The sequence below is a fragment of the Tursiops truncatus genome, chromosome 10 (genome assembly GCF_011762595.2).
Source record: "Tursiops truncatus isolate mTurTru1 chromosome 10, mTurTru1.mat.Y, whole genome shotgun sequence".
Lineage (NCBI taxonomy): Eukaryota > Metazoa > Chordata > Mammalia > Artiodactyla > Delphinidae > Tursiops > Tursiops truncatus.
The window spans coordinates 20,853,091-20,923,329 of record NC_047043.1 but is presented as its reverse complement, the minus strand read 5'-3'; the positions used below and the strand labels follow the sequence as shown (position 1 = coordinate 20,923,329).

Below are 70,239 nucleotides of genomic sequence, written 5' to 3'. Positions count from 1 at the left end.
TATGAGTCCCTTCCCAGAATAATGCTTTTCAGTGCTTAAGATAATATACATAGGATTACAAAGGAAACAGTTGTATTAAAATACCATTATCAAACTTATCAAAAATCCAAACTGGTGAAGTATTCACATGTGTTTCTTTATTAATACATTAAATAACAAGATTACCCATATGACCAAGAATTACTACAGTTTAGAAGGTGTAATATATTTAAACAATATTAGAGATTGAGATATTGACGGCTGCAACTGCAACATGGTTATGAATATAGCACAGGTCCTGCCACTCACACTGTTTGTTGCCTGCATTCACAAGTGGAGGAAATGCTAAGGTTCACTTGGAGTACAAAGTAAAGACAAAGAGAGAGGTTTTGCTCAATACAAGTTTCCAGATGCTCTGAATCCATCTATATAGCCCAGGTTAAGAATGCCATTCTGGAATTTGTTTCTGTGCAGTGTAAACTCATAGAACTGCTTTGACGAACTTGGGCCTCTTCACAGACCATGGAGAAAAAGCCAAGGCTATCCAAGTCAGCTGGAACTCAAGGGAATTAACCATAAATTAAATCTTTAGGTATTTATTATTTTGAGGAGTCCTCAAAAAGAAGGTTTTAGTAAATTAGATAATCACTTAGACTTTCACTTTAGAGGAGTGAATTTTGAGTAGAGGAGTTGGGAGCAGACATGATACTATAATATGTCATAATAAATAATGCTGAGTGATTACTTATTTACAGATATTATTTTAAGCAATTTGGATTATCTCTTTTAAATTCAAGTGCTCTATAATTTACACTTTCTTATACATTTATCGATAAAAGGAAAAAAACTGAGTGTAAGCTGCCCAAGGTCACAAGCTAGTATGTAGAGAAGGCTGTCTCCAGAGCTTGACCGGACACTGTAATGCCACCTGGTTGCAGAAATAGAATGCGGTGACAGATACAATGCCAGATACAAACTGTCCACAATTAAATATATAATCAAACCATAAATCTTAGACTTACAGCAGAACAAGGTTTTTTTTTTATCACTTTGGGATATACATATTTATAAACCTCCAATGTAGCGCTCAGTGATTTTTAACCTGACTTGACCTCTTAAACGTGTAACCTTCTTATATTTTTAGTTCCCTCTGTGGGGTCATCCAGCCTGCATACCAAAGAGCTCTGCTTAGTTAACCAAACATAAATGGACAAAACTAATGGAAGCTTAAACAATAAAGATATGATTTATTTAAAACCGTATTTAAAGCATTTTATAAGGGACAACAGCGTGTACTAACTGATTATTTCATATTTTGGAAAGACTGAAGAACAAGTATCAGGCTTCTTTGTGGAAAGTGTATGATCTGTTGCCCCACTTAACGGCTGCCCGTATTGTACGGATGCACAAACACACGTATCCATATATAGGAGCATTTATTAAATCCCAACTCCAGGATCCACTGTCGCTTCAGGCGCCCCTCATAGTTGCCACAGCTCTGAGCAAGGGACAAATAAGCGAAGGGTGGGAACTGAATGTGGTCACCGCCCCTGTTCTTGCAGTTTTCAAACAGGTCCGTCACATTACTATAAAACTCCTAAGTGGCGCTGTGGAGATCACTTCGCTGCGGGTGTGATCGCTGTACTTTCGGGATGTCCGGGCGTGGTAAAGGTGGAAAGGGGCTGGGGAAGGGTGGCGCCAAGCGCCACCGCAAAGTTCTGCGAGATAACATCCAGGGCATCACCAAGCCTGCTATCCGTCGCTTAGCCCGACGTGGTGGCGTCAAGCGTATCTCTGGTCTTATCTACGAGGAGACCCGCGGGGTGTTGAAAGTGTTTTTGGAGAACGTGATCCGGGACGCTGTAACCTACACCGAGCACGCCAAGCGCAAGACTGTCACCGCCATGGACGTGGTCTACGCGCTCAAGCGGCAGGGCCGCACTCTTTATGGCTTTGGTGGCTGAACTCCTGTTGGCTATCTCCCTGAGCCTACTAAAACCAAAGGCCCTTTTCAGGGCCACCTATTCTTTCACTCAAAAGAGTTTTGCGCTTTCTGTTCTAATATTTTGTTAAGATGTTTGGGTCAAGTACTGTTTACAATCTGTAAATTTAAGTTGATTTTATCTGATTCTTTTCTTGTATGTTTCAGATAGGTCGCTAAAGCTGGTCCATAACCTCAGGTCGAACTGTATATTCAATGTACTTAGTGTAGCTAGGAGACCAACAGGACAGTAAACTGCAGGTGACATTTTGCACAACTGTCAGTGAAAAAAGGTGGAGAACATCACAGAAGAGGTAAGAGGTAAACCCTGATGCTAGGAAAATGGAAAATGGAAGTAGACACTTCTGTGGGCTGAAGACATTAAAACAGTCTGCCTTCTTGGATATCACATGATAAATGGTGGAGGAGAAAGGGGGATGATCAATCAACATAAAATACGTCGAAGGCAGTCAAGTTCTACCAGAGAAACAATAAGAGTACTTGGAAATTAACATTGTGAATCAACTATACTTAAGTAAAATAAAAGAGTACTTGGGGTTTCCTCTTGTTTAAAAGTGGAATGGAGACAGGACAACTTGTCTCTGCTTCTCTGAGCTGTCTTCCCATGTCCAAAGCTACTGGTTTCTCAATCCAAAAGCAGCTTTTATTAAGGTTGATATAAATGCTTGATATAAATATACAGGTTTATGTTTACCAACTTATTATGTTGATTCTTTATCTTGAATATTCTTAGACTTGATTACAAGCACATTTACGTTAAATTATAGAAGAGACTTGCATAACACATATCTTGACAATAAGTGCTGGACTGGGCCTTTCAAATCCAGGTCTTCCTGAGTCAAATCCCACCTTGTTCTCTACACATCAGGAAATGAGGCAAAATGAGCAGTTCTCAAGTGGGTTACCCATTTCCTTTTCTTACCTACTGTAAACTTTCTACAGTCTCAGGATTGTCAGCATGCCACTGTATTCTTCGGTGTCCTCAGAATGGGCTTTATTCTGTGAAAACATCTTGGCTTATTGTGATACAACTGGTATTTCTTTCCAGTGAAAGTGGTTCACTGTATTATAATAAGGTATAGCTGGACAGGTGGCTCCCTAGTGTGAGATAACATTCCTGGCTCGTCTAGGAGCAGACGGGAGTATGTGACTAAGTGCTCTTTTTGGAGTGTAAGTAGAAGACACTCCCAGGCTTTAAAACCTTTCCTGTTCCTGCCAGCTATGAAGGTGCTGATCTTGTTTGACCCAGCAGAGACCATCGGGCTCTAGGGGTGGCAGAACAATGACTTGTAAGGAACAAGAGTTCCTGATTGATCAGGAGGGGCAGAGCTGCCCCACAGAGCTGGACTAATCATAGTGTATCTGTTCCATGAACAAGACTGTCTTTAAGCTAACTTATTGTTGAGTCTCTGTTACAGCAACTTAACTTTATCATACCAAATACGGTTTTCTCAACTTATTTACCAGTATGACTGTCCTTCCATTGGCCAGAAAGCTCTTTCAAAGAAAGCTAATGCCAAGTGAGCCTCTCTCCTTGACATCTCTTCCACTGTGTTCCATGCTAGACAGAACACAGAATAGGGGCTCATTACGCATTAGAGATGGGTGGGTGGGCTATCCATATGTCTTAAGCAGTTGTAATCTGGATATTTCAGAGTACTGTTTCCCCGAGGAGAGTAGTTCTTAACATGTGGAGAAACTTTGAGAAACTGGTAAAAAGTACACATATTGGACATAGATAGATATTTCATGGGGCTCATAAAAGGAATACCCAGAGCTCCATGGATTCCTGTCAACAGCTTGGAGTCTAGGATTTTAGAGTCTGAGGTGTAAAGATCCAAAAGTTAAGGCTAGAGAGGAAAGGACAGACAAAATGCATAAAGAACACATTGAAAAAGAGTAAATTTGTCACCATTTATTCACTATGTGCAATAGACCTATATACTCTCGAGAAGTTAGATCAGGTCTTAACACTTCATAACTCAGAATGCAAGATAGCCCATTTGGAAAAATTTTGATTCTCAGAGGCCTGAAGGCCCAAAATGACTGTATCTCATGAGATTTAAAAGTAAATAAAAACAGTGGGGTGTTTATTTTTTAGCCTGATTAAGGAGGAAGTCCATGAATTTCTTCTTAAGGCCCTTTGAACTTGTCTTCCATTGCTAGTCTTGATAAATATATTCAACAGGGTCTATGTCATTGAATAAATCATTTATTAAGTTTACAAGAAACATTCCCAACACCCCTTTTCAGAGATAAAAAGGAGCTGGAAAGCTTGTACAGAGGGATGCTTATTCTTTGTCTCTGTGTCTTAACCAACCGCTCTATGCCTCTGTTTCCTTATAAATGGAGACAACAGTAGTTCCTATCTTACATGTTTGGGGGTGAATAACATTAATATTTGTTAAGCATTTTGGCCAGTGCATGGCACATGGTTAATGCTCCATGTTTGGGCTATTATTATTGCTATTATAAGCATTCTTATTTCTCATGACATTTCTCAGAGGCCCAGAGAAAAAGAAAGTGACATTTTGAACCATGAAGACATACACTTGAAGTCTTGAATTACCGTTTTCTATCTTTGTGGTCTGTGGTAAATTACTAACCACTGTTCCCTTATCTGTAATGTAGGCGAAAATTCATATTTTCGTGAGGACTGAGTGAAAACATAGGATTATGTGTTTATGCATATGTTTGACAAATATAGTTTACATATATTCTTAAGAAGTTGCAAGTGCATTAATGGAAGTTCTTTTGGATGTAAACATAAAAAAAAAACAATTCCAGATTATTTAAACAAAAAAAAATTCTCTTGAAAGTTAAGTTTGCTGACCACACTTAAGCAATTAGTGAATACTTGGTCCTGTCTTTTTCTTCAGGTCCTTTTCCTAATTTCTAGGAAAACAAATCTGATTGATCCAGCTGGGCAGATGCCTGCATCGATCAAATATGATGGCCCAAGACAGAGGGTAAAAACATAATGGCCACACATGGCGCTCAGCCCTGAGTGGAGCTGTTCCTAGGAAAGAAGTAATAATTGAGTACCGAAGTTGTCCCAGATGGTGTCTGGGCCTCCCTTCAGTCCCATAACCCGAGTTCCCAGGGATCTCTATTAACTATATCCAAAGCTCATGTTTGTTCTTAGCCTTCTAGACATCACACCAACTTGGTCATGTCCTCCTTGGTGAAATACATTATTTTCTTGACTTTTTTGACTCCGCTCTCCTGATTTTCTCCCAAACTCACTTGTCACTCTTTAGAATCTTTTGCTGTCTCTTTTTCTCTAAAGTTTGGAATGCCTCCAGGATAAACTCACTTCTTTATTCTTCCTCCATGGGTAATCTCCAATCTCATGCCATGCTGACAACATTAAAATATCTATTTCCAAAATTTTCAAAAATTTCTATGCCCAGTCCCCATTTGCCTTTGAATTCCAGACTCACATATACAACTACTCACTTGACATCCACAATGGAGTTGGCTAAGGGGATTTAAAAATTGTCATGTTCCAGTCTCAGAAAACTCATCCTCTCCTAGAATTCGTGATTATCCAAGAACTTTATTAGCACCGCAGGGAAGTAGATAAGCACAGAACCTCTGGGGCCACACTGCCTTGGGTCTAACACCAGCCCCACACTTTGCTCAATTAAAAGGAGAGAAAAGTTGCATCTAGATAATGTGTATGTTGAGCAGATGAAGTGAGTTTATGTTTCTAAAGAGCTTGGCATAGTTTCCTAAACATATAAAGGGCTAACAAATGTTAGCTACTTGATTCTTCACCCATAAAACCTAACTCTTCAATAAATCCTTTTGACTTTCTCCTCCTAGATCTAATTCTAATAATTTCACCAGAATTATTGCAATAAGCTTTCAATTTTATTCCCTGCTTCTTTCTACTTTTGATCCCATAAAATTCATTCTCCCCATAGTGGCTAGAGTTATTAAAAATTCTAAGAGTTTCCCATGACACAATAAGAATCTGGTGCCTTCTTTTGGCCTATAAGGTCCAACATGTTCAGGTACCTGTTTAATCCCCAGCCTCATTTTTACCCCTTTACGTTACTAATCTCCTAGCATACAGACCTTATATTCCTTGAGCACAAACTCCTCCCTGCCTTGGCCTGGAACTTTTATTCCCTGGGTTGTGGGTTCCCTTATCTAAAGCATCAGGTACTTACTATCACAGCACCTGGTTTTATTTCAAATAATTTCACAGGCCTCAGAACTTCTATTTGAAATATCTTGCTGAGTTATCAATGTGTTGATTATCTCTCTCCTCCCACTTGGATATCAGCCCCAGAAGATCAGCCTGTCTGTCTCACCACTGTAACTAAGGCCTCTCACAGAGGAAATCCAATCAATATTTGACAAAATACTGAATGGAATCGCTTCTCTACTGCCATTAGAGACACCTTCCTAACACTCGAGCCAATTATGTCAGTCCCTGCTCAGAAGCTTTCTATAAATTTTTGTCATCTGCAAAATAAATTTAAACTTCATTGTTTGGCGTCTACAAACAATGTGGAATCTACACCCTTCACCTTCTTCTATCATACAATTATCTTTGCCACCAGGAAGCTCATGTGGGCAGGGGCTTTGGTAGCTTGTTCTTCACCATATATTAGATGTTCTCAAAGCCTCCTACCAAACAAGCAGCACTGTATCTGCTGGGCACTTTTTAGTAAGCCGAGTTCTCAGATCTCCCCCAGAGCTAATGAACCAGAAACTTGGGAATGGGACCAGCAATCTGTCCTTTAAGAAGCCCTCTGGGTGATTCTGATGCACACTCAAGTGCTTTATGTCCTCAGTACATAATTTAGTGCTTGGCACTTGAATATGAATGAACTTGGTGGGTGCTCCTTCTGTCTGCCTAGAAGGCCCTTACATCAGGCAGTGCAAGTGCCTTGCCCAAAGTCATTTGCCCTCTTCCTTTCTAATACGGACTTAATTTTGTTGAGGTGTCCCTTTCCTCCCTGTCTTGTGCTCCAGGGAAGGCAGAGTCCCTCTCTTAGCCTCAGGAATGGGGTTCTGATTCAACCACATCAATCCTAAGGGTCCCATGTCCTCTTAGTAATGATTAATTTGGGGGGCTGGGTATACATCCAGTTGTTTGTGACTGTGAGAGCCTTTAACAATGGAGGCCAACTTCCCCAAGGATATAATAATGATTAAGCTGAAATTGAAGTTGTTGATCAATAAACTGTGTGTGTGCTGGGGATGGATGTGGAATCAGGGGCACTTCAGACAGAGAAAAACGGCAAAGGTCTGGAAAAAAAACAAACAACCAAAAAACAATGAAGCAACACAAAACAAAAGGGAGAAAAAGAATCCTCTGAGGTTGGGTTGGAGAGTTAGGTGAGGGCCAGACTTTTCAGGGCTTGGGGCCATAGCACAGATTTTTGATTTTTGTGAGGTGGGTGATTATCCAAAGGCTGTGAGCAGGTAAAAAACAAAAAGCCCTCACAGTGACTCTGGAATGGAAACTAAATACCCTATGAACAGAGGAGTTTCAGAATTACCTCAGACTAAAGTCAAGGTGATCAGAAACAGTCGAATTGTAATTCAGTAACCTGAAAATAAAGACTTGTTTGTATCTTCGTGCTTATTTTATTATCTACCTTTTTGAGACAATAAAATGGAGACCAGATAGACTGGCCCTGGAGGCTGGCTAGGAGTGTTTCTCAAGGACACTGATAGCAATGCTTGGGTGGATTTGGCATTTCCATTTATGGGTGAAGTACCCTCAACTGAACCTTTTTCTCCTGACTTCCTGAAGGACACCTCTACCTTGCAGTTTCCGGACAAATGAGGGAAGAGCCCTGCTCTTTATTTCCCGGGGTTTAATCTCTTGGGCACTATGCGATCACAAACCGTAGGCTTCCAAACCTCAGTGTTCAGCTCACAACATTAAAAAGCATCTCTACTTCCACAGTTCTTCCTCTCTGCGTTCTGAGCCGACCCTGGGTCCCTCTCTTCTTCCTTGCCAGGATCCCTCCACAGTTTCTGAACCGAGCAGAGGGAGGAGATATGGAGGCAGGATAGGGCGATGGGCTCAGAAGGGAGCTCACCAGGGACAGAAAAGGACAGATTGGAGGCGGCAGAGCCAATCTTTATATTATGCGGCTACTCTAGTGAGAAGACAGGCGGCTGAATACAGAATTCTGTGAATTTTACAGGTCTAGTTTGTAAAACGAGTCAGGAGAGTGGGGAGAAGACTGCATTCTTCAAACAAAAATCTAATGACCAGGAAAGAGATAAAAGAAAATAAAAAGTTAGTAACTATTTTCCCCTTACTGGAGAGCTGCAGCCACCCAACATAATATGCTTGTAAAGAATCTTAGATAAAATGTTCAGCCAGGACTTGAAAGCCCTAGGCAAAGGGCTGGGGGTGAGGGAGTGTGAGGAAAAGGAATTAGATCCACACAAATGAACCTAGGCGGAAGACCCTCCAAAGTCATACTAAGAAAGTTCCGGTTTTAGACGGTGGGATTTTCAAACATAACTGTGGTCTCCTGGACGTTACAGCCTGACGCTTTACATAAAACCAAGACCAGAGCTTCACAAAGCACCGATTCCAGCCCAGAGAGCACCCTGTACAAATTTTATAAAGGTGACCTAGAGCTCCAAGGATTGGGGTTAGCACTAAGTGGTTTCAGTGCACGTTCACTTTAGCCGTTGGGAACCCTCGTACGCGGAACAGTTGTCAGAAACCATATACAGTAGATTTGCCACCCGAGGATCTCTTGCTTTTTAAGTACTTTGCTAAGCGTTACCCCTGACACTAATTTAAATCCCAGAGTTCACGAAACCGCACAAGCTAGTGCGCAGCTCTGATTGTGAAAATGTGAAATGGCTCTGAAAAGTGGCTATAAACATTTACTTGGAGCTGGTATACTTGGTGACAGCCTTGGTACCCCCGGACACAGCGTGCTTGGCCAGCTCCCCGGGCAACAGCAGACATATGGCCGTCTGGATCTCCCTGGAAGTGATGGGCGAGCGCTTGTTGTAATGCGCCAGGCGCGACGCTTCTCCCGCGATGCACTCCAAGATGTCACTGCCGAACGAGTTCATGATGCCCATGGCCTTGCACCAGATGCCAGGGTCCGGGTGGCCCTGATTCAGCACCTTGTACACGTACACGGAGTAGCTCTCCTTACGGCTACACTTGCGCTTCTTCCCATCTCTTTCCTGGGCCTCGGTCACCGCCTTCTTGGAGCCCTTCTTTGGGGCCAGAGACTTCACTAGTTCAGGCATTGTACCGTCGATGTCTTCTAAAAGAAAAGAAAACGGTGTCCGTTCCACCGGATCCTGCTTATTTGTAGACAACGTTATGCAAATGAAGACTTAGTTATGCAATTGCTGATTCGTTCGTCTTGAGGTCTGCACGCAAATAAATCATTCCAGATATACTGTCTCACTGGTCATATCCTGAGAGTTTTCCAGCAATCAGGCCACCTTCTTTAATCTAGTTAACCTATTTTATAATGAGTTCTGATTCGTTTATAACAATTCAGAATAGTTTGTTAATTTTTAAAACTAAAAGTAACTCTCTCCAGTGTTTTGAAATATCAAGGAGGCAAAGCTCGTGGCACGGTTAGTCTCTGATTTGCAAGGCCCGTTTACAGCTCCTGGAAAAGCTGTATCTTTACATTTGAATCCAGTGAGAGGGAAAGGAAGAACTGAGAAAAAAATAGGCGGTGATCCAGACAATTCCGAGTACAGTGTTTCCCACTGTACAGAAAATGCAGAAATACAGCGTAAAAACAAAGGGCAGGGAAATAAAATTACATCACTTGAAGGGAGATAAGAAAGAAAAGAATTTCATAGCCTATAGGGCTAAAAACCTTCGAATTGGAAAGGAGAAAATCACATCCAGTTTAGCCACAAAAGAGGGTCAGAAATAGTTCTTCAGTCTAACTACTGAAATGATAAAACAAACAAAAAACCCAAAAACTTACTAAAAATTAAGAATCCGGTGTTTAACACATTTATTTTAACTTTATTTCTATTATTACCACCATCATCATCATCTTTGTCTGAAACCGGCTTCTTAGTTCTTTCAGTACCATCTTTCCTTTCTGCAGAGAGGTGTCCTCCCTGAATTTGACATTTTTTCCTAACATTCCTCAGGCTCCCCAACCTTCCGCCCCCCGCCCCCCCCGCCGTGTTTCAGTGAAAGCTTCCTGAAATTAGTAACCTAGGTTCATAGCGCCTCCTAGTGACTTGTGAAGGCAAACGTAAACCCCTTCAGGAAGGAAGCATCGTGAACCCAAGTTCTCTAGATATACTGTACACAGATTGATTGTGATTTATTTATTCAGTAATTATTTAGCATCTGTTACGTGCCAGGCATTCTACCAGGAACTTGGAATGTCCAAATATAAGCTTATAGTAAATGTTGTCAAATCGAAGAGGAAAACAGACACTGTGGAGGGTCAGGCATCCAAACAAAGAAGAGCCTTAGATTCCCTCTCTTTCCCTCGGGCAGTGAATTTCAGATATTGAAATTACCGAGACTATAAAATAACTATTTACTGGAAGTTTGAAGAAATAAAAATGTAATAATACAATCAAGGAACAAGGGACCATCAAAACCAGGCTAAACTTAAAAAAATAATAAAATAGAACTAGAAATAAAAAAGAGCTATATTCCATAATGATAAAATAAAAATCCACTGATAAGATGTAACATTCAGGACCTTATATGCACCTGACCACACAACCACTAACTATATACGCAACAACTGGAAGAATCAGCAAGAGAACTTCAAGTTTACAGCTGTAGGGCAAGCTTTCCTATAATACTCTTATAAATTCACATAACAAGCAAAGAAAAACAGGTATGGTTATAGAAGATTTGGACAACACAGTGAACAAACTTGATCTATCTGTGATTCCTGCACTTAACACAAAGAGACTGTCCAATTTTTAAAAGCACACATTTAATAATTTCAAAAATTCAACACCGAGCTTAGAAAAAGTCACAATGGATACAAAAAAAACAGTTTCATATATACGGCACTCTTTTATCAGCTAATTAAAGAGCAATAGAAAATATTTTTTTTAAGACAGTAAAAATAAAACAATCTTCCCATATGCTTGGAAACTAAAAGTGCACTTCTAAATACCATGGATTAGAATATCATAAGGGAAATTATGTAATATTATGAGAGAAATATGAATGAGAATAATACATATAAAATTTGTTCGATGTATCTGAAGCTGTACTAAAAGGGAAATATATAATATTATATGCATATATTAAGGAACAAGAAACACTAAAGATATGCAAACTAGGTGTTCAACAAAAAAAGCTAAAAAAAGAAGAGGAAAATAAATCAAAGTAGAAAGAATCAGCCTTAGAATTCTTAAAATGTGTTGTACTGTTGTGAATGATGTTCTATTTCAATTCCAGATAGGTCATTGCTAATATATAGAAAGGTCATGAATTTTTATGTGGTGCACATATTTACCAACCCTCTTGAGCTCTTATTAGATCTCATTGTTTATAGATTCTCATGGATTTTCACATTGACATATTATTTTAAATATGTCAACCCTGACCTGAAATTTAAAAAAAAAAAAAATTAAAGAAAAAAATGGAGATAATCCATAAACCACAAGCTTGTTCTTTGAAAAACCTTACAACAATAGACAAACATCTAGAAAAACTAATGAGGAAAAAAGAAGAGTGTGTGTGAATAAATCATAGGAATAGAAAAGGGAAAGTAGCTACCAAAAAAGAGATATAAAGAACCACAAGAATGCTATGAATAACTTTTACAAAAAATTAAACTTAACAGAAAAGGATAATTTTCAAGAAAAAAATTAAGTAATGGGTTGAATAAACAAGTTATGATTATGGAAATATGACAGGCAGTTAAAAAAAAACTCTCCTGTACTCTTCAATCTAAATGATATCAAGCATAACTGGGTTTTACAGCTATTAATGAATTTAATTTAATTTAATTTAATTAATGAATTTAATTATTAATGAATTTAAGTAATTGATAATCCCTATTTTACAGAAGCCATTTCAATAGAAAAATAGCTCTCCTTTTTTTTCTTTTGCAATTGTGTACACTTACCTAAACTGGACAGGAACAACACAGACCTAGAACAAAGGGAGAAAGGAAGAGAGAGACAAGAGAAAATTATAGTCTCACTTTACTCGTGAAATTCATTTTTTTTTTAAAAGCTCTATTTGAAATGCAAGCAAATGGAAACCAAGAGACCATATTATTAAAAAAAAAAAATAGTATATCGTATAGGGTTTATTCCAAGGATGGAGGAAAAGTTTAACATCAAATCTGCCAGTGTAAGAAATTAATAGAGAAAAACTGTTATCATTTGCATAGGTACTGGGAAAATATTTGTTAGAATATGACACTCCGCCTTTATAAACATTTTTACCAAACTAGAAGAATAAGGAGTAGCTACTTACTTCATAAGGAGTAGCTACAGTGAGCACAACATTTAATAGTGTAATCATTTTAGAATGATTCCCAAAGAGTCAAAAGAAAGACAAAAGTTTGGTGGTACTACTCCTATTCAACATGGCACCAAGGGTCTGGCCAATATCATGAGACAAGTACAAGTAAGGAGGGTAAGGATGCAACAAGAAAAGATGTTATCTTTATTGTCTGACAATAATATGTCATTGTAAAAATTCATGAAAATCTATGAACAAACAATTAGACCTTACAGAGCTTAAGAGCGTTGGTTGCTACATGAGCACCACATAAAAATTTATGGCTTTTCTGGAATTGAAACAGAAAAACCAGAAATCATTTACAACAGAACAACACTTTCTAAGGATTCTAAGTCCAGGAAAAAATATTCCACATCTGTATGAATAAAACTATGAAATGCGATTTGAGGATACAAAACAAGATTCACTCAAATTAAGAGACATACACTATACTATGTTTGTTTTGTGATGACTCAATATGCTAAAATGTTCATAAACTCAAAAATAAGCTAAAAATTCAATGTTATGCCACAAAACAGCACTGTATTTTTGGTAAAGCACTGTAAAATTCATGTTAATGAGCAAAAATAGTGAAGATGATTCTCCGAAACAAAATAAAACAAATGAAAAAGAAAAGAAAAAAAAAGAAATAGTGGGGCAGGGAACCTAAGAGAGGCTAGGATCATCAGACCTTGAGCTGTCAGAAACTATATTAAGCATTTGTTCAAATCTTTGTAGGCAAAGGCAAGAAGAGGGCTCAAAGTAGCCTGGCTAGTTTGCTTTAAATTTTACCTGCTATGATTGATTCGGATTGCTTAGAGTTACCAAGAGATAATGTCTCTAGTGCAATGGTTTAGAGCAGGGACCGTGGAGCTAAGCTGCTTGGGTCAGAATCCCCTTTGCCATTTATTAATTAGATGACATTGGATAAATTATTTTAAGCTCTAAGTGACTCAGTCTATCTGGATAAAATTGGGATAACAATAGTTCATAGGTGTGTTACAAGTATTAAAGGAGTTGACATCTGGAAAGCACTTGGAAATGTGTCTAGGTGTATGCCAAAAGAAAAAAAATTTTTAAGTAAGTAACTGGAGATGGTTGTGTACAAACTGCACCCAGGGCTGCATTCTGTTTTGCGGGCCCTATGCACTTTTGCCTTCCTGGGCCCTCTCCTCCGTGAAAATTATAAGAAAAATAATAACATTATTAAAATTATATAAACACTAAAATATTAGTATTACACAGAACGCTTTCATCGACCTAAAAGTTTATTTTAAATTCTGATTTTAGAAGATATTAAAATATTTTCGTAAGCCTCTAAAAGTACTGTGGGCCGTAGGGTCTGTCTCTACCGTAGCCTAATAAATGTAGGCCCCGCGTGCATCTCAAGATGAAATTTAAAACACATATAGTTATTCAAGTGGGAAGTAATAATTCACACACACATACATATACACGCACTTAATCCTCACACAAAGTGCCCTAGAAATGTGTTGATAATAAATAGGGGTGGTGCAAGAAAGGTGTCCAGGGGATTAGTTATGAGGGAAAGCGTCAGCTCAGAAAAAGTCGAGAGAGGAGAAAAAAACTACCGGAGGGCTGCTGCCCTGTTTCTCGGTCTTCAAACTGCTCGGTTCCCCGTTTTAATCTGCGCACGTCCTCATGGACTGTTCGGACTCTCCAGTATCCAGCGGTGAAAAGCTGGGTTGGCAAAGCCTGCGCATCAGCAGGTGGCTGCCACGCGAAATCTCGCGCGCGCAGCGGCTGGCGGAAGCCTGCAGCTTACTGGAGACCCCCGGGGCGGCGGGGAGGTGGGGGGAGCCGAAGTGACGTAACGTGGCGTATGCGTAACGTGGAGCTCTGGGAGAAGCCGCGGAACGTGAGGTTGGGTGAGACGATCCAATGAGGGAGCCGGCGTGGAGCGGCGAGGCGGGACGGCCCTTGGACAGACCCTGCGTGGGGGGGCGTGGCTACGGGCGGGAGCAGACAGAGGCGGCGTGGAACGCCACGTTATTCTTTCCACCCTTGCGTGGCTGTACCGGAAGGAGGTGCCCATTTTCAGGACTTGACGCTTCCAGTTTAAACCTCAAGGTGATTTTTCAGTTTTGTGCGGCTATTTGGTAGTATCATTTCAGGGACATCCCAAGTCGTAATTTAAAGCACAGTTCTCTAGGTGTGATCCCCGACCAGCAGCATCAGCACCACCTTGATAATTTAGAAATGCAAATTACTGGATCCTACTCCAGGTCTAGTGAAACAGAAACTGTGAGGTGGGGCCCAGCAATCTGTTTTTAAAAATCCCTCAAGGGAATTCCCTGGCAGTCCAATGGTTAGAGCTTCGAGCTTTCACTGCCGAGGGCCGCGTTCAGTCCCTGACTGGGGAACTAAGATCCCGCAAGCCGCGAGGCGCGGCCAAAAAAAAAAGAAAAAAAATCCTTCAGGTGAGAAGTAATGTGTTCCCCTTAATTCAGATGTTGAAGGTGACCTCTTAAATGTCAGCTTAGCTAAACTAAGTTTTTACCTTCGAGATTGTTAACAAAGCCAAAACAGTTCTTAGATCTTACCCACTCAGAACTTAATGCCAGAAAATAAACTGAAATATAAATAAATTGTCTTTCCAGAAAGGGAAGGTCTTAGGAGAAGAATTTGAATCAACAATGAAAGCGGAATTTCAATTATCCATAGAGTTTATTAAATATAGCGTCTCATTTACAAATGTTTTGCTATCCTTTCAGACTTCCCCCAGCAAAGGTAGTCCACGGTAAATAATGAGTTCCCAGTAATTACGCCTGTAACAGAAGTAAATTCTGTTTTTATTATGTAAATAAAAATAAAATGAAAAAGCTAAAACACCTTGTTTAGGTTCTTCCACTCGGGTAGTGATCTCCTTTTGATAAGTCAGTGTGCAGCAAATCAGGATGGGTAGGATTTTGGTGGGACATACACACTAATCTATCATCTCAGGCAGGTCAGACATCATACTTCATAACTTCTACGGCCAGATTCTCATTTTCAGTTACTGTTTGCATTCATTTCTTCTCTGCACTCATGTCTCTCCCCTGATTGAAGAAATAAGAAAGGTTTATATATTAGGTGCCATTTTGCCATCAACATTAATATCTGCTATACAAAGAAGAGGGTTCTGTTTACATACACTTGTATAATGTGCTATGAGGAATCTCTGCTCCAGTGTTACCTACACTTTAGTCATTATTAGCATTAACAGGTAATGACTCAAACCATACTCAGTCAAGAGATATTTCTCAATAATGTAATCTTTGTTTCAAGTCTCCCAACTACGCTTACTGGGGTGGAATTCAAATAGTTCAAAAGCTTATATTCTCTCCCTTTAGTTTTTGACCTGAAGACAATTAGTCACTCTGATTTTCATTTTAATTCAGAGATTAAGGAAAATATAACAATTGCTAACAACTGCTAAGTGCTTACGAAATGACTATAACTGTTTTAAGAGCTTTACACAAATTATCTCAATCCTTAATATAACTCTAAGAAGTAATGCGTTATTATTATTCTCCTTGTATAGATGAAGAAAGTGAGACCCAGAAGAGTCACTCATTCAATTGAACCATTTCAACAACCAGATCTGGCCTCTATTCCTGTTGTTGCAGACGTATGTGTATTTTAATTAATTAATTAATTATGTCGTGCTGCAAATGGTTACTGACAGCCTACTGTGTCTGAAACAGTCAAGGCATTAGGGAGTCAGTAGCAAAAAAGACTAACCCTGCTCCAATGAGCTTACAATCTTGAGAATGGGGAGGGGAAACAAATAATAAACAAACTTATGTCAATAAGTACTAAGTATAACAAAGAAGAATGAATGGAGGAAAGTAAAAAATGGGATAGGGAGGTATCATTTTACATCTGCTGGTCAGAGAAAGTGTCCCAGATATGATACCATTTTAATTAATCCACTCAACCTAAAACCCAAGAAATGTGGAGAATATTTCAGTTATGTAACAGGTATTATACCCAGCTGAAATACCAAACACATGACTAAGCCTGTCCACCCACTGCCTCTCTCCTATCACAGTCTTTTATAGGCTTCTCTTTGGTCGCTAGGCCCTTTCCCTCCCTTTTGTAGTAGTTTGCTTCTTCCATTCTTTTTCTGACTCCTCATTTTCTCTCACCTTTCTCTTTTCCCCATGCTCCTCCTCCTTCTTTCCTAAAAAAAATAGCTATAATTTGGCTGTGATATTGTTTTGTATTTATGAAATACAGCTTAACATTCACTGTTAAAACTTTTAAACAAAACTCTAAAGCATAACTCCTTTAGTTTTCTACAATTCCTTTTCCCTGTGCATGATGGCAAATTTCATGGTTTATGAAAGGAAGAGCCACTCAAATGCTGCTTTTCATGTAAAGGAGCCTTTTCTTCTATTTAGCACTAAATGCCCATGCCACCAACATGAAACTTTCCCCAAACTTTTCCCAAAGTTGAACTCTACCTCTCCTAAGTCTTCTTTTCCTGCAGCTAGGGTTTGGAGGGAAGTTGGGAGTATGAATCGAGAAGACTGCTGAAGTTGTTCATCTGAATAAAGTACAAAAATTAGTCTTCCAAAAGAAATCTCCTTATAATTTCTGGGTTCACAGTTGATCTAAGTATGCAGAAATATGTGACAGGAGAATCATAAAAAGCAAATAGTTGTAGAACTCAAGTTACAGTCGATAGATATCTAATTCAAAATTGTAAAAATATAGTTTTTCTTATGACTTTGTTCAGAATTAACCTTATCCAAGGGGGTATGGCCTTTGCCCTTTGATGGAATGTGATCTGTAGGCCCTTGGAATGTCCTGCATGATAAGAATTATCTTTGTTTACCAGGAGGCATTGAGCTACACTGGATAGTGTAATAGGATCATTTATGTTGGGTGCTTTGGGCCATACCATATCTGTACTAGATCCAGAGGAACTGGATACTAAAGATCCAGTCTGGACACCAAGGCTTGGGTGAGTTTCCCTAGTTGGCCATACATATTGTGTTGTCACACATTGTTGCAGGAAGGTGTTAACACTCCATGACTCCACTGGGAAAGGGTTACCGGAAGCTCTGAGTTTGGAACCGTCCTAGATTCTGCTCCATGTGTCTCCTCCCTTTGCTGATTTTGCTTTGTGTTCTTTTGCTATAATAAACCCTAACCTTGAGTATAATAGCTTTCAGTGAATTCTGTGGGTCCTTCTAATCAATTATCTAATCTGAGAGTAGTTTTGGAGAGACCTCTGAACCCTAAAGTTGGTGTCAGATGTGTGAGTGCAGCCTTATGGACTGTTCTTAGCTCTGCGCTATGTCAAAATGGTATTATTATTATTTTTATATGCAGTTTTTATGTTTTTAATATTTATTTGGTTATACCAGGTCTTAGTTGCGGCAGGTGGGCTTCTTAGTTGTGACTTGCTGGCTCCTTAGTTGCGGCATGCATGTGGGACCTAGTTCCCTGACCAGAGATCGAACCCAGTCCCCCTGCATTGGAAGCGTGGAGTCTTATCCACTGCGCCACCAGGGAAGCCCCACAATGGTATTAATATTACTATATTTTTTTATCACTCAAATATTGGGATGATTTTTTTTGCCTTAATTTAATGAATTTGGTAGTTCCCACATGAGCCTAAGTCTATTCACCTAACTGCAGACTTCCAAAGAGTGATAAACACTTGTTTGGGCCTTAGTGAAAGATAAAGGGAAATGAAAGCAGTTAACTGTAAGCTTCCTTGACGATCTTACAAAACTGAGGGCTCCTGGAAGTCAAGGACAACCTTATTTCTCTTTGTATCTCCAGTGCCCATGCCAGTGACTAGCCCAGACACATTCAATGACTATCTCTTAAATAAATTGATTTATAAATAAATATGCTAACTACTGCATGGCACAATTTGCTAGGACATTTTGACACACATCAAGAGTCTCCTTATAGGGCTTCCCTGGTGGTGCAGTGGTTGACTGTCCGCCTGCCGATGCAGGGGACGCGGGTTCGTGCCCCGGTCCGGGAGGATCCCACATGACGCGGAGTGGCTAGGTCCGTGAGCCATGGCCGCTGGGCCTACGCTTCCGGAGCCTGTGCTCCGCAACTGGAGAGGCCGCAACGGTGAGAGGCCCGTGTACCACACACACACAAAAAAAGAATCTCCTTATAAACCTTCATAACTGAATTCTTCACTTTAGTTTCTTCTTTTATGGAGTTTCTGCTAACTCTTAATCTGTTACCTTACACTTGAAACATTGTATTTTTTTACTCATCATCAATCTTCACTCCTATATTTTAAATAAATTTTTATGTTACCTTTAATTTCTTGTCAATTTTAAATTTCATTACCATTTTCTTTATTATTATTTTCTCCTATTTTCTTTTTTATTTTAATTTATTTATTTTTGGCTGTGTTGGGTCTTCCTTGCCGTGCACGGGCTTCTCATTGCGGTGGCTTCTCCCACTGCGGAGCACCAGCTCTAAGCGAGCGGGCTTCAGCAGTTGTGGCTTGCGGGCTGTAGAGCACAGACTCAGCAGTTGTGGCGCATGGGCCTAGTTGCTCCTTGGCATGTGGGATCTTCCCAGACCAGGGCTCGAACCCGTGTCCCCTGAACCAGCAGGCAGACTTCCAACCATTGCACCACCAGGGAAGCTCTATTTTCTCCTATTTTCATATACCACAGTATTTTCTGAAATTTTAATTTTTTACTATATTTATTTTCTTCTTTAATTTGTTTTCTTTTTCAAAAAGACCAAACGTATTAGTTTGTTGGACATTCCAAAACAATCGTGCACCAGAGATTTGCTTTCCTGATTGCAGTTTAGGATTTCTCAGATGAATTAATTCAATTCATTCATTATTTTAAAAAGTACCTGCTGGGCTTCCCTGGTGGCGCAGTGGTTGAGAGACTGCCTGCCGATGCAAGGTATATGGGTTCGTGCCCCGGTCCGCGAGGATCCCACATGATGCGGAGCGGCTGGGCCCGTGAGCCATGGGTGCTGAGCCTGCGCGTCCGGAGCCTGTGCTCCGCAACGGGAGAGGCCACAACAGTGAGAGGCCCGCGTAACGCAAAAAAAAAAAACCTGCCATGTGCTGAGATAATGTTTTATTTAACTGCAGAGGCCGCTATTTTGTCCTTTACAATCTCAGAGAAAAGTCCATCAGGACATCATGTGGGAGTTTTATTGACTTTGTCTCTGTGGATAGTGGTCTATTACAGTCTAGGTTGCTGGAATTCCTAAAAATCTACCAAGTATAAAGGTATTAAGTTCAGGTGATTTTACAACTTATTTCTATCTAATCTTTAAAGCACAAATACTTTCTACATTCAAGTATTTAAAGCATAAAAAGAATGACGTGGTGGTTTTAAAATATGTCCGCAAATTTTTAAAATATCCTTACCTCAAAAGTGGATTCTAATTCCCCTTCTGAATATATGCTAGGTTTAAGTGACTTGCTTCTAAAGAATAGAAAGTGGCAGAAGCGTCAGTGTATGATGTTCGAAACTAGGTCGCAGAAGGCATTCCTGGCACTCTCTTTCTCTATATAATTTCTCTTTCTGTGGGATAACAGCTAACGTGTTTTGAAGCGTCATTTAGCCCTCCAGAGAGGTCCATGTGGCAAGGAGCTGAGTTCCTCCTGCCACCAGCCACCAGGAACTTGTCTGGCATCCAACATGGCATTCAAGCCATCTTGGAAGGGAATCCTCCAGCTACAGTCTGGAGCCTATGCTCCAGATGACTGCAGCCTATGCTTACATCTTGACTTCAACCTCCTGAGAGACCCTGAGTCATAACCACCCAGCTAAGTCACTTCTGGATTCCTGATCACAGAAACTGAATGAGATAATAAATGTCCATTGATTTAAGCTGCTCAGTTTGGGGATAATTTATTATAAAGCAGTAAATAATAAAGGAGAGCCCTACAGTGAAGTTTATGAAGCTACCATAACCTTAAGGACAAAATCTGATGAAGGTAAACCCAAAAGAGAAAATCATAGAATGATTTTATATATGAATAGTAGAGATTTTAAAAATCCACGTAAAATATTAAAATTTATCCAGCCATTATTTAAGATAATAATACAACATGACCAAATAAGATTTGTCCTAGGACTGGAAGCATGGATTAACATTAGAAAATCTACATGTACTTTACTGCAAAAGGTTAAAGGAGTAAAAGGACATTATTTCATCAGATGACAAAACTTCATAAATCATTCCTAATAAAAACTCTTAAAAAAGAATTAAAAGGAAACTACATTAGCACAATAAAGACTACTCTCTCACACACACACGTGCTCACACACACAGGTATTATTATAAATAATGAACTAACAAAGCTATTTCCATGAAAAGGAGAAAAAAGATGGTGACATCTAATAGCATGTCTAATATGAAATAGTTTGTGATTTTAGTTAACACAATAACAAGATAAAAGATTAAGAGAAATTGTTATTGGAAAGAATATCAAAGATTTTTTATTTGCTAACGACAGTATTATATGCAATGAAAATCAAGATAGCCCATTAAATATGGATTAGCATTGACAGAATTTTTAGCTAGATACAAAATGCATATAAATAATCACTCACTCAAGTCCTCTCCCCCCACGAATTTCAAACAGTGCTTTGGTCTGATGCCACGTGTCCACACAGATTAGAAGGCACAACCCTATGAAAATCAGCATTATATTTGTTGTAAGAATGTATATGGCTAGTGTCACACAGTAACCCTTTCTGTTGTATCATTTTTCACTACATTTATTTTTCATTGTATGAGTAATCCATCAATTCTAAAAAACTGTCAGCCATGATCATTTGAATCTCACATCTGCATCATTTTCTGCGTGTCCTGCTACTATGATTAGATGCATGCCAGACAATTTTACTAGTAATTCCAGATCTCTTAAACTCACTTTTACATTCGTCTCTTTTCATTTTGGATAATTCCTTGTGTTCTGGTTATATAATTCATGAAAATTCTTCAGCTGGGTCCAATTGGCTATTAAAATCATCCAGTAAGCTTTTAATTTCAGTTCTGTTATAATTTTATATGTATATATATAACTTGTTATATATATAATTTTATATGTATTATATAAATTTATGTTTATATTATATTTATATATATTATATATAATTATATATATAATTAATTATAGAATAGTAACATTTGTTTCTATAGAAAACAAATAGAAATTCTAGAAATAAATGTATATATATTTCTAGAATTTCTATTTGTTTTTTTCAAATCTATGTGATCATTCTTTGTATTCTCTTAATCCCGCACATATATATTTTTTTAAGATATTAAAGTTAGGCACTTGAAGTCTGTATCTGTTAATTTGTGCTTTTGCTTTCATTGTCTGTTGCTTTTGGTCATGGTGCCTTATTTCATGGTGTGTTTGGTTAATTTCGGTTGTGAAGCTGCTCATTCATTTTCTTGGATATTTATCTGTGAAGATTTATTGAGGCCTAAAGTGAAGCTTATGCTTCCAGAGAGGATTTGTATTTGCTTTTACCAAGGTGCTCAGGGGCACCAGACCAGTTTGGGATATCCCTAAATTAAATTCTCAGCCTGGGTGTTTTGAATCCTTGTGGTATTAAAGCTGAAACAACTAAGTGTGAAGTCTGGCTTGTAGTCCGAATTCTCAGCAGTGGAATCTACTCAGCACCAACGTTCAGGGCAGACTGTTTGCCATCATCTATGGTGAGTGTGTTTGTGTGTTTATTTCTAGTTCATTTTGGTCTGGTGTCTCAGCTTCACTGGGAAAGAGTTCTTATCATGCTCCCCACCATGGCCAGGCGTCACATAACACCCTAAAAAACAAAGCGCAAGTTTGGGTGAAGTCGGCTGTGGTGCTTGGGGTTTCACGTGGGCCAAGCCCCTGGAACCGAGAGTTCCTTAGTTTTGTGGTGGCTCTTCCTTGCTTTTATAAATTAAAAAATATATTATTCTGGATTTTAATCGTTCATCCAAGTACCCAGCTTGCCATATTATGGAAAAATCTATCCCCATAATCCATGAATCCCTGTTTCTTTGGGAGATCGTGAGAACCCTAGAGTTTCTAAATTCATTCCTCCCTCAGCCAACAATACCCTCCACCTAAATTTTCCATCTCAACCAGCACTTCATTCCCAGCCCAGCCTCATCTACCTGGCAATTTTCTTGGTGACCTCTGACCATTGATTCCTCTCCTCCCAGCCACTTCCTCCCAGCCCCTCTGGACCTCTTTTCAGAGATTTAGCTTCCCGACAGAATCTATTCCTCAGCAGTGAAAACCTTTACCCCTATCCTACCGGCCAGAAAAGGCTTTCCTTCTCATTCTACTTCCTCTCCGTCCTTGACGCTCTGGGACATCCGGTAAAGCGGAGAGGGTGCTGAAAAGGGGGCCTCAGACCTCAATCAGGCGCCTTAACTGATTGAGTACTGTGCTTCCCTCTTGTGACCCAGAGGACTTTAAAGCTGAATGCTGCCCCCAAAGGACTATAAATTAAATATGACTTTCTGGGAAAGAAGATACAGTAGCTGACAGGGTTTGAAGGCTTCCCTTTCCCTTTCCTCGGTGCCTAGGCTCCTCCTCTCCCTCCCCCACCCGCTGCCCAGAGCTTCAAGCAGAAACTGCACCAATTACAAAGCAAGAAAACCAGAAAAACCTGTGTAACATTTCAGTGAAAACTCCCATTTCCTTCAGCATTTTTTCCAGAAATACATGTCTATATGTTTTTTTTTTTTTTAAAAAGGAAAGAAATGGAAAAGCTCCGAGCAGAATGAAGTCAGAGCATGCGCCTTCGTGCTCTGGGTAAGGGGTCATCGCCAAATTCCGGATCAACCTTAGGATCAACTTGGAGACCTACACACGAAGAGGAAAGCTGCACACTTGAAATGGCATTTTCAGTGCAAATTGGTATCTGGTTATGTGGTATCATGGCTCTATGGAAGTGTACTTGCCCATTGTGAGCGCGCAATTAACAGCACATATTGTTATTTTCTAAGTTCCTCATAAGTATTTTCTACGCGGCTGTATTAGTTAAAGAACAGTAGTGAAGCTTTAAATTTGGCAGGAGACATCCGGAAATAGCCTTTGGAATGAAAGGATTACAACTCATCTGCTGAAAGCATGCGTGGCTCTTAAAAGAGCCTTTGGGGTTAGGTGTAAAGACGCTTACTTGGCAAGTTTACTTGGAGCTGGTGTACTTGGTGACAGCCTTGGTGCCCTCAGACACGGCGTGCTTGGCCAGCTCCCCGGGCAGCAGCAGGCGCACGGCCGTCTGGATCTCTCTGGAAGTGATGGTCGAGCGCTTATTATAATGCGCCAGGCGCGACGCCTCGCCCGCAATGCGCTCGAAGATGTCGTTGACGAACGAGTTCATGATGCCCATAGCCTTGGACGAGATGCCGGTGTCCGGGTGGACCTGCTTCAGCACCTTGTACACGTACACGGAGTAACTCTCCTTGCGACTGCGCTTGCGCTTCTTGCCATCCTTCTTCTGCGCCTTGGTCACCGCCTTCTTGGAGCCCTTCTTCGGGGCCGGAGCGGACTTGGTGGGTTCAGGCATTGTAGCGTTAAAAATTCGAACACTAACGCTAACACCTGGGAAAAGAGTCGCCCCCGCTGAGGCCACATTTACTTATAGATGCGGTATTCAAATTAGGTTAGTAAGATTTCGCTCATGATTGGATTAATTTTATTGTGGCGTCACAAACAGGAATGTAAATGATACTAGCAGGTCTACCTTTTCATTGGCTGTTTAGTTAGTGTGCTTTGACCCAATCAGACGGGTCTAGACTAGACTACCCATAGCTAGTACAAATAGCCTTTTGAAGCACCTGCACTGTGTATTTCACAGCAAGCAGATGAAAGGAAATGACAACACGCTAGCTTTAAGTTAGTAACTGAAAGCAACTTCTCTGTTCCTTTGGATAACTTCGTGCATTGGTTCGGGTCCCGCAACTAGTCACCGTGTTAATGTCCAGCTGGAGCTGGTGGACAAGCTCGTAAACGCATTACCCCGCGCCCTGGGCAGCTAACCAATAAGTAGCCACTACCTGCACGTAACGTGCTGGGCTGGGTCACCCTCTTAAAAGTTCACAATTCTTAACCTCTTAGTCCTCTATCAGAAGTCCTGATAATTTTTGTTACTTATTAACCATGATGCTTAAAATACTTGGGAGTATTTTTCCCGCAAACTTGCCAGTTTTGCCTGTCGGCATGCCCTTCTTATTAAGCAAAGAAAATGCAAGTGGCTCATTAAATGATAAACCATCTTTCGTGCAATGGGGTAAACATTTAAATTTCACTTTAGTGGTCTCCAGACACCTACAGAACGTAGTGCCTGATACAGTGGGGGGAGACTTCCTGCACCTGAGTTTGTGCTCTCCCTTACCGCGCCCTTTGGGGCGAAGTGGGGACTTTCAACCAGCGGTCTCCACTCTCCGCACACTGGAGCCTAAAACAAGCTTACGCTCAGGCCTGTTCCCTGGTCAGTCTAACCGCACTCTTACCAGTTTCCTAAAGGGACTGTCACATTGTAACAGCCGAGGCCATCACGACCCACCCCAGGGAGGGCCGCCCCTCACTTGCAGCCTTTCACTCCTAACCACGCCCCCTTAAAACGTGCCAACAGCTCTTTTCCTGATATCTTTGGGTGGCTCTGAAAAGAGCCTTTGGGTTGTGTCGAGCTTCTAAGCCTTAGGCCAAAGCAACTTCCTATTTCTTCTTGGCTGCCGCCTTCTTTGGCTTGGCTGCCTTAGGTTTGGCGGTCTTTGGTTTAGCCGCCTTGGGCTTCACCGCCTTAGCTTTCGCTGGGCTCTTGGGCGCCTTTTTCGGCTTGGCTGCTTTCGCTTTTTTCGGACTCTTTGCTTTTTTGGCTCCTGCAGCCGCGGCAGGCTTCTTCGCCTTCTTTGGGGTCTTCTTGGCGCTCTTCTTGGGGGTGGCCGCCCCCGTCGCCTTCTTGGGCTTCTTAGCCCCTCCTGCGGGCTTCTTGGGCTTGGCCGCGCCCGCCTTCTTGGCTTTGGGCTTAGCCTCCCCGGTAGCCGCCTTCCTGTTGAGCTTGAAAGAACCCGAAGCGCCGGTGCCCTTGGTCTGTACCAGAGTGCCCTTGCTCACCAAGCTCTTGAGACCCAGCTTGATCCGACTGTTATTCTTCTCTACATCGTAGCCCGCGGCCGCCAGCGCCTTCTTGAGCGCAGCCAGAGACACGCCGCTGCGCTCCTTGGAGGCGGCGACAGCCTTGGTGATGAGCTCGGACACCGGGGGCCCAGACGCTTTACGCTTTGCGGCACCTGCAGCCTTACGGGCCTTCTTTTTCACCGGCGTCTTCTCGGCAGGGGCCGGTGCAGCAGGCGCGGCGGGCGCAGTCTCGGACATGTTGAAGGCGATTGTTGGGAAAGCAATTCGAGCCGGAAGCAGAGGCACTGGCCGGGACTCGGGCCGCGCCGCTGCGCCCGCCCGTTTATATAGGGCGGAGCTGCGCCGTGATTGGTGCGCTGTCCAGCCCGCCTCGCTGGCAGCCTCAGAGTGTCCTCTCGGATCCCGAGTTGTGTTTGTTACACCTCAAAAAATGCCAAAAATATCAAAATTCTCTGCACTGAATTGCCCGATTTTTCCCAGAAAATGATCCCCGAAGTCTCAGGCTTCACTCAGGTCTCAAATTATGAGGAAAGCACAAAACCTTATGCCAAAACCCAGCAATATTTCCCGCCGTGCTTGTCAAATTTCAACTCAGAGAAACAAAACTTTCTATTTTCTTCGTAAATTATAAACCGATCTTTAACTGTGGAGTTTTCTGACCTCTCAAATATGATTCTCCAAGTGGTTAGGTTCTTATAGGTCCAAAAAGCATGGAACTGGCATTAGGATTTTTATTACAAATCTGCACTTAAGTGAGGGAAGTAACACAGGCTCCTCTGAGAGTCCTGTCTATTGAGCCGAGGGCATTTGAGTTCATCAAACTGGTTTAGTTTAATGCTAAACAAATTATTGCCCATATGAGGTTAAATGTTGGACCCCTGGGACATCAACGTATGCAGCCATGGTTTTATTTCTTTCTGTTGCGTCTGGGTTTTTAAACAATTCCTTAGGATAATTCTTTTCCTGTCTGCTCCCAGGGGTTGGGGGAGGGGCGGTTGCTTCTCCTCCTCTGGACAACTGCTCCAGGAGTTTAGATACCTTGAATTCAGGATATTTGGGAAGGAAAGGGAGTCCAAAACACAGGATACACAGATGGAAAAGGATTAATTTTCAAATAACACGCAGATGTTTTCTATGAAGTCACTGGAAGCGGAGGCGCACTTGGAAGAATTTGTTTGCAGTCTTGGTGAGTTCTTTTGGCATATGCTTCAGGATCAAATAGAAATATACTCTGTAGAGTTGGAATTCAAGCGTTGATCATAAGGGGAACTAAATGGAAACTGTAGATTATAACATATCTATTCCCTTTACCGGAGAAACCCAGACCCTGTTATCACTGAATAACTGATGAATGACTAGTCCACACAGCAAATATGGCTTCACTCATGAAGATTATGGTCCTATGCTTCCTGGAGCTCCATCAAAAAGAAAATAAGTTCCGTGTAGGATCGAATGACAAGTTCAGATTTCCAGCTCGGAAGCAGAGCTTTGAGGGACCATCCACGTTAAGTTTTTGTCCTCTGAAGACACCCTTTGCAAGGTCTTTGAAAAAGTGGTTTTATTTAGGTAGTACATATTGGCAATCACCAAAGTGTACACGTTGGCAATGAAAACCCAACTAAAGGAATTATTCCTGGAAAATGATCTGGACGGAATTGTCTTTAAAAACTGCAAGCCATGTACTTGAAATTTTGGCCAGTGCTATAAGGTGATAGGATACAATTCTGTGGGTGTAGCTGGTTGTAACATGGCATTTGACATCACATTAATTTTTAGTTCCATTCCCCCAATTTTCTCCACACACAACAGACTCTACTACTGAAATAAAAGAATACAGATCTTTGATTCAACATGAATGAAATGTCTCAAAAGAGTCTTGTTTAAATTAATGCTGAATCTGGTATAAAAGACATATAAATTATCAATATTTTTTAAAGCCTTAATATGTAAACATTTTCAATGTAATTTGTGCATGCTAGTGAAAAATAAATATGTGCTTTGTTATATATTAAAATAAAAAGGGAGGGGATTAGGCTCCAAAACAGACCACTTGATGGTTACTACAGAAATTGATTTTATGGGCACTTTAATCCCAGGGCAGTGGGGTTATGCTCATTTGCAATGACAAACAAAACCACTCCCCTACGTAGTTGAAATTTGCAGAGCACACTGGAATTTTCTCTCAAATACCTCACTTTTTTCTATGTATTCCTAACGACTTCTGATTTGGAGGTACTTAAATTCTTCAAATTCTGGGCTCTTTTAACTCATCTATGCTCATCTCCTATGTTGCAGTGTGTTTTCTATAAATAAAACTATTTGACAGACTTAAAGAAGACGTAGAGGATATGCCACTGTTACATCAAGCATTTATTTGAAATAGAAGTAACACCGAAGGCTCTATTTTCCTATTGATCTGTCAGTTATATCAGAACTACCTAGGGTGTTTGTGTGTGTGTGTGTGTGTATATGTGTGTGTTGTACCTGTGCTTTAAATATAGATTCCAAAGTCTTGCCGCAGATAATTCTGAATTCTCCCAAGAAGACTGCTGGTAAGAGGTGCATCCAGGATTCCAGCTCACATCTGTTTGACTTCAAAGCATTTGCTCAGTGTTTTTCAGGCTGCAGGTCTGAACAATCATTAAAGGTTGCAAAATCAATTTTGTAGCACAAGGCCAAAATGTTTCCTTTTTAATGAACTAGAATAGAATACAAAGTATCAGAGCCCAAAGCAGGTAGTTTCAGTTTTCTGCATAGCTTTTTGATGGTGTGCTGGGTGCCACCGTGTAAAATGTATTTCTTACAGTACAATCTCATATGGCCAGAGTGGGAGGAGTCTTCCTCATGCATTTCTTGAACTTTTATAGCCATGAAATATTCTCAAGTGTGTTAATCGCTAATGATCTACAAAAAGTAATTTCCTATTATTGGCGTTTTTAAGCCTCTAAGAAACCCCAAGTCATAAAAAATGGGGAGCACTCTGCAAACATTTCCATTTTGAACACGGTAGCAACTGTGCTAAGAGTAATGATGAGATTTGTGGAAAAGCTGAAAGGAAAGTGAGGCTTATACTTAGTTCCTTTTACTCCAAAATTCTGGGCTCCAGAATCAAGCACTTGATTCTGGACTTTTCTATTTCAGTAGAAAAGTCAAGACAGAGTTTGGGGAAGAGGCGCTTTTTTGCTAAACAAATTAGCCCTTCTCCAGCTTCCTCATAGCAGGCGTGTTGTATGACCGCAGCTATGGTGACGCTATGAAGACCACCTGTAGATCTCTATCTGTTGGGACAGCCTCCCCTTTGTAGGCTCTTTTAAGAGGCACTCTATCTTGGCTTTTGGTGTAGAGCATTTCTGGAAAACTTCTTAAAATGGGCTATATATTATTTCAGAAATTGTTATTATTTTTATTTAATTCAACAAATAAAGCTGGGGCATGGTGCATACTCAAGGTTATTAATTGCAGCACTCTTTGGGACTGTAAAATATTGGAGCAAACTTTAATATCCATGTATAAAAGCGATTGAATAAACTAGAACACATATGTACAATTGGGTAATATATAGCTACAAAAATGAATGAGGAAGATCTCTATGAGTTATTAAGGAATGAATTCCAGGATAGATGGTTAAGTGAAAAAGCCAAGTGCAGAAGAGTATCTATAGTATGATACCCTCTGTAAGAGAAAGATGAAGATATAAGAAAATACATTTTTTTTCTCATTTGTGCAAAAGATACACAGGAAGAATAAACCAAAAATGAAAGGGATTTGTTATCTGTGGGGGTGGGGATTAGAAAGGAATGGAAAGAAGGAAGGAATGGGAACAGAGTTGCAGGGATGAGAAGGGAGTGACAGTTTTCTGAGTATGTCTTTTTGTATAACTCTGACTCTTAAAACTATAGTAATGCTTCATATACCAGCAAAATAGTCACACTATTAAAAGCAGTAGAGATGGGGGAACTCAGAATGGAATACAAGCACTAACAAATTAACCAAACTATATTAAGTTACAGTTATTACATAATAACACTAAAGGGATTGGGGAAGATAAAAATTAACTTAAGTAACTGTAGAAAACAGTATCTTGATTGGATACTATAAGGCTAAAGACAAAAGCAACTACACATAAAGGTTGTAATCTAATAAAAGTGTTTTTCTCAGGGTTATGGGTTAACAATTCTGAAACTACTTATGTGTTTAGAATCGAACAAAGAAGTAAACACGGTGTAGAAAATGAGATCCAGTGTTCTCACTAGTGCAAAAAGAAGTATTTGGCTAAAATGAAACTTGTGCTGGATTAGAATCAGAAGTATTAATATAAACTCATATTTTAAAATACATCTCCAGTTTAATAGATATAGACACCTAGAAGTGTGTGTATGTGATTGGGTTAACATACAAATATACTTCCTTGCTCTGTCAGCGGAGCGGACCTAAAAGCAGTGACACCCTAGTAGCAATTAGCACACCTGGAAGACAATCTTTGGTTTTTAAGCATCATTCTCTAATCAAAGGAACCAGGACCACCTGGAGAAGTGAGTGGCTCCAAGGCTGGAGCAGGGATAATACAGGGTGAGCCTGGAATATCTTGTGGTGCCAGAAAAGGAAGATGCTTAAAATAAAATGAAAATTTGTTGAAACACCATGCAAGCCACTCTCAAGGAGCTACTAATTGCTAAAGCTGGTACCATTTGAGCAACAAAATAAAAATAGATAATACTGGATTTTAACTCATAGATAAAATATATACCCGTAAATAAATACATACATACATAAGGAAAATGGACAACTTTTCCTTGTTGCAGATGAAATCCACAGGTGGATACTAAAATCACTGAGTGAAATTTGAAGGACAATCAGGATTTGCATAGTCTCAAAGTATCTTCCCCAAGATATCTATCTACTACAAAGAGAAAGGTAATGAATTTACAGTGGAGAAACCCAGACACCACCTTAACTAAGTGAGCAGGGTAAACCCCACAAATAGTAAGACATATCAACATCATGAACTCCTTGTATTGAGAAGGATACTTCATCGTTTTTGTGCTATTTCCTGGCAAAAGGCATAAACTCATTCCAGGGATGAGAAAACATCAGACAAATTACACCCAAGGAACATTTAAAAAAATAACTGATCAATACTCCAAAAATGTGAAGGCCATGAAAGGAAAGACAGACTAAGGAATTGTTACAGACTGGAGGAGACTAAGGAAAAGCATTAAGTAAAATCAATGTGCGATCCTGAATAAGATCCTGGAAAAGAAAAAGGACTTGGTGGAAAAGTTTGTGAAATTTGAATAAAGTCTAAAGTTTAGTTAACATGGGGGTGGGGATGGGGTGGGTGGGTGGTGGTGGGATGAACTGGGAGATTGGGATTGACATATATACACTAATATGTATAAGATAGATAACTAATAAGACCCTGCTGTATAAAAAAATTGAATTAAATTTTTTAAAAAATTTATTTAGTTATGACTGTGTTGGGTCTTCGTTTCTTTGCGAGGGCTTTCTCTAGTTGTGGCAAGCGGAGGCCACTCTTCATTGCGATGCGCGGGCCTCTCACTATCGCGGCCTCTCTTGTTGCGGAGCACAGGCTCCAGACGCGCAGGCTCAGTAATTGTGGCTCATGGGCCCAGTCGCTCCGCGGCATGTGGGATCTTCCCAGACCAGGGCACGAACCTGTATCCCCTGCGTTGGCAGGCAGACTCAACCACTGCGCCACCAGGGAAGCCCCTTGAATTAAATTTTAAAAAAGAATTGAAAAATAAATAAAGTTTAGTTAACAATATTGCACCAACGTCCATTTCTTGTTCTCCATAAGTGTACAATGGTTATGTAAGGCATTAACATTAGGGGAAGCCAGTTGAGGGATATAAAGAAACTTTTTGTACTGTTTTTGCAACTTTCTTGTAAATATAAAATTAGTTCAAAATAAAAAGTTTCCTAAAAAAAAAGTTTCTCTTCATATCTCACCGTGTTATACCACTTTTCATAGAAGGGGGAAATATACCTAAATGTGACATAGGTTTGCCAAAGTGGCCGAAATGTAGGTGATTTTTATTCTTGTGTCCAAACTTTAATAGTTTTCAAAGCTTCTACCATAAGCACAATTACTTTATTATTAGTAAACAACATGTTTCTCTTTAAAATATGATGAAGCTTATTAAAAAAATATATGGGTGCTGAGTTTCTCAGACATTCAGGTACTATCTGTCTCCTCTTTCTGCTCTTTATCTGGACTTTCACAGAAATTATATACGTGTTTTTTCATTTACAGATTCATCATTTATCTGTGTATCCATAAACAATGCTTTAGTTTGGCCTGATTTTGTTATGTATATGTGGAAAATCACAATGTATTTAATCTTTCATGTCTTGTTTTTTTTCCCCTGAACAAGATCCATCCCTCTGTATTATACTGGTGCGGAGAGCTCTAGTTTGGTGATTTGCACTGCAGTTTAATATTTCTTTTATACATGTGGCCCAATGTATTTACTTATCTAGTCTACCGGTCCTGGACATTCTTGTGGTTATATAATATGGCAAATTTAGCTTCTCAAAAATGGTGGCAACTATTTCTCCTGACCCACATTCCCTTCTCCAATGTGTCTTGTCACTCCCGCATCAAGTCTAATTCTGGTCCCCTTGAATCTGAATGACCTTGTGACAGCTTGCACCAAAAGAATGTGAAGGAAGGGAGGCTGTGTGACCTCCACCGCTAGGTCTTAAAAAGCAATGGTGCTTCTGCCTGATTTGCTGGAACACTTAGGCTTCTGTTTCTGAACTATCTATCTCATGAGAATTTCGGTAGTTCTGAGACCACGTTGTGAGAAAGTCAAGCTGCCTGTGGAGACCACGTTTGGGCACTCTGGTTAGTCATAGCAGTTTTTGAACCATCCTAATACAAGGACCAGCAATGTGAGGGAAGGAGTCTCCAGCTGATTCCAGCTTCCAGTGGTCAAGTCTTTTCAGGTGAAGTCCCAAACATCCTGGCAAAGAGACAAACCAACTCCTCTCTGCTCTATCAGAAATCCTGATTTGAAGAATCTATGGGTATAATAAAATAGTTGTTTTAAGCCACTAAGTGTTGGGTGCTTTGTAGCCTAAACAGTAATGGTTTCAGTTTATTTTCAAATGATCATTAGCTGGCCAGTTATTTATTTTTTTAAGAACTCTTTTTGACTGTAACCTACACTAGGAAACACATTTTACATCATACGCTCACACTCACGTGCACTCATGCTTGCCCTTACTGAAACAAAATTTTGAGGAAGTAATAGATCTTCCTTTTCAATGCAATTTGCTCTGCTATTTCTTCTTCTCATCTCTTCCCTCTCCTCTTTTCTCTTTAATTTCAGTAGAGAAATCTATTGATTTCTTAGCACAACCAAATAAATTGATTTAATAAATAATAGTCTTCATCAGCAGATTGAAGGTATAGTTTAAGAGGTGATCTTAATCTCTTTATCTTTATATCTTGCAGAGTATGTATATATTTTGATATCTTATGTATTTTGCACTATACACAAGCTCATGCACATTTTACGCTCTAAACTCAGAGTTAAATTGTTCACTGGCCTAAGTCTAAATAAATCAATAAAACCGAAACAAAAAAATATGAAAAGAGTGAATCTAATAAATGATTCTAAACTTAATTTGGATGTTGAAGTATATGGAAACTCCAAGAACCCATTATTGTTTCAAAATGAAAGCCTGAGAGAGGTTAGTGATTTGTCCCCTGGGCTGTCAGGAAGGGAATCCTGTGGCATCTGGAAGGAGGAAGGGTCCTTGCAGAAGGTGCAGGTGGCGAGTAGTTTAGATCTGGGGTTGGGATGGAGGATTGGGTATCCTTTCTTGGCCCAGAAGAGCTTAAGAATATAAAACATAAGTGTCTACATATATACTCTTAAGAGTCAAAACACAGATCCCTTAATTCTGGCAAGAGCTTGAGAAGTATTCTCTTCTGTCTAGTAAGTGGACCCTGTGAGAAAGAATGACTTCAGAGATATTAACTACCTTTCCATTAACCTTAATATTGAACTCATAATCATTTTCCGAATCAATCTCTTCAACATCAATTTATTCAAAGATGTTGCTGGTGTCTTCAAAAGAGATGGTTCAATGAACAAGAATAGATTGCATTTGAGCCTGTGTATATTTTCTCTGTTCTTGACTTTTCTCTCTTTGTCTATCCTACTTCCTATTATTCCCTCAGCATCCCTTTACATTTCCCTCTCTGTTCCCCCTAAATTATATGAATTTGCTGGTTTGTAAATGTAAGTTCCATCCACTTACACAATATTGTTAATTCATACCTGGCAGTGGCAGTTTGGCATAGTTATCCATTGCTGTGTAACAAATTATCCCAGAATTTAGCGGCTTACAATAGTAATGAGCATTTATTATCTCACACGGTTTCCGTGGGTCAGGAATTTGGGGGTGACTTAACTGGGTGGTTTTGACTTGGGATCTCTGATAAGATTGCAGTCAAGATGTTACTCTGGCTGCAGTCATCTGAAAACTTGACTGAGAATAGAAGATCCAATCCCAGATGTCTCATATGGCTCACATGGCTGGCAAGTCAGTGTTGGCTTTTGGCAGAAAGCCTCAGTTCCTTGGCGTGTGTACCTGTTCATCGGGCTGCTTGAGAGCTCACTCCATCACAGCTGGCTTCCCCAAGAATGAGTGATCCAAGAGAGCGCAAAACAGGAGTCACAATATCCTTTATGACATAACTTCAGAAATCACAATATTCTATTAGTTCCATAGATCAGTCCTATTTAGTTTGGGAGTCTGCACATGTGCGTGCATGTCAGAGGATGAGAATTACCAGGGCCATGTTGGAGTCTGGCTATCACAGTTCTGGAGATGAACAGCTCTATTTCAGATCCCAATCCTATCACTTACCAGGTTTGCAACTTTAAGAAATTTACTAAACTCTATTTCTCAAGTTTCTCATGTCTAGAATTTGAATGAGGATAGTGAGGTAGATTTCACTTTTACTCCCAATTTTTTGCTGCCCTTTTTGGGAGAATTATACATCCCTGCCCACTAATATCGATTTATGACATGCCTACCTATGTGAGGAGTACACTTCCACTCCAACTTGATATCAGTCCCTGCCATGGGAGTTGCTTTGGTAGATCAAATGTGAGTAGAAGTGAGGTGTACTCACTTTCCAGCAGAATCGTTAGGAGCAATGAGATCTTTTCATGTCATGTTCCTTTAGTCTGGGTCCCTCCATGAAGAAAATGTGGAGCAGAACCACAACCGATCTATAAAAAAATGCAATGTGAGCCTGAAATAACCCTTGCCATTGTCATCCACTTAGATTTTGGGGGTTTTTGTTATATAATTTAGCAAAATCTAACGGATACAGCTATTATCTACTCACTAGGAGTATGCTGAGATTTGATAAAATATTTTTGAAGTGCTTATAATACTGAGACATAGTAAACAACCCTGCATGTTATCTATTACCTATTACTATGATTATACAAACCTAAATTCACATGAAATGAGTTAATAAGCAATGCCATTAATTAATTTATAATAAGAGATGTACTTGATATTGAAAATAAGTATCAGAGGTGTACATACTTTCTGGTCAGGAGACCAAGATACAGATTAGAGGATGTTTTTTGAGCATATAGTTCGAATAAGGGATATTTTTATCAAGAAGTGGTCACCCAATCAATCAGCTCCTCCACCCTGAGGACACCTGTGTACAGTGTTTTGTTTTGTGGAAAAGACACTCTGAACAAGTTACCATTCTACAAACTCTTCTTTTTCTAGGTGATCACCAACCTCCCTTTTCTCACAGTTGCTCTTATATGAATTCTCCAGACTTACAGTAACCATGATACTCCAATATAATTTATATCAGTTACAGTACAAATACAGTCAGTTACAATTTAGAATATTGCAATATATTTATAAAGTTTACCATAGAGTAAATACAATATGCCAGTAAATACAATATGTTCTAAGCACTTTTCAAATACTTACTCACTTAATCCTTGTAATAACAAGGATTATTACAAGTCACTGGCACAATGGTGCTATCATTACACCATTTTCCAAAGGACAAAACTGCATCCAAAGATGTTAAGTAACTTGCCCAAGGACTTAAACTAAGAGAGCTTTCCTGTACTGTCTCTCCGCCTTGTAACAGTGACTAATTCTGCCATCCTTTATAAATTATTGTTATACCAAGTACAGTAAAATTTTATTCTCATGTTTTGAAACTTTATTTCTTTTTTTTTAAATAGATTTATTTAATTAATTAATTTATTTCGGCTGCGTTGGGTCTTCGTTGCTGCACACGGGCTTTCTCCAGTTGCGGCGAGGGGGGTCTCCTCTTCGTTGCGGTGCGCGGGCTTCTCATTGCGGTGGCTTCTCTTGTTGCAGAGCACGGACTCTAGGCCTGCGGGCTTCAGTAGTTGTGGCACGTGGGCTCAGTAGCTGTGGCTCGTGGACTCAGTAGTTGTGGCTCGCGGGGTCTAGAGTGCAGGCTCAGTAGTTGTGGGGCACGGGCTTAGTTGCTCCGTGACATGTGGGATCTTCCTGGACCAGGGCTCGTAACCCATGTTCCCTGCATTGGCAGGCGGATTCTTAACCACTGCACCACCATGGAAGCCCTGAAACTTTATTTCTAAGCACTATTCTTTGATTTGGGGTGGGGTAGAAAGCAGGGGCTGGAGTAGGAAATAGGAAGCAATTTGTAGGACAACATACTTAGTTTATGAAGTCGTAGTACAATCCTCATTAACTTCCCCCACAGTCTCCACCAGTGACGCCCCTCTTCTGTGACATGGACAACTTAGGCTTTTGGGTTTTTGTTTGTTTTCTTTTCTTCCCCTTCACCCCAACTTTGGTCTCATATAAAGTGCCTCCACCCACTTCCCAAAATATGGTTCCTAAACTTTCCCTGTGGAGAAATTCTGCAGCCCCTAATATTCAGGGATTTAAGAGACCACAGATGTCACACAGCCTCCCACTTTGTAAAATAGGAAACTTAAGCCCAGAGTGGTGAAGTTACATCCTGAATAAGCAATCACCCTCTGGACTTCCAGCAGCATGAGGACTAGGGCAGATATTTCACATCGCAAATGCTTTAGAAAACTTTTGCTGCAAACACTGCTCTGCACGTGAGTTGCTCAGGGAAGACCAATGTTTATCAGTTGGGTTCAGTCCCACTGTTTGTCAGTGTATTAAAAACTGCTCCAGGGATTTTATATAGGATGAATTTAATAGAGGTAATCAGTGAAACAGATCATGAAAGAGTTAAGAAACCAAAAGAGAGATGAGGAGTAACCAAAGATAAGCAGCAGCAAGAAGTTGCCACTTCTCCAAGAGCTAGGACAAAGGAAAAAGAAGTGCTGCTATCATTTAGGAGTTGGGGCCAGCCCCAACTGGAGATCCAGTCTCCAGTGAAGCTGGAGCAACACAGGCTGGTAAGACAGGAGTGGAGACCACCAAGAGACCAGCTATCTGGTGGGACTGGAGCCAAAGAGTGCCAGTGAGGCTGGAGAAACCCCAGGAAGCAAAGGCAGGAAGGGCAGAAATAACTTGGTCTCACCAACATGTTCCACTGGGGCCTCCCATTGGTCATATCTACTGGAAGCCAGAGAGCAAGGGAGCCTGGGAATTGTAGTTTCCAGTGACATACAGCAGCTTCAGAGAATAAACAGGCAAATGACCGAAACAATCAGAAATTCAAATATTTCTGCGAATCTGATGCCTGAGCATGAGTCCTTGTATCTGAACTCAACCAGAGGTACACTTCCATCTTTAAAGACGCGGGATCAAGAAGACAGTTTCACCTTCTTTTAATCAGGTTGTGATATATCCAGTGTGGTGGGGATCCTCTACAGAATCAAAACGATCCCTGACTCTGAGGGTTCATATCCCTAAGTTATCCCCTTTTCTTGAGTGTGTGCTGCACCTGGTGACTTGCTTCTAACAAAGAGAATATGTCGGGACTTCCCTGGTGGCGCAGTGGTTAAGACTCTGCCTGCCGATGCAGGGGACACGGGTTTGAGCCCTGCACCTGGAAGATCCCACGTGCCACGGAGCAGCTTGAGCCCGCGTGCTGCAACTAATGAAGCCCACGCACCTAGAGCCCGTGCTCCGGAACAAGATGAAGCCACTGCAATGAGAAGCCGGAGCACCACAAGGAAGAGTAGCCACCGCTGCCGCAACTAAAGAAAGCCCGCGCACAGCAACGAAGACCCAACGCAGCCAAAAATAATAAATAAAAAATTTAAAAAAGCACAGACTCTTAAAAAAAAAAAGAGAGAATATGTCAAAAGCTATGGTGTGTCGTTTTTGAGATTAGTTTACAAAAGGTTGTAGCTTCTATCTTGGGCCCCCACTTGCACTCTCTCACTTGCTCATTTCCTCAGAAGAAAGTCAGTAAGCCACCGACATGACAAGAAACAAGGACTTGAGGACTTCAGTCTAACAAACAGCCCTTGAGGAACTGAGTCCCTCCAACAACCATGTGCACGGGTTTGGAAGCGGATCAGTCCCAAATTGAGCTTTGAGATGATGGCAGTCCTGGCCACATCCTAAATGCAGCCTTGTGAGAGACCCAGAGAACCCAGCTCAGCCACGCTCAGATCCTGAAGCTGCTAAGTTTGAGGATAATTTGTGATGCAGCAATAGATAACGGATACATCCAGAGATAAGCCAAAGACATACAAGGGGAAATAAAGGGAAGAGAGGGCATGGTTTTCAGTGTCTATTATGTACCAAGCACATTATCCCCACTTAATCTTTGCATCTATCCTCTGAGGTGGGTGATCATCATCGGTTCCATTTTCCAGACAAGGAAACTGAAGATGAAAAGGGAAAATAATTTGCTCAAGGTCGCATTGTAGGGTTGCAATTGTAGGGTTGCAAAGTAGGGTCTGATGGATGGCCATATCTGGGTTTTTATTTTCATTATTTCACATTGTTCCAGAACTCAAAACAACCAGCCTTCAAAGTTGCAGTCACTTCATTTGGATTGAGTACAAATAAAAAGAGTAAATTGTTTAAAGTCAAATGCCTTCTTGCTTTCTGAAAATTGTATACCCACTTCTTTCTCTCACAGAATATCATAACTCACCTAAAAATTAAAAAAAAAGGAGCAGGGCCTTATTTCTGCTCCTTTCTGCACTTAAAGATGGAAGTGTACCTCTGGTTGAGCGCAGATACGAGGTCTCATGCCCAGGCATCAGATTTGCAGAAATATTTGTTTGAATTTCTGATTGTTTCCCTCATTTGCCTGTTTACTCTCCGAAGCCGCTGTCACTGGAAACTACAATTCCCAGGCTCCCTTGCTCTCTGGCTTCCAGTAGATTTGACCAATGGGAGGCCCCGGTGGAACAGGTTGATGAGGCCAGGGTATTTCTTAAAGACTAAAGTCCAGAGAACAATATAAAATTCGTGTAACAAATAACCAAATTAAAGCAAACAAAGCCTCCAAAGAGACAGGCAGTTTTTAGCTCTTTGGGCTATTAGACCACTGGTTGCATTGTGTAATTAGATAATTACTTTTATGGTAATAGCAGCAAACAGCAACTCGCATTTGTCGAGGGTTCCCTTCGGATTGGGCGCTCTTCTGAGGTCTTTACCTGTATTACCTCATTTGCCTTCCCAATAACACTATGAAGCTGATTCCCTGTGTGTGTCTTATTCTCATCTGCACACTTCCCCCATCCGTCCTTTTTACCAGGTACATGACCTGGGCAAGTTAGGTCATCTCTCTGTGCCTTGGTCTCCCAATCTACAAAATGGGACAATAATAGCACCTACCTCATGACATTATGAAAATTAAATAAAATAAGTTAGTGCTTGAGTGAGCATTATAATCTAATGAAGTGAGGTAAGAACCACATTCCTCCCAATCCAACTCTAGTTTATTTATTTATTTATTTATTTATTTATTTATTTATTTATTTATTTGCGGCATGTGGGCCTCTCACTGTTGTGGCCTCTCCCGTTGCGGAGCACAGGCTCCGGACGCGCAAGCTCAGTGGCCATGGCTCACGGGCCCAGCCGCTCCGCGGCATGTGGTATCCTCCCGGACCGGGACGCGAACCCGCGTCCCCCACATCAGCAGGCGGACTCTCAACCACTGCACCACCAGGGAAGCCCCCAACTCTAGTTTAGATAGCAGTAAATTTGGATAACAAGGAATATTTGTCTGATTCTGAGGCACAGCTTCTGGGTCACAGGTGAGATCCGAGCGTCGTGGTTCTTACTGATGGAGCCAGAGGACCGTTCTGCGGCTCCATAACACAGATGCCGGGACCGGCACCGGAAGTCCGAGCTGAGCCCTTAGTTCCGGCGTGACTGGGTCCCACTGGGGCATCCGCGGAGTGCAGCGGTGGCAGAGTCTCCACGTATTTCAACACTGACCACCTAGTGTGAAAACAAGGTACTTTTAAAAAGTGCTCCTTAAAAAATAGCTGATGCTAAATGGAGAGGAAAGAGAGCGGGAAAACATTGGGCAAAAGAAAGGGTGGCGGGGGTGGGGGTGGGGTGGGGGAGGAATACAAAGGGATAAATAAGAAATTTCAGAAAGAGCTGTTGGTTTGTAGCGTTCATGAAGAACATTTGAGAAGATGAGACACAAGGTGATTAGAATAATGATTAAAAAGTTCGATCTCAGCCCATAATGAAAGCTGTTTATAGCCACTCCTTCCCACCGACTCCCTCTTCTAGAGGTCATTACCTCCTCCTAACGGGTCTTCGTACTTTGGGCTTCTGTCTGGTTGGCGGGCACAGTATCTGTTGTGTCTGCTGGAACTCGTGGGCAGAAGTCGGCAGATGCGCAGCGCCTGCTCTCCTGCAGCTCTGAGTCACGTGCCAGCGAAGGGGACAGCCTGATGCACAGAGGGGCTGTGCTCCAGAAGGGGACCCAGTGCCTGTGCTGTTCCTTTTCATAGAGAAAGCATGAGACCAGACTTGAATAGGAGAAGAAACCTTTTCTGTGTGGGTTTCAGCTGGGAGCACCAGCCTCCCAGCACCTGAGAACATTGGCTGATTCTCCCACAGGGAGAGAAGCAGCCATTGTTCCCAGTTCATTGCCAGGCAACCCAGAGGAAATCCCTGGGGTCACTGGTTAAACAGCCCTGCTTGTGTCCTAGCAGTGCCTTTGCTCATGGCATTCCTAGCCATGCTGTACTGACAGTCCACACTCCCAGCATCACTCTCCGCCAGACCTTGGCCACCCTCCCAGCAGGGATCTCTCCCCTCTGGGAGTAGGAAGAAGGCTAGGGAGGGTCTCACTGAGAAGGTGACATTTGAGCAAAAGCTTGAAGGAAGTGAGGGGTGAGGCAAGTGAGGATGTGTGAGAAGAGTGTGTCAGGGTTCCTCATAAAATTTGGAAAGTCGATATGAGAACCCAGCAGATGGGAAACAATGCAGAAGAATCCACAATAGGTGTGGATCATAGGACTGTGGGAATTAAATCAGCCCAGAGACATGGGGCTCATTTGGGAGGTGAGACAGAACACTTTTAGGTAGGAAAACAGCACAATAGCGTGAGCCAATGTGTGTGCACGAGAGAGAGACAGAGACAGAGTCATGAGAGGTATGAGAGTATCTTTATGGGGTAGAAACAAAGGACGTTTAAGGTAGTGGTGTGCTGGTACACGTTTAACAACTGATTCTCCAGGAAAACTCCCCAAATACTGATTTGTAGCCAGTTCTTGTTGTGTAAATACTGCCGCTATGGCCAATTCCAGGCTACCGATGTTACCCTGAACACGGAATAGAACGCAAGGAAGGTTCAAAATGACATGTAGATTTTCCAGTGGAGGCCTGAGAGGATGAAGACGGCGAGGGCAGAAATATAACTCTGTGGGCGACGTGCACAAGCCACTGATCTGTTCTGTGACCGCACAGAGACCAGCTGCTCAGGGCCCCAGTCTCTTCATCCACAGCCTGAAGGACTGAGCTAAAGGAAATCGAAGTTTCCTTCTGTGCTCTCCCCTTCCTTTATTCTTTCCTCCCAAAGAGCCACTGTATCTAGGGCCCCTTTCCTTAATGGCCTTCCACATATTTCTTTTCTCTGCCAAAGTTGCACAGGTACCCAGTGGGGGTGATTCTCCATATCCAGGGAGTCAAGCTGAGCCCCCAATGGAGTAGGCACAATTTGCAGCATCCCTGTCTTAGGAGTCTCTGCTCTTGGAAAGTGGCTCAGCTGAGTTCGAAATGCCCACCCAGTCCACTGGGGCTGCTGCTTCTGCACCTGGAAGAGACCTGGTGGCAGGTGAGTGGGTGCGTCCACTGCCATTTCAACACCACATGTCTGCCAGGCCCACTCCTCTGGAAGCTTCCTCCAGCCATGGGGGAGTGGCTGCCCGAAGCAGGCAGTGATCTGGCTTATCACAACCTAAGTCATCTCAATCTCTGCAGGTGGAAGCTGGCAAATCCCAACTTGGAAATCCCAACATCCTCTTCAACTGCCCACATTTGTGAATGGATCAACAGGTGAGAGATCATTTCTATCTCTACTTCTATCTTTATATAAGCTTGCACATGTTTATGTTAGGTTTTACAAGGAACAAGGTGCTTTCTCACGTGCTCTCATTTGACTGGTTTTTCAAAACTCTGGGACGTGCTATTATCCCATTTTACAGATGAAAAGCCTGATTTTTCAGGGATGGCAGGTGACTCACCCCCAGTCAGACACTTGGTAAATGGCAGAGCTGGAATACAGACCCAAGTATTTTCATTCCAGATTCGCACGTCTTTCCAGAATATTTCACTGCATGTCTGTGCTGTGTGTACATGCATATGTATATGTACGTGTGTACACACACAAACCACTTTGTATAGACTTATATAGGTATTTTTTAAGACTGAGTTGGGTGTGTCCTTCTTACAACCCAGCCTTAGGAATTTATCAGCTATTTCCTGAGTGATTAGTACATGCCAGGCAATGTCAGACACCAGCTGAGAGCTGGCAATACAGCAGTGGACCATCCAGACCCCCAGTCCCCAACACACAGACACTAGAGTAGCAGAAACATTCTTAAAGCCTGACCTTGACTTAAGAGGAAAGAGCAGAAGGGGCAAAGTGGCAGGCAGATTGGGAGGGTGTGCCTTCTAACTCCTGTGTGAGGAGATGGCCATTTAACCAGGTAATTATGAAACTATCTTCCTCTGTCTTGGTACCATATTTCATTTCTTCATGCCAGGCTGGAATTTGGGGAGCCTGATCCTATTACAATATATATAACTCTCACAAAAGAAGTAGTGTTGAAAAATTAAATAATTTTGTTTGTGCTGTTCTTTAGAATTCCAAACTTTTTTTTTTTCCATTTTCGTAGTTAATTAAGGTACGTATTACCTCCATTTTACAGATGAAGAAACTGGGGTTCAAAATGAGCTTGGCTAAAGCCACAGTTTTCTTTTTTGCGGTACGCGGGCTTCTCACTGTTGTGGCCTCTCCCGTTGCGGAGCACAGGCTCCGGACACGCAGGCCCAGCGGCCATGGCTCACGGGCCCAGCCGCTCCGCAGCATGTGGGATCTTCCCGGACCGGGGCACGAACCTGTGTCCCCTGCATCGGCAGGCGGACTCTCAACCACTGCGCCACCAGGGAAGCCCCAAGCCACAGTTTTTAAGGAGAAGAACCTTGAGTCCAAGCCAAGAGTGACTTGAATTTCTGTTCATTTTCCACCATCCCAGAGGAATATGAGAAAAATTTCCATTTTGCTGTACATCAGGGTTTGTTATTCTGGAATTGCTTTATGTGCCTACCAACAGGAGACAGGTTACGTGAACTGTGATGTACTTGTGATGCGTTCACAGTACAATACCATGAGACAGTGTACAGGATGTCCCCTATGTTCATATCTGGAAAGTTTTCCAAGATATACTGTTATAGAAAAGAGTAAGTGTATACAGTCTGCTATCTTTTAAGAATGAAAACTGGGGGAGATAAAACATGCGTTCATTCTTGACTCACATCAGCATGAATTAACAATAGGCAAATACACAAGCAAAATAATGTTACCTAGGGAGAGTGGGGTAATCCAGTGAGGAGTGGATTCTCAACATATACCTTGTTATTTTGATTTGGTTGAACCCTGTGAATGTATTACTTATTCAAGAAATTAGGTACATTTTGTACTAAAGAGAGCTTCTCCACAATAATATTTACCACCCCTTCCCTTTTACTCTCCTTATCCCGAAGACACACAGTACACATGAAGAAAGAAACCCAAGTAAGTTTTTAATAGGAAAACATTTGCAGGTACAGAATCAATCAATGATGTCAGAACACAGATGCCAGTCCATTTATTTCTGAGAATTGATGAGTTTGACAGACACTCTGGATCTAGGCATCTCTTTGTAGTGAGAAGCTTTTGAAACCTAAGGGGAGAGAAGAAACCAAAGTTAATGTATTTGGGAACTTCCTTCTTAACCTTCCTCAACATACGCAGAAAAACTTACAAACCTCTTCCCTCAGAATGAGTTTGGTTCATTCTGTGTATCAGCCCTTTTCATTTCCTCATATACACACGCCCCATGGTAAGAGGACCCAGCCTCCCTGGGAAATGCTCTAATTTCGCTCTTCAGATAGGGTTGCCAGATTTGGCAAATAAAAATACAAGATGCCTAGTTAAATCTGAATTTCAGATAAACAACATCTTTTGTTGAATTATAGCATGTCTCATGCCATATTTGGGGGCATACTTATACTAAAACAATTACTTGTCACTTAACTGAAATTCAAATTTAACTGAGCATCCTATATTTTATCAGGCAACTGTATCCTCAGATGCTACCTGGAGGGAGCTGGTTAAGTGCACTTGAACATGTTAGCCCAGAGGGACAAAAAGTACCTAGCCCGGTGTGCTACCAATAGAACTTTCTGCATTGACAGACATGTTCTACGTCTATCCGTCCAATGTAGAAGCCACCAGCAACTTGAAATATGGTTAGTGCAACTGAGTACCTGAATTTTTAATTTCATTATTTTATTTAAATTTAAAATGTCACATGTGGCCAGTGGCCTATCTTGGACAAAGTAGCTCAAGTACCAGTCATGTATCACCCTCCAAATGTAGCAACTGGAATTTAAAACCGAATGGTGGCTAAAAAGGTACATCACCCGGAAATAAACTCACAAATCCCTGCAGCTTAGTGATTATTCCGTTTCCGTGCAGATATAAGTTCTGTTGCCAACACATTAATTCTGAGTATTCATTCTGAGTATTTACTGAGGATGTGACATGCCAGGGAGTGGAGATGTATGATAGAATTTTTCAACAAACTTACCCTGTAGATGATCGTGTTAACTGTATAATCCAGCATTAGACTGTAAAAGCCACCAAGGTGCCCTATGTGCAGAGCAGGCATTGTAAGGGGATGAAACAGCATTGATTTGGTCACACACATCAGCTGTGTGACCCTTTTCCTTCCATGATCTAAGCAAGCGTTAGTAACCACAGACCCAGTAGGGTATTAAAGAGGATTCTTTTATACACGGTATCAGCCAGCAGAGAAGACAGGCCCTTAAAGGAAACTGAGCTTCCTGGGTCACTGAGGCTTATCAGGAGACATTAAGTCTGGTGAGGTTAGTGCAGAAACCTGGCAAAAGGTAGAATGTGGAAAACAAATGGTGTATATGGTACTTCCAAATTTCACTGCGGTCCTGGTAGCTGCATAGGGCAGTAGGCAGTGCATTAACAATGGTTAGTGGGCATTTTTATACAGAAATTCAGATAACCATGTGCTTTCTGGGCTCTGAGAGGGCTTTTGGGGCTACAATATCCATTCCCTGGTTCATTCACCAGCGAGTTGAGTCCCAGGCCTTCTGTTAGATGTTAGGATGTCACAGACCAGGTCCCACTTCATGAAACAGAGAGTATAATGGGGAGAGGCAAACAACAAGGGAGCTGATAAATAAAATCTTAGAATGTATTTTAAAGAATCTCAACAAGATGATTGATAGAAAGTAACTTGGAGTGAGACGTGAGCAGAGGGAGGTTACTTATTTTTTTTATTTTTGTTTTTTTTTGCGGTACGCGGGCCTCTCACTGTCGTGTCCTCTCCCGTTGCGGAGCACAGGCTCCGGACGTGCAGGCTCAGTGGCCCTGGCTCACGGGCCCAGCCGCTCCGCGGTATGTGGGATCTTCCCAGACCGGGGCATGAACCCGTGTCCCCTGCATTGGCAGGCAGAGTCTCAACCACTGCGCCACCAGGGAAACCCGGGAGATTACTTTTTTATTTTACTTTCTATACTTGAAGTTACAAACTTAATTCATGCTCCTTTTAACACTTTACACACATGTTTATACAGGTTAACAATCTCTCCTCATATAACCTCACATAATGCGGCTTTTATTTCTAGATGGTAGACACCCTCTCTTCCCTAGTTTCTACTATCTGTCTATCTATCTATCTATCTATCTATCTATCTATCTATCTATCTGATATTGCTTTGCTTTACAAAAGGTTAAGTGTCTCTTAATAAATTTTAATATATATTGCCAGGAAATTTTCTCAAAAGATAATATGACTGTGGCACTCCTTCCTCATCCTCAGCATCCTAAGTATTATTGGTTTTAGTGGTTGTCTATCCATAGGTGAGAAGTGCTATTCATTTGTTGCTATGATATGCATAACCTAACTTTTAGGAAGGTGAACAGTTCTATGTATTTTGGTTTGTTTTCTCTCATATGCACTGTCTATTTGAATTTCATAAAAGGTATAAAATATCCTGTTCAGTAATTTTTTTCTATTATTTTTTGCCCTTTTCTTAGCAGCTTGCAGGTCTTCCTTGTAAATTAAAGTCATTAACCTTTTGTGTATAATGTTTTACAAATCCTTTATCCCAATTTACTCCTTGTTTTCTACTCCTTTTATGGAATATTGCATCTTAAGTTTATTTTTGTCCTATGTGGTCTGTGTCCCTTCCTATATGGCATTTGTGTTTACTGCCTGGCTTAATAATGACACCTCCCCCTTAAAATATACACATACAAAACTGAAGTTATACAAAGTGTGTCCCTAAAATTTCATCTAGTATTTGTATTTTATACTTAGCTCTTTAATCCATCTGGGTAGGTCTATTTCAGATAGGCCTGTCTGGAGAAGAGCTGAGAACACGCTCGCCAGAAGAAAAATCAGAGGATGGGCACTGCAGAGAAAGAGACCAACAGTACAAATGTCTTGAAGCAGCAAAGGGCTTGGCAGGTGGAAGAGAGATCAGTGTAGCTGGACAGGGAGATGGAGATGAAGTCAGGGAGGTGGGCAGAGGCCAGGGTGGTCATGGATGGCTCTTCAGGTCATGGTAAGGAGTATGGTAAATGAATTAAGATATGTATTAAAGGTATAGGTGAAGTGACTTACAGATAGTTTGGATTCGTGGAGATGAAGGAAAGGGAGCAAGGCTCATTCCTAGAATTTTCGCTCGAGTAAATGGACTTACAGTAATGTCATTTACTGAGCTGGGGAGGATTGGAGGGCATAACAGGCTTAGGAAGCATAATGTAAACTCTTGTGTCTTGAATGTATTTAGGCTGAGAGGTCTGTTAGGGCTTCAGGTGAAGGTGTCAAGTAGAAATTTGTATGAACACATTTGCATTTCAGGGAAGACAGCAGGACTGGAGATGTAAAATTGGAAGTTTATTGCATATAGACAGACTTTGAAACTACAGTACTGATAAAATCATCAAGGAGACAGAGTGAACAGGGGCTAGTACTGAGCTCCAAGGTTCTAAAATTTAGAGCATTTTCAGAGAGAGCCATTCTGAGATACACTTTGAATGCAAGGGCAATTTGTCATGGCGTAAAGTCAGGGCCTGTACTTTCAGCTCAGGCTATCACTGAGTACAGGAAAGAATAGACATGCTCAGCTGCTGCTGCCTGGTGCTGCGAGAGTGAGGAATGTGGTAAAAGTTTAAGCTCCAACTGGCAGACAAGCAACATACAGCAGAGACCCCGAAACTTACACACTTGCTTCTTTCAGAAAGAACCTCAACTATACGTAACACGTGTAAGTCTAAGTCTTAACAGATGCTTGTTCTATCACCCTGCCTAAACTACAACTTAACTAACAACTGTAATCTAATTAAGTCCAATGAATTTCTGATATTTTTTCAATATGACTACATTAATTCCATGTCCTAGAATTCGTTTTATTTTAAAGTATACATGTTACGTTCCAAATTCTTTTGGTGTTATAATGATTATACTTATTGAGTTTTTTCATAAATTTGTCTACTTATTAATGATACAGTTTTATGGGTATAAATATAGACTATAATCTGCCTTTTGGTAGATCTCCTGGTGATGCTAATCTTATTTTGCTACAAGATCAAGGTACTGAAATAAAATAGAGAGGGAAGAATACTGGGGCTACATGTGAGCCCTTATTCTCAATTTTGGTATGTTTGGGGATTCCTCAATTAAATTCCTAATGTTTCCTAGTAACCCACGTGCATTATACTTAACAGGAATATTTACATTTATAATTATAATTCAGGCTCAACAGGTGACAAACCCCTAGAAGGTAACCTACTTCTAACCTTAAAATATACAATTTTTTTTTTACAACTGGTTATAAAATGTATCACACTTGTAAAAAAGAGTTCAAGTGATACATTTAAAAAATAGAATGTGAATGGATAATGGATGCAGTAAAGGAAAGGATATTGCTGCATAGATTATTTGGAAATTTTAAAGAAGATTTTATATTTGGCGATGCTGTATCAAAGTGATCTGTGTTGTTCGGAATATGCTATATAATTGAATGATGATTCTGTCTCAGCCTCACATCTCAATAAATCCCTTTAATACATATCTTGTCCCTGGTGGCCAGGTGTCTTCAGTAACTGGAAGCCCTGGGTTTACGATTCACATCAACTTGCCCCAATTTAAATGGTTCTCTCCAGGACCCTTGAGGCATGGTAGATGGAGACCTACTCAAGGGCTGGAAACCAACTAAAGCTACTGAGAGTTTATTGCCCACTAGAGAATTTTCCCAAGTGGTAACTAGGGCTTTTGGATATAAACAGTGACATTTCAAAGTAGGAGGTGAAGAACTATGTTGGAGAGGGGAAGCTAGGCCAGAGCTGTGAGGAATGTCCTCTGCTTGGGGAATAGCCTCTTAGCAGTACCTCTTAGGTAAGAGGTTATCAATTGGCACCTTCTGTGTTTCTTTGAAGCTCCCAAAATAAGTTGCCAATGCAAATTGGATTTTTCAGAAGGGATTTTCTACTGGTAAGAGAAGATATTATTAGCAGCCTTTAGTCTGGCATGTAATTAATGTCTCCTCTGGTAATAAACTGACCCTCTAGAACAAAGTACTTCCTGATGGCCCAGCCACTGACTCAGCTCAACATTTACTCAATGTCCGATTATCAAGTGTTTATTGTATGCCAGGGTCTATGCTGACTATCAACAATTTAACAAGATGTGGTCCTTGACTTTAAGGAGGTCTCAGTGAAACACACAAAATTAACACGATGTATCATTCACTCTTAAGTAATCCAATACAAAGTTTTGTTATTGGAGCCCAGAGGGGAGAATTCAAGTCCTCGCTAACTCCTTTCTTCACCTACCACAATAAATTAGTTTATCAAGTCCTTTGGTTCTTTTTTTTTTTCCTTTGGTTCTTTACTGAACCATCTCCCCACTTGTCCCCTTGTTTCACTTGTCACATGCTAAATCAAAAGTGTATTGGTTAACACAAAAATACGTGGCTAGCACTGTCAGGATTTACCTCCCTCCCTTATGCAGATTCCAGGGAGATTACCTCTCCTCCTTCTCTTAAAATTTTCACAGAGTTTAGGATACAATTAGTAACATTCTGGTATGTGGGCAAAGTTAAATCCATTATGTATTGAATTTTTACTCGTTTCATTATTCTGACAACCTCTTAGGGAGCAGTTGGTTATAAAATTGCCAGTGGTTAGAAGTACTGACTTCCTGACCTTGGGGCTTAGACAAGTTTTTTATGCTGTCTTCCTGTCTCTTAATCTTTAAAATTGGGATAGGAATAGTACTTATCTCTAAGATTGTTGGGTTAAATTAATATTCTGGAAGCATGTTGACACACAGTAAGTGCTTACTAAGTGTTGGCCATTACTTGAGCACCCCACGTTCTAATTTCAGAACCCACACTGCTGAATCCACTCTTTTCATCACAAGACAGGCAAAGGCATACAGGAAGAAATGGACGCAGGGAGAAGTTAAGCACCTAGCCCAAGGTCACCCACCTAGTTAAGTGTTGGAGCTGGGTTCAAAGGCAACCTGGAAAGTCAATGAAAAGTATCCCAAGGCTTATATAAAGCAATTGCAACCTAAGGATCCAAGTTCTCCAACATACAAGAAATGCTGGGCGTAAAGAACGCGGTCCTCTCAGTGGACCCCTACCTGAAATGCTGTGAGGTCGGACCTTCCCCAAACTGATTTTCATTCCGGCTATCCTTAAAAATTAAGGAAATTCTAACGTGCGGCCATCAAGGTGCTCACTTCTTTTTCCGCCTATTTGCCTTCACCAAACACCCAGACCCTCTAGCCCCGGTTCTTTTGCTGGTTTCAAGGCCGAGGTGGGGGTGGGGGGTAGGGGGATGCGCGGGAGGAGGGCAAGAGAGGGATGGAGGCTGCCTCAAGACCGCAAAGTGTCTGTGCCAACATGAGAATGAGAAAAGTGCGTTCACGGGAACCAGCTTCTGTTTAGATTCTCTTTCCCCACACACTCGGATCTGAATGCTCCAAAAGAACTGATGCCACGCAAAATGCTTCAGTGAAGCGCCAGAGATGTTTGAATGAGGGTGCGTCTCCCTGGGCCGCACAGGTCCCAAGTTTTGGCCTACTCAGCCTCCTTGCCTACTCATCCAAGCACAAACTGAGTCATGCAGAAGAAATGTTTACTTGATGAGACTCAATCCCGGAAAATAGGATCCTAGGAATTTTTGCACAGTACCAGATCGACACTTTTGAGTTGGAGCAGCTAATTTACCAGATCCCTAGTAGTTAACTATTTTAGGGAGGCCTGCAGCCCTACTCTATCCCTTTTGAGGCTACGTTAGGGGCCTAGGCGTTTGAACCTCTACTAACTATAGTTCGTTGAATGTCAGGCACTAATCTAGGTTACGGGTGTTAAGCGGTTTGTCAAAAGAAAAAAAAAAAAATCAATGGAAACACCATCACTCTATCCCCAATTTACATACAACAAAACTACCAGGTTAGAAATTGGCCCGAAATCTCACAATTTGTAAATGTGGGGAGAAGCCACAATTAGAGTCTAGATTCAGTCTGTTCTAAGCTACCATTATGTTAACTCCAGGTAATCAATTTTTCAAAAGCCCCTTTCAGTACGTGGTAAATTTCAGATGATACGTTGAAAGTTAGCGGGAGCAGAGAGTCTAACTCCCTTGCGGGATTAGGAAAGACGGGTTGTCTGCAGCCTAGAACGAGGCGTCTAAGAGGTTCTGGCCATTTCACTCGGCATGTTCATTTGAGACCACCGTATATCCACCCCTGCAGTTAAACCGTGCTTAGGCTTTACTGACTAAAGGCAGATCACTCGACTGTCTGAAATGCCTAACCACTTCGTGGATCATTAGACCTTAACCGATTTACCGCGTTCTGCAGAGAGGGAGGTTTCTAGTAACAATGAGAGCCTTTTCTAAACATCTAGAGAAATTTTTCTTCCATTTCTTGTTATCTTGGATAAATATTCACTTACCTTCCTTTTTCTTTAATATTCCAAGCGGTGTTAGCTCTTCCTTTGAAATAGTGGGGGGCTCTGAAAAGAGCCTTTGGGTTTGAAAGCACTTCCGGAAACTCAAATCCCTGTCAAATCACTTGCCCTTGGCCTTGTGATGGCTCTCGGTCTTCTTAGGCAACAGCACCGCCTGGATGTTCGGCAAGACCCCGCCCTGAGCGATGGTCACGCGGCCCAACAGTTTGTTAAGCTCCTCATCGTTGCGGATGGCCAGCTGCAGGTGGCGTGGGATGATGCGAGTCTTCTTGTTGTCGCGCGCCGCATTACCAGCCAACTCCAGTATTTCAGCCGTCAAGTACTCCAATACCGCTGCTAAATACACCGGCGCGCCAGCCCCGACCCGCTCAGCGTAGTTGCCCTTACGAAGTAGGCGATGCACTCGGCCCACGGGAAACTGGAGACCGGCCCGCGAAGAGCGAGACTTCGCTTTAGCCCGAGCCTTACCACCTTGCTTGCCACGTCCAGACATCGCAAAGTAAACAGAAAAGAAAAAAACAAAAAATGAGCACTTCTCAAAACAAACCAAGTCTGAAAGCAGATAGAACACTGCTGCTTTTATAGGCATTTCCTGGGGAGTAAATCCGATTGTCTGATTGGTTAGTACCAAGATTCACCTAAGTAGCCAATAGAAAAGCTTTATTTCCATTCCTCATTTACATAGTTCTGCCCATAGATGACAGCCTTGCTGTTTGTCTTCCAATTAACTAAGACGCAGTCTGCATCCTTCATTAGCATAAAGGCCCTATAAATAGCAGAAACCCTCTTTCTACTTTCATTTTATTTTTCGTGTTTTGAGGTTTTAAAATGCCAGAGTCAGCCAAGTCCGTTCCTGCCCCGAAGAAGGGCTCTAAGAAGGCAGTGACCAAGGCGCAGAAGAAGGATGGCAAGAAGCGCAAGCGCAGCCGCAAGGAGAGTTATTCTGTGTACGTGTACAAGGTGCTGAAGCAGGTCCACCCGGACACCGGCATCTCGTCCAAGGCCATGGGCATCATGAACTCGTTCGTCAACGACATCTTCGAGCGCATTGCGGGCGAGGCGTCGCGCCTGGCGCATTATAACAAGCGCTCGACCATCACGTCCAGGGAGATCCAAACGGCCGTGCGCCTGCTGCTGCCCGGGGAGCTGGCCAAGCACGCTGTGTCTGAGGGCACCAAGGCTGTCACCAAGTACACTAGCTCCAAGTAAACTTGCCAAGTAAGCGTCTTTACACCTAACCCCAAAGGCTCTTTTAAGAGCCACCCACATGTCCACAAAGAGAGTTGTAACCTGCTGCTTATTTTCTATAAGTTGAAGTTTGGCCAAAAGTACTGTGCATTAATTAGAAGACAAAGGTAGAGAAATTTGTAAGTCCTATTAATGGATCTAAGGAATGACAAGTGAAGCTGTTAAAAGCACTGCCAGGTTGTTGGGTTTTGGCACTGTTGTGTCAAATGTTATCCATTACCCGTTGCAATTAGGGGGTCACCGCAAGTATAAAGTCAGCTATTTTTTGAGTCCCAGTGATCAATGTACTGTAATTGACCTACAGCTATCTGAACATGAAAATTAACTGCGTAGGTGGCTGGTGGTTTGTAATACGTAGTCGGGGTTGACGAACTGCTTTAAGAGATGCTTGCAACTTGGCAAGTTTCCATGGAGGTTGAACCGAGGGCTGGCACCGAAAGGCGGGGAAACTAGGCGGGAAGAGAAAGGAGGCTATTGAACTTGGCATACAGAGTCTCTAGGAGAGAACCTTCCCAAACCAGGTAGTCGCGCGGCGGGGAGGGGGTGGGGGGAGCTGGCAAGTTCCACCTTCCCTTAAGCAGTTTAATCTTTGTTCCAGGGGAAGATTTTAAGGTGAAAGAAACGCATTTTCCATTTAATTTATCCAAGTCTAGAACACATTGTCAGCACCTAGGAGTAAACTTTGCTTTCTCTGTAAAAAAGTGGGAGACTACAGGAATAAAATTTATGTTACAAGGAAAACAGGTTTTTTTGTTGTTGTTTAACGACTTGAGGTAAGATACAATGTGATTTAGATTACTTAACATTAAGACCCCGTGATTCGAAATGTGCAGTTTTCTTTGATCCTGGGAAAAATACTACGGCCTGTCTGGCGCTAGACAGGTGTCCATTGGAACACGGCTCCACAGTTACTGGCTGCCTAACCTGGAAGTTACCTGAGAAATGAGGTGCAGCCCTGGCTTAATTAAGGTAGAAGTGCAAATATAGGACAATGGCACATGCTTATCACACAAGCTCTTCAGCCAAACTATAAAGTTTCCCAAGTCCTTCAACAACTGAAATTGGATTTTTTTCTATACCCCTAGTGAGCCTGCGCAAGGACTGATGATCCAAATCAGACTAACCTCTCCTCACTGCCAGCTGATCAGTTTACCCCAAAAATGTGCAAACATTCACTATCCCAGGCTGACTACAAGGTTTTGTTTTGTTTTTGTTTTCTCCTTCTCTTCCCCTCTTTTCCTCACATATAAATTCTGGTTTGCCTTTGTTGGATGAAATAACAACTATTGCTTGATTTCTCTTCAATACAAGAGCAGGCTGCCTAATCATTAACACCTTGGACCATTTATTTCTGAAGATTCCACCAAGACATTGTTTACCCGAGCCCTACCTTAGGAATCAATAGAAAAGTGAACTGAAAATGTACCTTGTCTAGCCCTGGGCACTTTGAGTTTTCTGTTCATCTTCCCTTGGCTCTTGTATGCTAAAATTTATTTTTTCCCAAGTCTGCTTCTTATTTTGGTTCTTAGATTGTACTTTGTCGATTGGATACACATTAGTGGTTTTATCGCTAGATCATTAATTAGTTGGTGGCAGAGGACAGGGTATCTGGAATCTGGTTCATTTGTTCATCTTTTTTGGGTTGTTTGTGTTTGTCTGAGGATTCTGGTCATCTCTGGCATTTGAGAACACAGGACGAGGAAGTTGGTGTTTTTCATTCTGGCCTTTGATGGGATCCACTGTGTTTGGTGTTTTGTGTTTGTATACTGTGGGTTCTTTTAACTAAAAATCAGAGTTTCTTTCTTCCTTTCAAAACTGTCTGTTATCGTGATTACTCAGTATGGGTCCAAATAATTGTCAGTATCTGCAAAAATAACATTCCTGCTTCAAAGATAAATGAATATAAAATGGCCACCTAAAACTTTTAACTTTAATAAAGCGTTAGACCTAACAGGAGACTTAAGACAAGAAAGAAAACAAGGAAACAGCATCTCCAGCCTACAATTGGCCTGTCTCTTGCTATGCCGAAGCCTCTAAAGTTTATTATTCAATAATTCCAAAAAAATATTGTCCCTTCTTGCTCTTTAAGTAAGGTCAGAGAGGAGAGAGAAGAAATATGTCATTATAAATAAAGCTATTGAGTCAGAAAAAAGAGAGGGCTTCCAATACCTGTATAGAACAAACGTTAAATAGTTTATTAACCTTAATGAGTTCATTGTGAGGGATGTGGCACTGGAAACTAGAATTTCCTACCAAACTTAGAAGGATATCAGAGAATTTACTCATATTCCCAGCTGTGGTGTACCCTGAGGGATCTCTGATCTTAATCACATTTGTTTCTTTAACTGATCAACATACTTAAATCTCTGGTTGCTTTTAAAGTAAATCTCTTTAAGTTTTGTTCCAGTTTCACAATTAGCTCCTCTAACTTGTACAATGATTGAGAATATTTTCTGCTTTATGAATACAAATAATTTTGAGCAAATTATCTACCTCAGCAGAAAATTTTAAAAGTTATAATGTAAACTTAAATAGCTTATATAAAGACTAAAAAACATACATCAATTTAAAATAAGAGCAAAATCAAATTCTCCAGATGCTTTAAACGTGCTACCTCTTTAAGTTGTAACTCAGACAGAAAAGAAAGTTTAACTGAATTTAATTAGTGGTCTTCGTTAACACATTACAAGATAAGAAACAAAACAGAACTACTCCATTATTTTTGAACAACTTAAATATTTTAATACATGGCATGTAATTCTATAGGAAATTTAAAAATCACATATTTCTAATCAAGTTAACCCTTTGGATAAATTTGCTGGCTTAACAATTCTGCCTTACAAACTGGCTGTACATCTTTTTCTTTATTATTGTTATAATGTAAGAATAATGTTAGTATTCTAGTTTACACAAGTTTAGGGGTTATTTTCTTTAAAAAAAAAACTAAGTTAAAATTACTAAATTTCTTTAACTCTACTGATTAGATGAGTTATCATCACTTTATTTAAAATTTTACATTACATAAATTATGCATTGAACTAAATTATCACAAAATAGTGATAAGGTAGATAGGTAATGTCATTTTTAAAATGGAATTAATTTTTCTAATGTTACAAATCATAAGGACTCATTGTGTCAGCTTAAATACTGAGTTCAAAGTCTATAGATAACTTTAAAAATTTAGATAAATATTAAATTGGGTAAATTAAATAAGTTGGAGGGTACAAAATACACATCACTAAAAACAGATCTACGCAAGTCTTTTATTTTCACACAGTTGAGAATGACCATAGATTAACAGGTTAGAGAACATATAGATGCCGTAGGAGAATAGAAATAGCTATGCTTGTTTTTGCTACTTTATATATGTAGAAGGGATATGTAAAGTGTATATGTGGGCCCAGAGGACAAGGCAGGTTTTGGACGGCCTCCTGGTTTCCTTATGCCTATGAGGGAACACAGTTGCCTGTTTTTCTAAAGGGCTGTCGTTAATACAAACAGCTCTGACTCTACCAAGTACTATAGCTGCAGAGAAACACAAATATGTACACAAGCAATGGCTATGTTTGGTCTGTTTATTTATTAGAAAGTTGTTACTGTTAATTAATGTAGTAAATTCAATTTTATATGTATTGTCTTATTTATGCTGACAAGGTAAGAATACTTTAGAGCTGCCATTAAAGACTGAATTTATAACTATATTAATTTATCAACCACCCCTCAATAAAAATTGACTATCCAAATCTCTCATCTCTCTGTAGCCCAACCACCTCCAGACTTCATGGTCATGTAACAAAAAATAACTCCAACACAAGCACAAACTAGTTCAAGTTTTACAAAGATGTTGATTATCTCAAAAACTTGGCAAGTGATTGAATTTTGCTATATATCCAATTAGTACAAATTGAAAAACAATAAAGGTGGGACCGTGCTTCAACCATATCTCAAGAACCACAGCATTAACAAATCAATTTCATGTTATTGTTTTAAAATATATGGATCTTTTTTGCCACCTGGGAATACTTGTAATAGTTTTAAATAATAAAAAATGAGATCATGGATAAAATATAAAACTATTCTTATCAGAACATATCAATCTATATCACCCCCTAACTGCTGAGAAGATAATACAAATAATTTAAAGTAAAATTCCCAAAAGAACATAAACTTACTGTGCCAAAATTTTACTTCTAACCTTAATAATAATGATAATATGACCTACATCTAAATATTCCCATAAGTTCTCATCATTTGAAATTGTACCACAAGATCCATGTGACTTGTCTTTTCTTCTCTTTTGACATTTTCAGGTGTCAGGTATTATCTAAAACTAATGTAGGCTACACTGTCACATATACAACAAATGCAATCTACATTTCAAAAAAAGACTTCAACAGACACACCTCTACATAATATACAATTAAAGATTGTATTAAAAGAGACTCCCCAAAGTGTCAACTTTTAACAACGCTAGAAAAGGCCATTTCCAGTATTTTTAACTACAAATGTTGTAGTTCAGGACAAATGGATTTTTTCTTTTTTTTCACAGCATAAACATGTTTAGAATCCTACCACTTGGATATACACTCTCATTGGAAAGCCAATCGTGACACATTAAAAGATTTCCAGAATTTTGGAAGTAGGAAGCTTCCTCCTAAGGTTCTACAGATCAAGATGAGATCTAGAATAGATAGCTTTTTCCTTCTCCTTCCCATTGTGTTATTCTTTGTCCTTTTCTCCATTATCAGTTTTTCCAATGATTAGATCTCAGATTTGTTCTTCTCAAGTATTAGAAAAAAATTAAAAATCCTCAGAGCCTAGCCCTCTATCTATACCTTGACTAAAAGTTCCTGAACAAAAGAATGTGTACTACATAATTTATTTCTGAGTATGGCTCAAATTAGAGTTACAACTGTGGTTAGGAAAAATGACACTTGTTTAACTTAAATCCATCAAGGTAATCTTTGAGGCCTGTTCTTCTAATTAAGACATGCCAATTAAGTACTTGAAGATAATAGAGGTTTCAAATATTTCTTATTATGTTTGTGATTGTCCTCATAACGTTTTTGTCTTCCTCCTCTGCCTAATATGCAGATGACTAAGTGTTACAAAGAGGAGACTAAAACCCGCTACTCTATTATGAGAGTCTTGACCAAAGTGGTGAAGTTGAGAGACTCTGATGCCAGAAATGGTGAAGATATGACCTACCTAAGATGGAAATGCTGACTGAGAGTCAGTGGACCATATTATACAGAGGCAGCCTGTCACATATTCTTCACAGCCAATCTTGAGAGTTTTTAGACAATCACTATTTTTCTTTTTTTTTTAATCCTCTTTGGTCTGTGTAAGAACAGATTGTCCACACCGAACTCTTTCCTACTGAAAATAATGTACAAACATGATATCCTGTTCCTAGACAGTCCAAAGGTATTTCCTCCCCTCTTTCTCTTTCATAGTCATCTTTTTTGACTTGGATGAAATCAATCTATTGCTTGGCATACCTTATACACAAGTTAACAGTGTGCTAATAATTAACTAAATGTCTTTGAGTTACTGTTTGACAAACGTAGTGCTCTGAGCCTGTGGGGTGATAGTAATTACCTACTTGAGAAGATGGGGTGAGGATTAAATGAAATAGAAAATAGAAAATATTTGTCCTAGAAATGGTATGGATGCCAGTAAAATGGCTGCACAGCATTGCTCCCTGTTGACAGAAGTGTAGCCCCTGGAGATAAAACCTCCCGGTTTGACGCTCAGCTTGCCACCTATTAGCTGTGAGACTGATGCAAGTCATTAATCTCTCTGTACCTCTTCTATATCTTGAGGATGATGGTAATAGCACCTACCTTCTAGATGTTTGTGATGATCAAAGACCTTTAATGCATAGAACACACTTTGAAGGGTGCCTGGTACATGATAGGTACTCAGTTTTTGTGTGATGTTTGACAAGTTTCATTTATAACCTTCTTTATGCCCTAAAGGGAACTAAGGCAGCTTGTGACTGAAGACCTCAGTCGGTAGGAGCTGGTCTTTCTTAAATGATAGGAATTTCACAAGTGATATAAAAAGATTGCCAACGGATTCCTTTGCATTTACATTGGTCCAACAGGTTGACAGAAAATGCATTATTTTTCCCATACTTGTACTTAATTAGCTCTCTAGGCGTATACCTAAGGACATGATAGCTATCACTTGTCTTGAAGCGTCCAGATTTCGAAGGGTGTGTAGATTCAGTACTTTGCAGTCCAACAGTCCTAAATTTAAAAGGTATTAAAAATTATTTAGCTTTTCCAAAATTTCACCCTGTGCAATCCTGGATGACTAAGCGTAAAATTAATTGGGCCAAATACACAGTTGCCTTTGACCTTGCCAGCAAGACGTTCTAGGCTCTGACTAAATTCTTTGGACTCTGAAAATCAGCTTGACATATCTTCAAGTACTATGGGTTTATTATAAATTAGGAATTTATAAATTTAGAGTAAATTTAGAGAATCAACCACTTTCTTATTGTCCCACCTCAGTTCTGAGGAAGGAAAATGAAGCTTTGGTTTGCTCATTTAAAGACTTACATAACCTTATCATCCAATAAGCAATTTGTATAGTAATTAATGGAAAGAGCTGGCTTCGTCTTGCTATGGGTATTCATGGTATTAGATCTCCCCAGCTGCAGGCTCCAAGGGATGAAGGAACAGAAATGATGGGACTTGTCTCATTCTATGAGGAGACTGATATACTTAGAGGAGGCAACACTGGGGTAAAACCTTGACTTCATCACTTATAGCTCTAAACTTGTCTTCTGACAAGATCGAGTTCTCCAACAGTAAAAGAATTGGCTTCAAAAGCAATAAGGAAGAAACTTTGTTCTCATTTTCTTTTCTCTTTCCTCTCCTCCCCTCCTCCCTTCTTTTCTTTTCTTTTTTTCCTTTATTTTCTTTTCACTTTTTTTTCCCTACTATAATTGGCCCAAGCTCAGCTGTAGGACAGTATATAAAAATATCAAAGATTAAAATGTGCCTGTTTTGGGACTCCCCTGGTGGTCCAGTGGTTAAGACTTCGCCTTCCAATGCAGGGGGTGTTGGTTCGATCCCTGGTCAGGGAGCTAAGATCCCACATGCCTCATGGCCAAAAAAACAAAACAAGAGACAGAAGCAATATTGTAACAAATTCAATAAAGACTTTAAAAAATGGTCCACATTAAAAAAAAATGTGCCCCTTTTATTGTTAGATTTGCTTAAACAATTGAGGTGTTAGATGCTGGTCACTAGATTTTTAAACACATGCATTTGGGCTTTAATGCACTGAAATACATATATTTTTAAAAATTGAAATAAACAAACAAATACGATTGTGTGTTTAAGAATTCTACAGAGAAGATGCAAGTTCTGAGATCTTGAATGGAAGAAAGGCTGCTAGCCTCAAAGGTGGGTCAAGGATACTCAGCAAGCACCAGGGTAAGAGCTTTTTGGAGGTTTTGGAAGCACTTGGCCTCCCTGACTCTAAGCATCAGAGACTGAACCTGGCTGCATCGATTCTAGACATAAATAATGCTGAGTGGATTGGAATTGTTTTTCCTATATACATTTTTTATAAGTTTTTTTTTTTTAGAGCAGTTTTAGGTTTACAACAAAATTGAGAGGGAGGTACGGAGATTCCTCAAATAATCCCTACACCCACGCATAGCCTTTCGCATTACCAGCATCACTCACCAGATGGTACTTTTTTTTTTTTTTAAACCAAGGATGAACCTATATTGACACAGCATAATCACCCAAAGTCCATAGTTGACCTTAGGGTTCATTCTTCATGTTGTACATTCTATGAGTTTGGTCAAATGTATAATGACTTATATTCATTGTTATAATATCATACAGAATTTTTTACTGTCCTAAAATGATCGGAAATTTTAATAAGCTGGAAATGAGGGGAAGGGGCTGTGGGGTCTTTATCCTTCTCGCATGTGAGCTGGGGCATCATGGATGGTCTGGAATGGGTCTGAAAGAGCTGTATCTTCCTTTAGGATACTCCAAAGACCTGAAACACGGTTTGACGGACTCTTCCCCTGCCCACTGTCTGTGGCCTCTTTCTCTCATGTTCTGTACTGCAGCCAGATTTGCACACACTCTGCTTTTCCTGGTTTTCATCCTCCCATATATGCTGGACCTCGTCTTTGATATTTTCACCACAGAGGGAATGAAGACAGAGTTTTGGGATGGTCTAAGGAGGGGATTTCTGCCCTTTCTCCTCTGGTCCTAAGGACCACCTTCTGGTTCTTGTTCCTCCAGCTATCTTCAGTGACTGTCTCCTTGGAAAAGGACAAAGTCACTATCCTCTTGGAGCTTACATCTCAGCTGGGGAAGAGAGACAACAAACAATCGTTACTATGAGTAATTACATAGAATATGAGAAAGGAATAAATGCTATGGAAAGGGAAAATGGAAAACAGGAAAAGGGGGGATCAAGAGGAGTGGTAGATATAATTTGCACATTAGCACTAATTAAAATGCTTAATATAACAAGAGTAGCTAACACTAGTGTAGCACTTAGTATGGGCCAGGTACTGTTCTGAGTGCTTTACACCATTAACTCAATTTATTCTCAGACAATAAAATGTTAGTTGGAAAGCACATACAAAACTCTTGGGGGAAGACCCAGCAATGAAGAAAAGAAGAGAAATCAAAGCCCTATTGGTTCTACCTTGAGTACCTGTCCCTCTTTTTCTAGCACCACCATCACTGCCCTCATTCTGGGCGTGAGCTGGTGAGAAGAGCTGTGCTTCCCTCCAGCACAGTCCTTCAATCTGGTACATTTTCAACAGTGTTTAAGATAACACGTGCCACTTGCAATTGTTAAGGCTGCTACATCTGAAGCAACAGTGAGTTTGTTAAACTACTGGAACATCAGAGATCACACCAGGAGTCAGCAGAGATGGTCAATGGTTTGTGTGGGAGACTGTGGCCTTCACCAGCAAAAGAGAGGACTGCTTCCCCCTTGCCCACCCGCCACTACCACCAGGATCTGCTTCCAGGCAGAGCTTTCTCAAAACTTAAATAACTATGTAACTGTGACTACATTTTTACAAGCACACACAAACCAGGTAGCAAGAACCTCTCTCTGTAAAGTGGAGTGACGGCCTGAGTGTAAGCTGTGTCAAGCGTGGCTTATAATTACGAGTATTCATATTACCCAAACGTGCGACCAATTTTCACAGAAACCCATATGTCCCCGCCCCACTAATGTGTCAGCCCACAGGTAGTAAAGAGGACTCCTTAGTAAGCAAACCCTATTTCCTTGCACTGCATTTGGACACCAAGAGAGCATAAAATTAGGTTTGCCTCTGCCTACCTGTGAAGAAGAGTTGGAAAAATGCATTTCAAAACAACCCAGGAAAGAGACTAAGCATTTATTTGGGTACATTTCTATTAGATGTTTGATTTGGTTTATTTGAAAGTGGGGAATGATTTCATCTGCCAGCAGCCCAGAGAGAGGAGCATGTAAGAGAAGGGAGGCTTCTGGGAACTGTTAAAACTGCTTCATGTGGGAATAACAAGCTTGAACTCTTCAACCTGTCGTCATGCAAGGGCCTTCCTCATCCTTCACAACCGGTTCTACAAGGCTCACCCCCAAGCACCTCACCCTAGACAATCCCCACCACCTGGCCTTTGTCACTATGTCTCCTTTGTGAAAAGCCCTAATACCCTTTCCTCACCTGACAAATTCCTACCCACCCTTCAAGACGTAGCTCAAATGTAATTTATAGGACACTGACTAGATCATGCTCATCTTTTATTTACAAATGCACGTAGACTCAAATGCTAGAGGGTGTGGTTTTACTGTAGAGGATGGTTCACCATCCAACAGCTGTGCCATCTGGGAAACTCAGTCTCTCTGAGCCTTAATTTCCTCATGTATAAAGCAGGGAGGACCATCATACGTACCTCAGAAGCTTGTTGCAAGATTAAATGCATTGGTATCTAAAGGGCTTAGAGCACTGCCTGGCACAGAACAAACACCAATGAACATTAGCCATCGCCATTATTACTGTTCTCAGAATCAAGTACAATATCAGATATTTGATGAATTATAGAAGTGAATTAATCAATCAATCTCTCTTTTTACAGGAGGAGCAAATGGGCTTTAGAAATGTATTTTCTCACCACTGGTCACTGCTGGACACTGTTGCATCTCACAAATAAGTCAATGAAAATGATACTAGAAGAAGATAAAAGGAGGTATTTTTAACAATCACGGAAGGATCAATAAGAACTTGGCTAAAACATTTATTTTGAGTATAAAAATATTAAATGATAATTGCAGAAATTTGTAAGAAGAGAAATATATAACAAAGAAAATTAAAATAAATCTTAGTATCTCTTTTCTATATGTATATATGAATATGAACATATATATGAGATCCATCTCTAATAAGTATATATCATATATAAAGCAAATTTAGGTATCATGCTACATATACACAGCTAATTTTCTAGGTAACATGCCTAGAAATGCACATTTTTTATAGATGTATGATTACTTATTAATTAGTCCTGTTACTGGCTATTTAGAAGGAGTTCCATTTTTATGCATTATAAATCATACAGATCACACTTCTTTTTACATAAATCTTTGTTTAAATATTTGATTATTTCCTTGGGACGGACTTCTAGAAGTAGAAATCCTAAATCACAAGGTAAAACCATTTTTTAAGGCCCTTAATGTATACATTCATCAAATTGCTATTCAGAAGGACCATGCCAACTTATAACACCAACATAATACAATAATTCCTATTTTACGGCAGTCATATTTACTGAGAATATTTTTAAAACACTTAATCAGATAGACCAAAAAAAATTGAAATGTAATTTCCTTCATTATGAGTGAAGGTAGTTTTTTCCCCATATTTTTATTAGCCATGATCCCATAAGAAATAAACTGCTGCAAAACAATGAACAGGATTGCAACAGTTCCACGGGAAAGCACTCTGAGAATAAGTAGGATCTTAGGTTAAGACCAAAAAAGGGAATATTTATCAGGTGCCTCCTTTGCCCAGGACTGTGTTGGAATAATGAACCATGTTTGGCTATGTGTAACTAAAACTACTTTTATCTAGGTTGTCTCTAATAAGCCTCCTAATCATTCCATGAGAAAAGTATCTGCTATGGATTGATTTATGCCCACCCCTCCTCCAAAATTCATATGCTGAAGCCCTAACCCCCAATGTGACTATATTTGGAGACAGGGCTTTTAGGAGGTAATTTAGGCTACAGAGGTCATAGAGGTGGGGCCCTAATCCAATAGGATTCATGGCCTTATAAGAAGAGAAAGAGAGAGCCATCACTCTCCTGGTGTGCATGCACTCATGAAAGGCCATGTAAGGACACAGCAAGAAGGCAGCCGTCTATAGGGTAGGAAAAGAGGTCTCACCAGAACCTGACCATGCTGGCACCCTGACCTCGGATTTCTAGACTCCAGAGCTTTGAGGAAATAAATTTCTTTGTTTAAGCCATGCACTCTAGAGTATTTTGTTTGAGTTGCCTGAGCAGACTAAGTGTGAGATGGGAGAAGGAGAGCCTTTTGAAGCCAGACTTCTTGAAATCAAATCCCAGCCTTCCTGCTCACTAGCTCTAAGACTTTGGGCAAGTTGTGTGACTTTTCTGTGACTCAGTTTCCTCATCTATAAAATGATTTCATACATTTTTTAAAAAAATTTTTGAGGGGAAAATACTTGGGACAATGACTGGCACATATATATGGTGTATATGTGTGTGAGCTTGTTTTTATGGTATCTTTTCGAATTATAATGCAAAATATGAATCATGGTGTTTTCTCTGGATCTTAGATTATGGAATCTAAGAATTTTAGAAAACTAGCCAATTCTCTGTTACTTTTACAGCAATGAGTGATATGTTCTGTCAACCTGTAAATATAAGTATCAATCCACTCATACCCGACCCTAAGCCACTGACGTTTAATGGTACGACCTCTAAGGATCACCGAGGTTCAGAGAAACCAAATACACGTTAAAACAGAGCCCTTGGTAAGATGCACCCGTAATCTCTCTAAGGAGAAAAGAATTTTCAAACTGAGGGTCACAATGTATTAGTAGGCTGTGAAATCAATCTCATGATTTGCAACCAGCATTTTTTAAAAAATAAAATAAACTAGATGAAAATATATCAGAATGCACTTAAGGTAGTATTGTTTTCAGAATTTATGTTTCAAATGTGTGTGTAAGTGCACATGTGAGCATGTATGTGAGACAGAGAGAGTGAAAGAGACTTTTCTACCTCACTTTGCAATCAGAAGTTTGAAAGTCTCATCATCTCATTTCCTCTTCAGAAGTATTTCAAATGTAGACTCTCTCTTTTCCCACACTCTCTCCTCAAATGAAGCTCTTGTCTTTCTTCTGAGACTATTACAACAGACTACCAACCTCTGACATTAGGCTTTCCACAATAATTGTTTATGTGAAAAATCGAAAATCAAGGCAACTACAACCACTATACAAGAAGACAACTACTACAAAAATACACAAGCTCTCTCCTTAAAAGCCTCCAGTGGTTGCCCAGTCTGTAGAATGTCACCAAATTTCTCACGCAGGCAGTTGCGGATCTTTGCAAGATGGTCCTTATGGGATTTTCCTTTGCTGAACCCTGGACTCTGGTCATATTACACCGTTCCCTCAACATCCTCCTGGAAGGCCAGGCCTTGAAACTCTTATACACCTCTGAGAAAGCTGAGTCCTAGAACAAGCCCAGAGAAACATCCTAGACATTATTCCAATAACTCTTTTCCCACAGCTCTGCAGGACACCTGCCAGCCCAGTCCTGTTAGAGATCTGGGTCTGTCGTTTCCACTGAGCTCTTCAGACCAGGGTTCCTGCCTCATATTTTATAGTTAATTAAGTGCAGGGATTGTATCTGTTTCCTTACATATTCTTTTTGAGGGTGGAGGGTGAAGGGGGTGGGTGTGGCTATAGGGGTAAGGTTTGAACTAATGAAACCAGAAGCAAAACTCAGTTCAAGATGCCCTCTACAAGGGGGACCTGATTTTGGCCAAGCAGATATCATGTGTGAAATCCAGGTAATTTACTCCATGCTTGAGGGTCTGCTATCAAGCCTTAGGGACTGAGAAGTGGTTTTAGTCACAAGCAATCCACATGCCTGTAGATCATTGTTTATTAGATTGTTTGCCCAAATAAGGTGTTATCCTGAAGTTTTTTGACAATTCTAAAAGCATCTTCCAACTCTGCAGTGAGACATCTAAGATATCTGTGTTACTTCCCTCATATACATAAATAATTTTCAATAAAAATCAGGGCGTGAATAATTTATTTTCTCCACCAACTGAAAGCCAACCATTTGGAAGACCAGTTAGAAGAGATGAGATAAGTCATTCGTTAAAAACTACTTTTATATTTACACGGAAAAGAGGAAGTTTTGTGCTTCCCTTTGAATTTTGTTGAAAATCGAGGGCTTTATTGAACAGTTTTGGCATGCAGGGTCATTTTTCATTAAAAGGCAAAAAGGCATCTGAAATCTGTATCTCTATGGTTTATTCAGCAGTGGAACCTGGGCGATTCCGTGCAGAGGGTATTCGAGGCATTCAACTTTTGGCCGTGAAACAAACACAAATGCTCCTTCCCCAAGGGCGGGGGCGGTGCCTGAGCGACGCACCAATCACAGCGCGCCCTGCCCTATATAAGGCCCTGAGGCCCGTGCAGTAGTTTATGCTATTTGCTAGGTGGTACGTATTGCTCTACTCTAATGTAATGTCTGAGATGGTGCCTGTCGCTCTAGCGGACCAGGTTCCGCCGTCCATGGAAAAACCTCCCCCCCAAAAAAAGGGCAAGAAGCCGGTTGGTTTGACGGGTGAAAGTCGCAAGACCACAAGCGCCTCATTGTCCAAGTTGATCATCGAGGCCCTTTCCATTTCTCAAGACAGAGCTGGCATGTCTGTGGTAGCACTGAAAAAGGCGCTAGCAGCCGTGGGCTATGACGTGGAGAAGAACAACAGCCGCATCAAGCTGGGTCTCAAGAGCCTGGTTAGCAAAGGAATTCTGGTGCAGACCAGGGGTACCGGTGCTTCCGGCTCTTTCAAGCTCAGCAAGAAGGTTGCTGCTGAGCCCACCAAGGGAAAGGTCAAGAAGCCTGTTTCTACCAAGACGAAGAAGCAGGTCTTGGCCGGAAACTCCAAATCTCCGCAGAAAGCTAAGACCAACAAAAAAGCAAAGACGCCGAGGAAAACAATGGCTGAGAAAGCAGGTTCGAGTGGCAGAAAAGCTAAAGGCGCCAAGGGCAAACAACAACGGCAAAGTCCAGCGAAGGCCAGAGCAGGGAAGCCCAAGGCTGGGAATTCTAAACTGATCCAGCTGAAGACTAATCCTAGGAAAGCAACAACCAAGAAGTAACATTTCGGCAACGGCCAGTTTTCATAGAACCCAACGGCTCTTTTAAGAGCCACTCAAATGATTTTGAGGGTGTGACATTGCATTTTCAGAAGACCCCGGAAGAAAAGACTATTCGTCAACTTTATCACTTGACAATAAGCAAGATTGTGATGTGGTGATAAGTGTCTTGTCAGACAAACGGTACAGACTTTGAAGAGCTTTGGATACTTAATGGTATGCTGACTGCCCAGTTCCAGAAAGTTAGGTTGTCCATCCTAATAAAAATAAGGCACATTCCTTGTATGTAAGTTCCTAAATGCTTAGAAAAGTGCTGGATTTTAAGCCGAGAGAGGAGAGGAGATCAGCTCCATGCCCAACCATACCTGACCATGTTTTTTCACCTAATGATACGCTAGTATATGACTTAATGTGCCTTTCCATGTAAGATTTCTGAACTCAGTCTCCATGGACTTTACAGGGGTTAATATACAGAAACCAAGGTCTCAGTTTGGATTAGTGAGAAGTTTACCTCTCGTTAAACAGATTTCTTTCCACTATGAGTGATTAGTTGCATAAATCACAGATGTTTCCGTTTTACATTTGCAAGAATATTGAAATGCCTTTCACCTTCATTAGTTTGCAAGTGGTTACCAGATGACTATATATTAAGCACATACTGTTACATTAAAATTTGGTTTGATAATATCATTAGTCTTGATATAATTGTTCTCTATTTATGAAGAGAATGATAGGCTTGTTCAGATTGTGCTACACAGGCTGAAAAACGTTAACTCTAAAACGTGTGGAGATGTTGGAGGTTCAAATATTAGGGTGTGACCTTTAAATCACAAACCTGCTTGTATTAGGAAACGCTTAGGGTCGGAGTTAAAGCATCTTTTCCGCTTTAAACAGTTGTTTGTTTTCACTTAGTTTGTAATTTAGCGTTCTTAAAGATCCTCATAAAATAAATTTATACTGTTAATCTTATTTTGGGCCTTGGTATTGGGGGCGACTTCGAACAAAGCCCATTGCAAAACTACGTAATTAATGCAGTCACACATACAAACATGTTCTATATCCTGTCTGAATTCATTTGTATAATCGGGCCACAGAAAAAAAAAATTAATTGTATCCTATATGGAAAACGACTAAATACAATGGTTTCAATTTGTACAGAATCAGCTACAGCCCTGCTTTGCTTGGATAAGGTGGCCACTGTTTCCCTCTGAGGCTGGAGTTGGGATAGTGCAGGAAAATTCTTCACTTGCTGGACAAGGCAGTGAGCTACTTCTCTGTGTCCAGCAGTGGACTGACCCCAGACTATCACCGCAAAGAGAAAGGAGGAACAACTGGCTTCATCCCGCCCAGAAGCCAGCCGACCTCCCGGCACTACTGCAACCTGTGTAGAAGCGGCTCGGCCACTCTGCGCCTTTGTTCCTCGGGCCCATTAGCGCCTGGATTGCATCGGATTAAAAAGTTAACCAATGAAGGTTTTCCCTTAAGTTCCGGGTACCGGTATGAAACCCCTTGTTTTGGCCAATAGGAAAACAGCCTTGTAACACCACCCTCCGCAATTAAACAGTGGTTTCTTCGCCACACTGAGAACCAGCCAATGAAAGCTTGTCCCCAAAGAGCCTTCATTTGCATAGCTCTCTGTTGTGTGGGTGATACTGTGAACTTTTGTGCCATGGATGCCTCCAGCCGTCCACTTAAGGACAGTTCTAATATTTCCAGATGCATAAAATAGGCACATTTCTCTCATGGGTCCAATCTTATACATCACTTCGCGTTTCACCGTTTGTGAAAGCCTACTTTCTTCATAAAGACCCAAGTTTAACACCTTAGTGAAGCGCAAGGCCCTAAGTATTTAGTTACATAGCTGCCGTGTTAATGCAGCTTCCGACCATACTTCGCATGTTAAATTAGCTCTGACATTTGGCTTTCACACACCTCCGCAACGTCCAACAGCCCTTCAGCGAGTTTGTGGGCGGCCCTGAAAAGGGCCTTTTTGGTTTTTTTAGCAGATGTCGAAGTCTGTCTCGGCCGATGCCGTGATCAACCACCGAAGCCGTAAAGGGTGCGGCCCTGGCGTTTGAGTGCGTAAACCACGTCCATGGCGGTGACAGTCTTCCGCTTGGCGTGCTCGGTGTAGGTAACAGCGTCCCGAATCACGTTCTCCAAAAACACTTTCAACACCCCGCGAGTCTCCTCGTAAATTAGCCCAGAAATGCGCTTGACACCACCACGGCGGGCCAGGCGACGAATAGCTGGCTTGGTGATTCCCTGGATGTTGTCCCGTAAGACCTTGCGGTGACGCTTAGCGCCGCCTTTGCCGAGGCCCTTACCACCCTTTCCGCGACCAGACATGGCTGCTGTCACAGTAACTTTTTGAACTTAGCACTGCTCTTTAAATAGCATTCTTGCGGACCTGATTGAAAACGAGAGCCCTGGTGGCTTTTCCACATTAGGTCATCAAGGGGTGGGGCAAGGAGGGGCTTATTAACATTTCAATGTTTTGATTGGTCGGAATACCTAGCTCTTCGTCTGGCGGGCCGTAATGTGAGGTGGCCTTCAATCAGCTGAAGAGCTTTAGTTTCTCTTTTGCCCTGCACTATTTTTCTTCCGTGCGCGTTTGCAAGTTGAGTATATTCAGCTCAAGGACATGGAGCAAAGAGCTTCACTCCACATTTCCTTTTGGTAACTTGGTAACTAATGTTAGATAATGGTTCCTTGGGGAAGGTAAAAATAATGTGTAAAGGAAGATAGAGTTATAGGTCAAGGGACTTTCCCTTTCAGTCCTTTTAATGTTTCAGTTTTAAAGGACGCATTTTGATGGGGCGAAATATAAGCCTGGCCATGAAGAGGCTCTCGTCCTAAAAGACCTGTGTTTGGAAAGACAAAAAGGTAGACAAACGACTGCAAATTAAAACTTCTTCCTTTTCTTCTCTTCCTCAATTCAAACACGTACTGGGTGACTCCTTTTTCTGCAAACGCACGTGAGAGAAGGAATTTAAAACTAGGCTTGGGTAATCAGTTACCTCTGGACCCTCTTCCTGGCCTGCGCCTGATTGGCCTGCATTTCCTAAAAGCTCCTTTCCTTCTTTCGTTAATCCTTTCTCAACCTTCTCTAGTTTTAGAGACAAGAACATACGTTTGTTTTGTAGAGTCCAGGATTAATAGTAAGATAGGGCTAATACTTGATTAAGGTCATTACAAAGCCTACAGGGCCCTCCCCTGGGAGGCCTATGATGAGATTATGGGTGTTTTGAACAGGTTAATCCCATTTTTGTTTTCATTCTTTTTTTAAAAAA

The 70,239-nt window shown here is 40.8% G+C and overlaps 8 protein-coding genes, 1 long non-coding RNA gene and 1 pseudogene across 11 annotated transcripts; 4 read left to right on the top strand and 6 right to left on the bottom strand.

Annotated features, from left to right (window-relative positions):
- LOC141279699 (histone H1.5-like) overlaps positions 1–1,620 on the bottom strand; it is a 3,732-nt pseudogene extending 2,112 nt beyond the window's left edge.
- Positions 1,513–2,834, top strand: LOC101327207 (histone H4). The gene has a single exon (XM_033863628.2). It carries the CDS (start codon positions 1,632–1,634, stop codon positions 1,941–1,943), a length of 312 nt encoding a protein of 103 aa, XP_033719519.1. The 5' UTR covers positions 1,513–1,631; the 3' UTR covers positions 1,944–2,834.
- A 1,343-nt stretch (positions 2,835–4,177) lies between these two features.
- Positions 4,178–14,543, bottom strand: LOC101327496 (histone H2B type 1-L-like). 2 transcript variants are annotated; one of them, XM_073810446.1, is made up of 4 exons: positions 14,045–14,543; positions 12,070–12,095; positions 8,862–9,252; positions 4,178–8,217 (listed from the first exon to the last, which is right to left on the bottom strand). In XM_073810446.1, exons 3-4 carry the CDS (start codon positions 9,233–9,235, stop codon positions 8,160–8,162), a joined length of 432 nt encoding a protein of 143 aa, XP_073666547.1. In that variant the 5' UTR covers positions 9,236–9,252; positions 12,070–12,095; positions 14,045–14,543; the 3' UTR covers positions 4,178–8,159. The 2 variants fall into 2 exon arrangements, with proteins under 2 accessions (XP_073666547.1, XP_019800697.1); XM_019945138.3 differs by having other exon boundaries at positions 4,178–9,252; positions 14,045–14,518.
- On the top strand, positions 14,410–17,625 carry LOC109551542 (uncharacterized). Its single transcript, XR_012334366.1, has 3 exons — positions 14,410–14,543; positions 15,997–16,083; positions 17,476–17,625. It is a non-coding gene; the product is annotated as an uncharacterized lncRNA (long non-coding RNA).
- On the bottom strand, positions 15,122–24,011 carry LOC101327784 (histone H2B type 1-M). Its single transcript, XM_004316276.4, has 2 exons — positions 23,609–24,011; positions 15,122–15,511 (listed from the first exon to the last, which is right to left on the bottom strand). The coding sequence occupies exon 1, from the start codon at positions 23,996–23,998 to the stop codon at positions 23,618–23,620; it is 381 nt and encodes a 126-aa protein (XP_004316324.2). The 5' UTR covers positions 23,999–24,011; the 3' UTR covers positions 15,122–15,511; positions 23,609–23,617.
- A 387-nt stretch (positions 24,012–24,398) lies between these two features.
- On the bottom strand, positions 24,399–25,855 carry H1-4 (H1.4 linker histone, cluster member). The gene has a single exon (XM_019945132.3). The coding sequence runs from the start codon at positions 25,807–25,809 to the stop codon at positions 25,150–25,152; it is 660 nt and encodes a 219-aa protein (XP_019800691.1). The 5' UTR covers positions 25,810–25,855; the 3' UTR covers positions 24,399–25,149.
- A 17,934-nt stretch (positions 25,856–43,789) lies between these two features.
- On the bottom strand, positions 43,790–51,846 carry LOC101328364 (histone H2A type 1-C). Of its 2 annotated transcripts, none has more exons than XM_004316278.4 (2): positions 51,277–51,846; positions 43,790–43,946 (listed from the first exon to the last, which is right to left on the bottom strand). In XM_004316278.4, exon 1 carries the CDS (start codon positions 51,782–51,784, stop codon positions 51,392–51,394), a length of 393 nt encoding a protein of 130 aa, XP_004316326.1. In that variant the 5' UTR covers positions 51,785–51,846; the 3' UTR covers positions 43,790–43,946; positions 51,277–51,391. The 2 variants fall into 2 exon arrangements, with proteins under 2 accessions (XP_004316326.1, XP_073666546.1); XM_073810445.1 differs by lacking the exon at positions 43,790–43,946 and adding an exon at positions 43,953–44,917.
- Positions 51,847–52,074: 228 nt separating this feature from the next.
- LOC101328661 (histone H2B type 1-C/E/F/G/I-like) lies at positions 52,075–62,898 on the top strand. The gene is made up of 2 exons (XM_019945144.3): positions 52,075–52,509; positions 62,658–62,898. Exon 1 carries the CDS (start codon positions 52,120–52,122, stop codon positions 52,498–52,500), a length of 381 nt encoding a protein of 126 aa, XP_019800703.1. The 5' UTR covers positions 52,075–52,119; the 3' UTR covers positions 52,501–52,509; positions 62,658–62,898.
- Positions 62,899–65,604: 2,706 nt separating this feature from the next.
- On the top strand, positions 65,605–67,335 carry H1-6 (H1.6 linker histone, cluster member). Its single transcript, XM_004316293.4, has one exon. It carries the CDS (start codon positions 66,269–66,271, stop codon positions 66,947–66,949), a length of 681 nt encoding a protein of 226 aa, XP_004316341.3. The 5' UTR covers positions 65,605–66,268; the 3' UTR covers positions 66,950–67,335.
- A 793-nt stretch (positions 67,336–68,128) lies between these two features.
- On the bottom strand, positions 68,129–69,295 carry LOC101328944 (histone H4). The gene has a single exon (XM_004316280.4). The coding sequence runs from the start codon at positions 69,293–69,295 to the stop codon at positions 68,984–68,986; it is 312 nt and encodes a 103-aa protein (XP_004316328.1). The 3' UTR covers positions 68,129–68,983.
- Between the last annotated feature and the right edge of the window lie 944 nt (positions 69,296–70,239).

Coding starts and splice junctions, on each gene's coding strand:
- LOC101327207 (XM_033863628.2), top strand. CDS start 1,632: ATGTCCGGGCGTGGTAAAGGTGGAAAGGGGCTGGGGAAGGGTGGCGCC.
- LOC101327496 (XM_073810446.1), bottom strand. CDS start 9,235: ATGCCTGAACTAGTGAAGTCTCTGGCCCCAAAGAAGGGCTCCAAGAAG. Junction 8,218..8,861: donor ACCAAGTATACCAGCTCCAA/GTAAATGTTTAT, acceptor CCTGGTCATTAG/ATTTTTGTTTGAAGAATGCA.
- LOC101327784 (XM_004316276.4), bottom strand. CDS start 23,998: ATGCCTGAACCCACCAAGTCCGCTCCGGCCCCGAAGAAGGGCTCCAAG.
- H1-4 (XM_019945132.3), bottom strand. CDS start 25,809: ATGTCCGAGACTGCGCCCGCCGCGCCTGCTGCACCGGCCCCTGCCGAG.
- LOC101328364 (XM_004316278.4), bottom strand. CDS start 51,784: ATGTCTGGACGTGGCAAGCAAGGTGGTAAGGCTCGGGCTAAAGCGAAG.
- LOC101328661 (XM_019945144.3), top strand. CDS start 52,120: ATGCCAGAGTCAGCCAAGTCCGTTCCTGCCCCGAAGAAGGGCTCTAAG.
- H1-6 (XM_004316293.4), top strand. CDS start 66,269: ATGCTATTTGCTAGGTGGTACGTATTGCTCTACTCTAATGTAATGTCT.
- LOC101328944 (XM_004316280.4), bottom strand. CDS start 69,295: ATGTCTGGTCGCGGAAAGGGTGGTAAGGGCCTCGGCAAAGGCGGCGCT.